This window comes from Enhydra lutris, unplaced genomic scaffold, assembly GCF_002288905.1.
Source record: "Enhydra lutris kenyoni isolate GAN:26980312 unplaced genomic scaffold, ASM228890v2 scaffoldscaffold12, whole genome shotgun sequence".
NCBI lineage: Eukaryota > Metazoa > Chordata > Mammalia > Carnivora > Mustelidae > Enhydra > Enhydra lutris.
The window spans coordinates 71,665,699-71,736,165 of NW_019154096.1; the positions used below are offsets into that span (position 1 = coordinate 71,665,699).

The window sequence follows — 70,467 nt, forward strand, 5'->3', positions numbered from 1 at the left end:
GTCCCCCTTCCCTTCCTCTGTGGTCCTGTCCGGTCTATGCCTGGCACTTGGTAAGGGTTTTCGGTGCGGCCAATTCAGAGAAAGCAAAGTTCCCAGGATGGGTTTTCCCTGGGATGGGAGAGGCAGCACAGACAAAGCCCCAGTTTAGAGACGGAGCTCCTATATTTGAGTCCCTGCCCCACCCCTGCCAGCTGTGTGTCCTTGGGCAGGTCACTAACGGTCTCTGTGTCCCCACTTCCATCTCCTAATGGTGGGGACACCAGCCTATGTATCCCTGCCTGCCTGGCTCACGGGACTGTGGGGGCAAGTGCCGTTATGGGTCAGCGTGGAGTGCTGTGCGCATGGAAGGTTCTGGTTCTATTTTTACCTGGTTATGATGAAAGGGGTTTGATTAGGGGAGGTAGAGTTCCTACGGCCTCCGCGAGCTTATTTTTATGGGTATTATTTTCAAGCAGAAATGAGGAGGTGTGCTCGTGAACGTGGTTCTCTTGTATTCGGAAGGGGGCTCTCCAGCCCCTTGTTTCTCCCTTCCTCCCGTTTCATTGCTCGTTTATATTTTCCCCAGAAAACAAGCAAAAGTAAAAGAATAGGAAACTCCCTTTAGTTCTGCTGACAGAGAACACAGCTGGGGGGAAAGTGGAAAGAAGAAGCAGTTGCTGCCCGAGCTCTCGTGCAGATTTGACCATTTCTGGTCCCCCTCCGCCCTCTCTCCTGGTGTGCTTGTGTCCACATGGGGCCTGGAGGCCTGGGAGCCCCCTGCAGTGTTCAGAGCATGGGGTTACGCTCCTGAGGGCACTGGGGTGTCTCCCATCATGCCAGTTCTCCTAACAGGGCCCCCTTCCAAACTGAGAAGAGGCTGTAAGGGATTGGCCTGTGCCCAGGGCGGGAGCATCTTTTCCCTCCTTTTATCCCTCTGATCTGTGGCTGCCTCCCATCCCCTGCTGCCTTCCCACTCAACAGGCAAAGACCTGATGTCCCCTTGTATGTCTTCCCTGAAGCTCACCTGTGAGTTACCTGGCCCGGGAAGCTGAATCTGACGGCTCCCCGAGTTGAGCTCTAGGTTGTCCCGTGCTCAGCCACGTGCCCTGGGCCCGGTACCGTGCTCGGCAGAGCCATCTCCTGGGTTCTAGGGGCAGTGACTGTCTGCCTCGACACCCCCTCCGGAACCGCGGGGTGAACACCTTTGCTCCTTGTACATTGCATTCTGGGTGTAGGGAGAGCCATCTGGGGTTAATTGTGCCACTCGTGTGGTTCTAGAACCAGGGAAAAATCTGTGACCATCGAAGGAAACCAAGGACTGAGCAAGGTTCTAAAAACCCAACAACTAACCTTTTGCCTTGTCTGTGTAAAAGCACACCAGGCATTCGTTCAGACTGGTTTGTTAGAGAGCTGAGATGCCTGCCCTGGGCTAGAGCAAATGAGAGCACGAGCCGGCTCTGGCCTAAAGTAGGCGACAGCTGGGCAGCTCCGTGTTGTGACTTTCCAAGCATCCGTACAGCCAACACGTGTTTACTAAATGCCGACTATCGGGTGAGGACCATTCAAGGGGTGGATGCCCGGCTGTCCAGATGCTTTCTTTTAACAATCCTTCCAAGCTATACAATTTGTCCCCCTTTACCAGGGTCAGAAACAGGCTCAACGAGGTTAACGAGCTTGCCCAGGACTATGAGATGGCAGAGCTGGATTCAGGCTCAGCTCTGTTGTGTCTACAGCCTGCACTGTCTACACCACACTCGCTGCTGCCCACCCCACGGATGACGCCGTGTGATTTCTGTGTCAGTGTTCTCGTGGAGTCGAGAACACCTGTGGGTTCCCTGCGCTTTTGGGAGAAGTAGGTCCCCGTGGCCTGCTGGGCAGGTGTCTTCTCTTGGTTTTGTCCCTTTGATCGGGGGGGCAACTGCATCCTCACTCACCTGACCGCGTGGCTTTTCCCACTACCTGGGTGGGTAACTTCATCTTTTAAAAAGAACAGTGGGTTATTGCCTCCCTGTCTTGTCCTTCCTGGAATGACTTCCTCCCCTTTGAGCTTGTCATCAACCGCTGTCCTTGGGCTCCCTAGCCCCAAGGGGGTGGGATTGAAAGCCATGTTGAAGGCATGATTAAGTTGTATGTGAGAAGAAGGTTCTCCCACTGCACCTTCGTTCCACCACCAGATCTCCTGGGGGCTGGATCCTTGGGTCAGTAGGTCACCCCCTGCTTCCCATCCTTAGGTCCTAACTGGGAACCTGGCCCCTGGCCAAGGGGGCACTACCCAGGGCTTCCTTCAAGCCATCCCTTTCAGCCAGGCCAGGGGCCACACCTCTAGAGCCTCAAAGTTTGCAGATCGGTAGAATCTCTGGGCCGGAAGCAAACACAGAGGACGAACAGTCCCAACCTCCTTTGACAGAGGAGGCGCCTGCAGCCTTGGGGGGGAAGGTCCTCCCAGCTGCCCCGTGCTGGCTGTTCACCTGCTTTCCTTGGGAAGGCAGACCCCACCCACCCCCCCAGGCTTCTTTGCCTGTCACTATTCTTGCACATCCTTGAGAGAACTGCTGCTTGAGGCTGTGCGTCCTGCCTGCCCGTGAGGTCTGGAGTCCGAGCAGAGGACGGTGCTCAGCTCAGCGTGGCCCTGCGTAGAGTGACTGCCCTGCCCAGAGGCTCCATTTGCCCTTCGTGCAATGGACTTCATGCTGCTCAGTGACAAAGGGCCTGTCCGGTGCCTGACACATAGTGGGTGCTCATAGACGTCGGTTCCCTTTGTGGCCACTGTGTTCAGTCCGATCTCACCACCTGTGCTGATGTTCGCACAGAGCCCGGGGGCGGGAGTGAAGGAGCCGTGGGTACCCCTCGGGGCACACGCATGGGCAGGGGAGGCAGGCATGCAGACTGTGAAAAAGCGCCTGTGAGGTATTCTGTCGGGAAGATGGTGTACCCCGCTGGGTTTGTATTAATGAGGCCATCCTTTGCCCCTTTGTAGAACGCTTCTCATGGCTGGGTCCTTCGCTGGGGGAAAGTTCCGGGACTGACCTCAACCCTCACCGCTCCCTGTCCCGGCAGGGACTACCATTGTCTTCTCTGACAGATGGAGAAATGGAGGCGCAGAGGAGCCTTTGCACAAGGTCACCCAGCTCTTTAGTTCTGGAGTGGGGGGCCAGCCTCCAGCCCCTAGCCCAATCCATCCTGCCTCTTGGGGAGGCGAGGGGGAGCCTTATTTCTTTATCGGCAAAGGCCCAGTACCAGGGCAAAAAATGTTTGGTCCCAAAATACGAAGAGCACAACTCACAACTGAAATGGACAGATGTTCAGTGTTAAGTGTCTGTAAAATGTCACATCGTGTCACTCTCTTTGGAACTCTGTTACCTCTTTGATGCCACTGGCTTGCCTCCTTGTGGCTCCGTCTCTTGGGGCTCATTCATCCCCGTCAGTGTCAGTGTTTTCCTTGCTGAGTCGGGGCTGGGAAGATCCCAGGGAACAAGGTGGAGGGTCCCTGTCTGTTGCTGGAGGCACAATCCCGCTGCTGGCCTGTCCCCTCTTCCTGCCCCACAGTGCTCCTCCCCTGCCACCGCGGGCCCTGCCCACCCAGGAGCCTCCACGGCCTCCGCCTCCCTGTGCGGCTGAACTGGGACAGAACGGTGGCCGTGCCTGCTGGAGGAACGACCGGGGGCCACCCCGTGGGTTCCTATAATGAGGACAGGCTAAGTGCAGAAGGCCCGGGTTCTTGCCACTGTGTCTCTTTGCCAAATGACTTAATTCTGTGAGCCTTGGTCTCCTATTCTAGAAATTAAGTTGTCTGCCAACTGCATAGGGGTGATGGAGAATGATAAAACACACCATTTGGCGAAGATCTAACATACTATGCAAATACAAGTAGCTGTGTATTTTTTTTTTTTAGTTATTTTTAAAAATTAGTGGGTTTTTTTAATTGTTATTTTTAACTGAAGGGAAATCTTTAAATTGCTGGACTTTCTTATATGGGAGTGGAAAATCTGTGTTCTCCCTGACATGGGCTCTAGGATCTCTCAGACGTTGCTTTTTCTAGAGGTGCATGAGAGACTCTTCATGTTCTTGGCTCAAGCCAGGACCCCCACCCTGTGGGTTTGCCTGGATCCTGTGCTTTGGGACCTGGGTTCAAATTCTGACCACTTTTCACCCCTTCGGAGGGCTGGAGAGTAAAATGCGCACAGCTCTTTGCCGCACGGTCCGCACTCAGCAATGTTAGCTGCTCTTACGATTCTCTACGGTTACCATCAGTCTTTCATCGAACTTATTTATATCTGTCACAGAGTTTGGTATTTGCCAGAATATCATCAGCAGCAGCAAAAACAGTGTGTTTGAGACCTTCGTCACCCCCGTAGCTGTCAGCGTGTCACGCTCCTCTGCTCCCAGGAGCGGTGGAACTCTAGGTTTTAGGAATCCTCTTATCTGTTGAGCCCAACTCTTGTACGTGGCCTTCAGGATTGCCGGGTCAGACTTGTCCCACCTCACCATTTGCCGGATCACGAAAGAGAACACTGTTCTCCACGGAGGTTAAGTACAGCAAAACATGGCTTGTCCTGAGCGCAGGTAGGTGCCTGGTAAACCCAGCTTCTTGAGAAGCAGCAGAAGCAGAGCTCAGGTGTATCCTCTCCTCAGGCCAGAGGACGAAGCTCTTGTCTCCGAATGCCAACAGGGAGCCCCGAAGAGCGTGCCCAGATGTGTTCCGTATGTTATGGGCCGTTACTGTGGCTCCTACCCTTTGCCAGCTGGGTCATGCCAAGCTCCCAACAGACCAACAGTTCATAAAGATGTGCAATTTCAGAAGATTCCAGTTTGCTGGTTTATTGACAGGCCTTGCTTCTCTTTTTGAAACCGGAGTGAGCAGATGTGAGCAGCTCGGGGCTCTATTTCCGCCATGTCGTTGAGAGCTGCCCCAGTGTTTTCCAGCATGTGCTGCGTAGCTCCCAAGGGGCTTTGCCCTGAGCCTGGGTGCTGCCCGGTCATTTTAAGACCTGTATATTAGAAAAAAGGAAAAGTAGTGCATCAAAATCACAGCCTCGGGGCGCCTGGGTGGCTCAGTGGGTTAAGCCGCTGCCTTCGGCTCAGGTCATGATGTCAGGGTCCTGGGATCGAGCCCCGCATAGGGCTCTCTGCTCAGCAGGGAGCCTGCTTCCTCCTCTCTCTCTACCTGCCTCTCTGCCTGCTTGTGATCTCTCTCTGTCAAATAAATAAATAAAATCTTTAAAAAAAAAAAAATCACAGCCTCACTGATGTTATTACTTAGAATGATGAATATTCTTTTTTTTTTTTTTAAGATTTTATTTATTTGACAGAGATCACAAGTAGGCAGAGGGAGAGAGGGGGAAGCAGGCTCCCCGCTGAGCAGAGAGCCCGATGTGGGGCTTGATCCCATGACACTGAGATCATGACCTGAGCCGAAGGCAGAGGCTTTAACCCACGGAGCCACATGGGCACCACCCAGCGCCCCATAAATATTCTTTTAAACTGAACAACTGACTTCATCGAACAATAAATATGAAGATATCATGTACGAGGGAGGCAGGCAGTTGGCTTTCCGGCCAGGTGGATACTCAGAACCAGAATCAGCTCTGCTCTCTCTCCTCTCCTCCCCCAACCCCCAGCACCTGGTGTCGGGTGGGCAGCACGAAGCCTCCCGCACAGCAGATCCGAGCTCTAATGCACGTGCCAGGATCCAGGATCCCACCAGCACTCCCTGGAGCCTGAACCACTCCCCGGCTTGGCTTGCATTTCTTCTCCCTTTCAGTCGTTCTCTGCTCTGGAACTGAGTGCTACCTCCCAGTATTCTGCTGCCCCGCTGCTCAAATCTCGGATGCTCCCCATTGCCGCCCAAACAACAGATTCTTGGCCTGACTTTTGAGACCTTCTCCACGCTGGCCTGCGCCCCAGCTGCCCAGGTGTGGGTCCAGAGCTCCCCTTCCTGACGGCCCCATCGCACGCCCCGCTGTGTCCTCTAGAACCCACACTGAGTTCTGGGGTCCTGGGGTGTGTCTGTGTCCCCGCATGCCTTTGTCTGGAAAGTTGTCGTTTCATTTCCAAGTAGAGAAAAGCCGCCAGGAGAGGAGAGTGCTCCTGTTCTCCCTCTGCCCGGGTGCCTTAGTTGTACACTCTTCATCAGGAGGAGGCTGGTCCTTCCCCTGTGTGATCCTCTCTCTTTGTCTGGATCATCTGAAAGCCAGTTGCAAACATGAAACTGTCCCCCTCCAAAATACAAACCAAAGTAAACACTCCAGTGTTCATTTCCCCAAAACAAGGACGCTCCAGAAGGAGACCAGTGCAGCCATGAAACGCCATGCCACTGTATCCCTAGCCCTCAGGATCCACCCAGACTCGCCAGCTTGTGCCCTGTTCCGCCCTGTCCAGGATCCAGTCCGAAACCCTGTGTCATACTCGACTGTATGCTTGTGGACCCTCTTCAGTCTGGGAGAATTCCTCAGTCTCGCCTTGTCTTTCGTGACCTTTGAGAGTACAGCTCTTTCATTCTGGAAAAACCCCTCGACCTGTGTCTACCCAGAGTTTGCTCCTGACCAGGTTCTGGCTGGCCATTCTGCTCAGGCATCCCACAGATGTGATGCTATGCCCTTTCCAGCGGGTCCTGTCCCCAAGCACAGTGTGATGACCATCCCGCCACCAGGGCTGGCATTCCTGGTCAACACCGGGTCAGGTTGACGCCCCCCCTGGTTTCTCCACCCTTAAGTGGATCCAAGACCACGTGATGTCCTTCACTTCTTTAAACCACCCACCTGCCCTAGTGTTGTTCCATGGCTACCTAAAATGACCACCACTCTCTCAGCCCTTGAATGGTGATTTGGCTTCCGTCATTCCTCCTGCATTTCCAACTTGGCCTTGTAGTGGAAAGAGGAACTTTTCCTCCCCCCGCCCCGTGCATTTGTGCGCCTTCGTATCTGTGTGAACCCATGGATTCTTACTTTACTTGATAGGTTATAACCCATTAGTGTCTGTATTTTTTTTTTTTTTTAATGCCCCAGTGGTCCCAGATTTGGCCAGCAGCAACCCCTTTGAGGTAATTTTTTTTTAAGATTTTATGTATTTATTTGACAGAGAGAGAGACCGTGAGAGAGGGAACACAAGCAGTGGGTGTGGGAGAGGGAGAAGCAGGCTTCCCGCGGAGCAGGGAGCCCGATGCTGGGCTCCATCCCAGGACCCTGAGATTGTGACCCGAGCTGAACGCAGACCCTTGGTTACTGAGCCACCCAGGCGCCCCTGAGGTAATTTTTAATGTCCTTTTGACTGACCTCTCTCTGCAGAGGGAGCTGGGAAGTGGACGTTTATGTGCGCACACACTTACCCCTACACCTAGCTCTGGTTTTCACACACCTCAGACTGCAACACAGCTCTGGGAGTGCTTTGGAGCCTAATCACCTTTTGTATATGCAAATCCTCTGACTGCGGGGGTGGGGGTGGGGGGGTTGCCTGGCTCCCATCACCCTTGACAGGGCTGTTTCTCTGTTACCCTCCCTGTGGGTAACACAGGGGCAACCTCTGTCCCTTCTGTGACCTTCCTTGCCCTGTTCACGGGAAGGGAAGAGAAGCCTAGTGGCTTTCCATCTGAACCATCAGAGAAAGAGGAGGGTGAAGGTTTTGTTTTAATCTGGAAAGCTCCTTGCATTGATGGGTCTGTCAAACTCTTGGCTTGCCCTAGCCCTCAGGAGCCTTTCCAGACAGCCCTGCCTAGAGAACCCTGTTTTTCGATGGCAGGTTGTTCTTCTTACTTTAGACTTTGAACCCGTTGTGCTGTTGACCGGCCTGTCAGCCCTGGACTGTGCGGTCCCCTTCCTTTTTCAGACCACTGTACTGAGGTGTGATTGAATAAAAGCTGTACCTAGTGCCTATCTGCAGCTCCACGAGTTTGGAGCTGGGTGCACACCTGTGACACCCTCATCGCCAACAAGGTGTAAACACGTCCCTCACCTCCCAGACTGTCCTCCCATTCTCATTATTGGTGTCAGTCATGATTACTATTCAGTGACTCTCCGGGACTTTCAGCCTGGGGCCCTTCTGGGACACAGAGCCTGTGTGTAGAGCCGAGGTGCTGGCTTTTTAGACCGGAGTGTGACTGCTTTCCTTTCTGAAGCCAGACCCTCCCCACCTCCTTCTCTGACGGGAGGGTGACTCATGGGCCTTTGGAGAAGCACTTGTTGATGCAAAGGTCCCTCCCTGACATTCCAGTGGAAAATCAACCCTTTGCTGGCCTGGCGAAATTCACAGCGGGCTGGGCCTGGCAGCTGGTGGCAGCAGCTGGTGGTTAAAATCTTGGACAGGTTTTTCTTTTTCCCCCTCTGAAAAATATTTCAGTCACTCTAGTCTGAGCACCAGCACTGGTAGAATTTAGAAGCCATTTATAGCCTCTTACAGTTGGCCCGAGAAGAGCTGCTTTGTAGGAATCCCTCCACTGACCCAGAAGTCAGCTTTGCCCCATTCTTAGCCATCAGGAACATAGCTGGGTCACTAGGAAGTGAGACAAAAAGGCCTTAGAGCTGCTGGTACAGTGTGAATTTGGTAATTGTTTTTTAGCAGTTTCATGTGGTTCAAGCTAATATGTGTATATATATACATACACTTATATTTTAAAATTATTACAATGATGTATGGTTTATAAGCCTTTATCTGTGCTTAGTAACTCTTGGTTTACGCACTATTCTAAACACCCTCAGCCCCGTGTCTTAGTCTGTGCAAGAGAAGCAGAGAACTGAAGGCCCAAAGTAGAGAAGAGGCAGGTGAGTGAGCAGAGGTGGTGGCTGACAGCCTGCGAGTGCGGAGTGAGACTCAGTTGGGGGGATCCTTGGGGACCGTGCAGTCTAGTGCCTTTGCTTTCACAGACGGAGAAGTCACCTGACTGAAATGCCAAGGTGGGGCCTGTCCAGAGCCCCGCCCTCTCGACTTCATGGACAATTGTGGTTTTAGTGCCATAGCATACTTGGTCACTTACGTCATAGTTACTCAAGGTGCTGATTGTGTTTCATTGAGAAAACATTTCATTGTGTTCAAGATTCTCTGTTCAGAAAATTCAGAGAAGGGGTGCCTGGGTGGCTCAGTGGGTTAAAGCCTCTGCCTTCAGCTCAGGTCATGATTTCAGGGTCCTGGGATCGAGCCCCGCATGGGGCTCTCTGCTCAGCAGGGAGCCTGCTTCCCCCTCGTATGCCTCACACTCGGTGGGAATCGTATGCCTCACACTCGGTGGGAATCGTATGCCTCACACTCGGTGGGAATTTGCTCCTGGTTCTTGTCTAAGACCCACAGGTTTTCAAGCTGCCCAAACTGAGTCAATCTGTCATCTTGTCCCCATGACAAAGACTTCATTACGCCTGAGGGGAAGCCACTCGCTCCCTCTAAGCTAGCCGCTCCTGTCAGAGGCAGGGACAAAGAAGTGGTTTTATTTGTCTTCTTACCCTCGTGGAAGGGGGCTGTGTTCTGCGTGTCTGCAGCGGGCAGATGTATGTGGGAGCACTTTGTTTCTGAATTACACACCATTAATCTCATTAACTGCTAAGTGGTGTGACCCCACATTAACGGGTAGGATGTAAAATGTGAAGTGGTCGTAAAAAGAAAGCGGGCCAGATGCCGAGTGCAGAGTGGTAGGTTCCAGAACAATCCAACAGCCCTGCAGCTTGGGAACCTTCCCAAGCTTGGTGCTTCCGGGGGTGGTTCCGCACACAGCCGTCAGCGCCGTCCCAGAGCTTTCTGGGTGCAGCTGTCCTTGTGTTCAGCTGAGGATTAAAGGGATTTGGATAACTTACCCACCGAGTGTTCTCTCCTTTGCCCTTGTCAGCTCTGCTTGTGGGTCTGAAAACATGAATCTGCTTGAGACAATAGCCAACTCTTTCTTGGGTCCCTCCTAAATATCTTCAGGCACATAGTTCATGTGTCATATGGGTGGGAACAGGCATTCCGTGAGGATGTTTGGTCTCGTGGTGATGCGTACACACCCCCCTCAAAGATGTCCAGTACATTTCATAGGTGAGGGGCTTGGAGAGCGGCTGGAATGGAGTCAGGGAAAGCGCTTTGGGCATAAACCACAGGTACTGGTTTATCACAGTTCTAGAGGCTAGGATCCAAACTCAAGGAGGCACCTGCCGATTCAGTCTGGAGAGAAGCTGCTTCCTGGTCCGTAGATGGGTGATTTTTCGCTGTTTCTCACAAGGCAGAAGGGACAAGGGAGCTCTCTGGGGACTCGTTTGTAAGGCCACTAATCCCATGCATGTGGGCTTCCATCTTCAAGACCAAGTCACCTCCCAAGGGCCCCACTTCCTAATACCACCCCTTGGGGACTGGGTTTCAACACGTGTTTATGAACTGGAAGGCCCCAAACGTTCAGTTTCCATCCTTGGAAGTTTGCATTCTTGGAGGCGGTACAGATTATTTTCCCAACCTTTCATTTGGAAAATCTGAAACCTCAAAATGTTGCAAGAAAGTACAATAAATACCCGTATACCTATACTAGGCCAGCACGGGCAGTTTCTGACAAGACATTTCTTCTTGGCTTGCAGATGGTGGCTTCTCTCTGTGTCCCCTTATGGCTTGTTCCATAAGGGAAGAGGAGTCTCTTCCTCTTCTTATTAGGACACTACTTAGATGGCATTAGGACTTAAGTCCTACGGCTTTATTTAACCCATTTACTTCCCGAAAGGCCCTATCTCCAAATATAGTCGCATGGGGGGGTTAGGACGGCTGCATATGGATCTCAGGGGGACACAATTCAATTTTATAAATTTTAACAGGAATGTATTTCATCTTGCCACTGTGTGCATCCTTGATAAATGAATGTATGGGCATTGCCTTGCATTGGAAAGCTAGAATTTTGGTAGTGAATGTGTAGAGTAGAATCTTTTCTCTGGTCACGTTCAAAACACTGTGGGTCTGTGAATAGGTCAATGTATACATATGTAACAGTTGCAAGAACAGTCCATAGATTTTCCTCCCTATAATAATTTTATTTTTTTCCCTAAAATAATTTCAAACAACATGGTAAAAAGCCCCAGGAAAACCATACTTCTATTAACTTTGTTTTGCATAATTTCTCTTGGTGCTAAAAGAGAAATGATCATCACATGGACATAGAATCATCACTATGCAAAAATAATAAAATTGCATCCTTTAACAATTGTGTATTAAAAAAAAAAAAAAGAAAGAAAATCACCAGAACCCTTCAGGTGGTAAGCATGTGGGAGATATTTTTCCCTACATTTTCAAAATGTTGTATTGGCCATATATTATTTTAAAATTTTAAAAATGCACTTAATGAAAACCACACAAAATTGAAAACCCCAGTCCAAATATGGCCCATGATGAACTATCCTACAGTACCTAGATAGCTGCTTATCTACAGCAGATCCATAATTCTGAGCCACGTTCCCTTAAATTCCCATAGTTTTGCTTTACATGCTGTCTAGCTGTGTAAGTTCAAGTGAAGACATGTATGGTTGTGAAGGTAATTCGGCTCCCAAGAATTTTATATACAGCTAAACAGAATTGATTTTTGGATGACGCCCCTCACAGTACCACATGTTGAATTAAAGAATCAAGTCAACTGCTCTCAACAGTAGCTCTTTATTTCAAAGCATGGCTTTGTCCACTTGTGCCTTTTCCCCAGACACCTAAAGATCCCGCTTATGGACTTAGGACCTCCTTGTAAGTTACACAGAAAGGGTTCAAACCCTCTATTATGGCTTATACCTATTGGAAACATTCTGAATTTCCTGCATTTTTGGAACACCGTGAATGTGTGTTCATATTTCCCTGATCACACCTGACCAGCACGGAAAGCTCCAGGCTGAATGTTTGAGGTTCCCTGCACTGACTTTGGGAGAAAGTAAAGGCCCGTGGTTGGTTATGCGAGGGGGCGGATGGGGGGCGTGGTCACTTCACAGAGAGGAAAGGCTGCATGGGGATGCTGTGTTTTGTGGTCTTCTGTGGGGAAGAGGTGGGGGGTGATTCTGCCTGCGATGTGGGTCTGGACGCACATCCACGAGAACGAATGAAAAAAATCAAATGTTTTCATTGTTGGCAGCGCCGGGCACCGAGGCTCCTGCTCCGCTTCTGAGGGTACCGCCAGCCTGGACCCGTGCATCGTGTCCCGGGAGGTGACCGAGCCAAGCAAAAGCCCCCAGGAGGCCAGCGGCCTGGAAGGTTCTCTGCCAGCCTGCCCACAAGTGCCCTGGGAGCAGGAGTGCCCTTCCGCCTCCATGCCCTTTGCTAAGGGCCCTCTGGACTCTTGCTTGGCGAGCCCAGTAGCAGAACCTGAAGACTGGCCCCTCATTCAACACCCCAGGCGGGAACTGTCCCCAGATGCCTGTGGGGAGGCCCCAACAGCATCTGTCCCTGAGGGGGGCAGTTCTACTCAGTGCAGCGTGGGTGCTGTTGTCCCCAGTGCCGGGCACACGTTGTCTTCCTCTAGCCGCACTGACCGGTCCCTGGGGGTTTCACCAGCACCTCGTCAAGAGCTGATGAAGGGACAGCCTGGAGAAGATAGCCACCCTGGTGATTTCAAGTCCCAAGGGAATGAGGCTGCAGGTGGCCAGCCCCTGGCAGAGGCCAGGCAGGGGGCGGCCTCTGTGCCACAGGCCCTGGAAGCCTCTGCTGCCGCTCAGCCAGGCAAGGCAAGCTCCCCTGGTCCGGAGGAGTCCCCCACAAAGCCTGAGACCCTGACTCTACCAGAGCCAGCCCCCAGAGCCTTGGACAGGGACAAATGCCAAGGGGAGGTGCCACCTCGGGCTTTTGCTGATGGCTCAGGATTGCCTGGGGCCTGCCATCTCATGAGGAGCCCTGCAGGGGCTGCCCAGGAAGATGACACAAATTCCTGGGAAAGCTGCCAGCAGCAAATGGGAGCACTTCTGGCACATGTCGAGCCGCCCTGTAATTCACCGAGCTGCACTCCGGTGCCTGGGGCCAGGGGCTCTGGGAAGGAGACCGGGGGGGCCTGCGATGCTCGGGGTCACTTGCAGGCAGGGGGGCCAGGAGGTGAGCCCGGTGCAGCCAGCCCTGCAGCAGCAGACAGCCCGCCCCGAGGGGCTTTGCTCACGCACACAGAGCCTTCCCCACCTGCACCGACGGAGGACAAACGTCCCGCTTCGGGCTCCGCTCCATCACCAGCTGCTCAGGCCTCTGCCGCTGCAGAAGAATCCAGCTGGTTGACCGGGGAGATGGTTTCCGGGGCAGAGATGCCAGTTCTTACAGATCTGGCCAAAGAGTTAGCAGATGCAGGGTTGGCAGGACGGGAAAAGCTCGAATCTGATCTCGGAAGTGAGGGAGAGGGTCTAGGAGGGAACTGTGGAGAGGGCGCTGCCCCTTTGCTCCAGGAGGACAGTGGAGAGGTCTCAGTGAGGGACCAGGAGGTCCAACAAGGGGTACTGCCCCCTGGCCCAACCAGTGTATCAGATGAAAAGGCCAGAAGCACACTAGGGTCAAAGCATGAAGCCATGGCCCCTGAAAGCCCAGCTGTGGCTGAGGAGGAGAGCAGACTACCCGGGGCCAACTCTAGGGGACAGGAAGAAGTCCCAGAGCCACTTGATGGTAGAGATCCTGAGAAGCCGTGGGAGGAGCAACCCGGGGCCTTGGGCTGCAAGCCCAGCGCAGAGGTGGAAAAAGACGAGGTTTCAAAGCTAAACCCTGATGTGGACAGCAGCGTGCATCCCAGCACAGATTCAGCACAGCCACCCAGGAGGGAGGGTCCCAGGCACGCCAACAGGCCTGGCTCTCCACCCGAAGATGCAGTGTGGAGCTCAGTGACCTGTGGGATGGTGGGAGAAGCCCATGTTGTCCAGGCCTCTGGCTCACTGCCCAAGCGCCCGGAGAAGGAGCTCGCCCTGGCCCCCGGGCCGGATGGAACTGGTGAACACATTCTTCCCAAAGAAGCTCTCTGGGAGGTGCTGGGATTGCAGACCCAGTGTCCCGACCCCCTTCGGGATGTGGGGGGATTGGAAAGAATGGACGCTCTTCCTGCTTTAGAATCGGAGAAATCAGACTTCCTGTCAACTTCTGCGGCAGAAGTCATCCCCAAAGCCCAGGAGGCGGAGAGCCCATCTGACACAAAGATGATGAGGAGCTGCCCGTCGGCGCGGAGGCCCAGCAGCTGTGCCGGGGAGTGTTTGCTGACACCCTCGGGCCAACCTTGTGGGCTGGGGCATGAGGCAGCTGGTCAGGAAGTCCATGCTGATGGGCCACATCCCCTCGAGGGGGAGAATTTGGCAGTGGATGGTGGGCTTACAATGCTCAGCCAGGAACGAGATCAGCAGGGAAACCTGTCCTGCGACAGCTGGCCACGAGTAGCTGCTTCTGAGGGGCCCCCAGTATCTTCTGAGAACCGTCTCCAGCCATTGCAATCAGAACCAGAAGCATCCGTGTCTGACATGCTCAGGGAGAAGCCCCAGCAGTGTGAAACTGAGAAAGAGACTTGTGCAGGCAGTCGAGGCTTTAAGAACCTGGACACAGATGCTTCTCCAACCCTCCTCCCTATGGGACCTCTGGAGGACGTGTGCTTGCCCACCCATGGCAGAGAGGAACAAGTTTCCAGATTGGAACTTCAAGGGGAGCTCCCCAAAGGCGGTCTGGCTACTGCTCCCGGTTTGGCTCCCGGGGGCGTGGTTCCGGGGAGTCCGGCGACAGAAGCACCAGAGCTGTCAGCAACAGTAGGACCGGCGTCATCGGAGCCAGGGCAGGCTGAGCGGGAGGGAGCGTGCCGTGGCGGCCTGCCTTCCGGAGTCTCACCACCTGCAGCAGATGCCTCCAAGGACTCTCCTCTCGCAGGTCACCTGAGCAGAGAGGAGAGTCGCTGTGCGCAGCAGGGGCCCAGCAAGCCCCAGCAGGAACAGGCAGGTGTGTTGCAAGCCGACGGCCGGCATGAAGAAGCATGTCTCAGGGATGCAGAACTTTCTCAAGCCGCTGACGCTCAGCCCCCGCTCCAGGGGTTGGGTAAGACAGAGAAGGCAAGTGGGAACACAGAGGTGACCCCACCTTGTGAGCCTGACTCAGTCGCCCTCCTAGATGCAGCTCAGGGCCCGCCAGCCCCGGTGCCCGCCAGCCTTAGAGTCACACCCAGCCAGGATGCCCCAGACACAGAGGCGTGTGGGGAAACGCAGGGAGGCGGGCAGCAACCCGTGCCGGCCCTGCAGAAGGAAATGGAGCTCCCCACCGCCTCCGATGCGGAGGCCCCAATGCTCCTTGGAAGTTTCCCAGCGGCCAAGGATCAAGGTGCGGACCGTGGGGCTGCCGAGACTGGTGGGAATGCTGAGGGAGGGGACCTGGGGGTGCGGCGGGCTCTGGAGGGGCCCACGGAAGCTGCTCTGAGTGGCGGCTCCCTTCACACTGAGCAGCGCGCCTCCCCTGGGAAGGAAGATTCTACCTTTGCCCTGTGTGAGCCAAGCCGAGCAGAGCAGCTCTCGGCCAGCTGCCAGGATGCCTCGCTGCCAGCCGGAGAACGGGGGGGGATTCCCGGGAGCGAGGTGGATATTTCTGTCCCCAACCCAAAGAGACCCCTGCCCCCTGGGCCACCAGAAGAGGCTGCTCCAGACACTCCTTACCTGCACATCGATGGTGCTGCCGGGAAAGGGGCAGGCCCCCGTCCCGCAGAAGAGCCCCTGCCGACCTTGGGACAGGTCACCTCCATGGAGCTTTCTGCCGACATGCTTGCCCCTCCCTCACGACCAGGAGCGGCCAGTGCGGAGGTTTCTGTGGTGCAAGTGAGCAGTGGAAGCCCCAAAGCTGGAAACGCTGAGGGACCCACGGGCTCCATCCGCTACCTGGACAGGGCGCCCCTTCCGACGGAGAGTAAGCAGATGACAGGGGAGGAGGAGGAGGCAAGAGCCCCAGGGGCAGTCACCCAGCCTGGCGGGATGCCAGCACACCCCACCAGCAAGGAGAGCTTGGCCGGTGAGGCAGCAAGGGAGCCAGAGGGCAGTGGGGAGCGGATGGTAGACCCTCCCGAGGACCCGCGGAGAGGTGCGTCAGGCGGTGTGGACGCAGGCTCCAAGCAGATCGGCAAGATCACGGGGCTCCCTGACTTCAGGGAGCACATCACGAAGATCTTTGAGAAGTCTGTGCTCAGAGCGCTGACCACCGATCGGCCCCAGAGCGCAGCGGGAGAAAAGGCAGGAGCCGAGGGGAGCCTGAAGGGTGAGGACCTCACCGGGCCACGCCCAGAGAAGACTCCAGATGGGGCTCAAGGAGTGGCCATTGCCCCTCTCCTCGCCGTTCCTTCTGGACTCGGGGTGGACGCAAAGGAAAAGAAGCAAGAGTTGCCTACAGAGGCTAAGCTCCCCTGTCTGGTTCCCCAGGATCCTGCTCCGGAAAGGCCGCTGGGCTCGGCAGTGTCAGCCTCGGAGCCGAGCCTGCCAGGTGCCGGTGTGGGAAAGGAAATGACCAGTGTCCCACCGATGGTGCAGGATGGTGAGAAGCCAGATGGGGCTGGGGAGGCCGGGTCGGGGCGTGTAGGCCAGGACCCCTCCCAGCAGGCTGGGGGCCAGCGAGAACGAGCCTCAGGTCCTTCCCTGCCCACCACCGTTCTGGAGACTCCCGTGGGAAAAGCTGCGGACTTCCAGGGGGAGCCCCCGAGCCACCGAGACGGGGCCTCAGTTCCAGAAGACAGAATTCCTCCTGGAATATACCCCCAGGACCGTCAACCCAGGGAGGATGGTGCCTGGGGCTTTGCTCACACAGGGGGTCCGAGTGACATGTCCACCTCTGTCCTGGGAGCATCTTCTCCCCACAGGGGGGTTTCAACTGTGGCCGAGGCCGTCTGTGCACCCGGGACTCCCGCCACCCCTGGGGGCGAGCAGAGGCGTGGAGGTGGTGCCCTGGGTGAGCCGGGTGCTCCCGAGCCAGAGGCTGTGGAAGTAGCAGCCATGCCCCCGGAGCCCGGCTTGGGGGCAGGAGCTGCTGGGGAAGCAGAGGGTGACGTCACTTCAAGCACAGCTGAGACTGGGGCACGTGTGGCTGGGGACCCGCCCGAGACAGGTACAACAAGGATGTTCTCTGGTGCTGCTCACGGGGACGCAGGCTGCTCTGCTGGGGCCCCAGGCTCGGAGGATGCCGCCACTCTGCCGGGGGCCAGCCCGGCTGGGCACCTGCTGGCTAAGGAGCAGCCCGGGCCCCAGCCCCCCACTCCTGTTGGGGGCGGGAAGGTGCACGTCTCTTCACCGCCGGAACCTGACAAGGCTCGGGACCCAAGACCCCAAACCCTGGCTCCGGGAGTGCTCCAGGCCGAAAGGTACAGAAAATAACAAACTCCCAGGGGGACGTGGGGCCAGTGTCAAAAGTGAATCCCACCCCAGTTTTTACGAGTCAATCAAATAGATGGGTGATGTTTTAAAAAGATAGGTTTTCTATGCTTAACGGTTTAAATTTACCTGCTTACAACTTCTGGATGTGCTAAGATTCCGAAAAAGGTGAGAGAAATGGGCGAAAGTGGGAAGCTGCGTGTTGGTCCCAAACAGAGCCCTGTTCGCTCTGCGTTCTTGAGTTCATCTCACTCAAACTGTCTGAAAAGAGTGAAATGTGTACTAGCTGGCCACGCTCTAGGGGTGTAGGTCAGAGTCAATCATAGGTTTTTCTGGACCCCAAATACCTTTGCTTTTGAATCTGGATTTATTTACACGGAGAGGCCCCAATGATCCAAGAGCATCCCAAAGCCATTGATTGCTGGAAGGTGATTTTTTTTTTCTCTGCATTTTGGGGTAGTGGTGCCTTAAAGCTTGAATTGGGAGATGGACTTTTTTAGTCACGTGTGGAGAGAAATCCCCTTCTTACCATCTATTTCTATGTATCGTCCCAGAAGCAGCCCCGGGCCTGGCCTATCCACCTTACCTTCCATTCCCAAGAAGGAAGCTCCAGATGCCCCAGACGAGGTCATCTCGGATGCAGCCAGAAGCATGGGAGGAGCAGAAAGGTCAGTGAAAAGGGGTCAGTCTTTGCAGAACCATGAGGCCTTCATCGGAAGACACGAGGAGAGGCAGAGGAGAGTTCTGTTTACACACGAGTCTTTACATAAGCAAGGAGCAAAGAGCCTTCCCCATTCTTTATACAGGGAAAGCAGTGCCCAAGGTGATGGAAAGCTCCACTGTTATCCTCGGGATGGAGTGAATTTCACATCTGAGCTTATTACCTTAAAAAAAAACCAAACAGCCTTACTGAGATGTAATTCACATACCATATAGTTCATTCATTTAAACTGTACAATTCAGTGGCTTCTCAGAGTTGTGCAAACATCCCTACAATCAACTTTAGAACCTTGTCATTCCCCTCCCTCCAAAGAAACCCTGTACCCCTTGGACATCACATGCCAACCCCCAGCGCTAGATAAGCACTAATTTGAGGCCAATGGGTTCAACCCTGATTGAGTCTCCGGAGCAGGAACGTCGTCTCACCAACCCCAGTCACACTCCAGAGAGATCTCGAGAGTAGGGGACAAACGACGGACGTAACCATGAATGCCGGACCCTCACGCGTGTGTGAAGTGTGCCTCCTGCGCCTCTCCTAAGTGAAATGCCACCGAGGACTGTAGAAAAGCAGCTGCTGAGACGGGAAAGGGAGATATTGTGAACATCCTTAGTTAGACCTCTGGCTGTTCTGGTGCTCTGTGTGTGTGCTTGTGTGAGTGAGTGTGTGTGTGCATGTGCGTGTGTGTGTGTGTGTGTGTGTGTGTGTGTGAGTAGAGCAGGGTTGGACTTTAAATTAGTACCTGGGGCAGCCCAGTGTATCCTACCGAACAGCTGCAGGCACGTTAGAAACGATTTGATTCACAGTGTGCGCACGTGGAAAGAATGTGTGATCACCTGTTTTTCGAGTCTGAGCGCTTCCCCCCACCCCCGGCTGCCTCTCTGCCCTGACCAGGGCACCTCCTGTAACTCTGGGCCGGCGAGATGCAGGCGCGTGCTGGCCAGGCAGGGGCAGGAGTAAGGGACAGGGACACTTGTCTCTGTTGCTGATGTAGCACCAGAATCCTCCCATGGCCCTTGCTGGTCCGTCTGTGTGAAGCTCCCAGTTCACCCAGGACAAATATCTCATAGGAAAATCCTCTCCCTCCCCCCGGATAAGATATTAACACCCCTCCCAACGTCCCTGGAGGTGTTACCCCTTCTTGGAGAACTTGGGGCCAGACGTATGTACAGTCGTTCAAGAAACGGTTCAGGGCTGATCGTTCTAATTGCTTAAACGTTTTATTTATTTATTTGTTTGTTTGTTTTTTTATGAAATCTTTTTTTTAAGATTTTATTTATTTATTTGACAGAGAGAGAGATCACAAGTAGGCAGAGAGGCAGGCAGAGAGAGAGAGGGGGAAGCAGGCTCCCCGCTGAGCAGAGAGCCGGGTGCGAGACTCGATCCCAGGACCCTGAGATCATGACCTGAGCCGAAGGCAGAGGCTTAACCCACTGAACCACCCAGGCGCCCCTGCTTAAACATTTTAAATCATAATTTCTAAATTAGTATTAGAACTCTGTAAGGAATAGAAAAGTATAAGGAACGAGGGGCGCCCGGGTGGCTCGGTTGGTTGAGCGGCTGCCTTTGGCTTGGGTCATGATTCCAGGGTCCTGGGATCGGGCCCCGCATTGGGCTCCCTGCTCAGCGGAGAGCCTGCTTCTCTCTTTCCCCCTCTCCCTGCTGCTCTGCTTACTTGTGCTCTCTCTCTAGCTCTCTGTCAAATAAACAACAAAAAAAAAACAAAAAAAAAAAAAATAGAAAAGTATAAGGAACGAGAGAAAAGGCCACAACCTCACCACCTAATGATTGCTGGTGTTTATGATGTGTATTTTCAGCCACTGTTTTCTCTATCTGAACATCTGCACAGTGCTCTCTCCCTTTGCCGTCAGAACTCTGCAAGCCTCTCTTCGTGGCTGAAGGCGTCTGACTTAGCACTTCACTGAGCAGCGGACATTTTGGTGGGTTCCCTTCGCCCTGATGGAGGGTCTGCTAAGGGGTAGACTCTCAGACTCTCTCGATTTGGCAGCTGCTCGTCCCCTGCGAGCAGAGGTGTGCTGTGAGTGCAAAATACATCCCAGGGCAGTGAAGACTTCGTATGGGAAAAAAAAAAAAAAAGAACATAAAACAAATCATTCATAGTTTCTATGCTGGTATATGTTAAAATAATATTTCGGGTGTATTGGGTGAGAATATATTATTAAATTCCATTTCACGTGTTTCTTTCCCCTATATTCTAATGTGGCTACCAAAACTTTTAAAATTACATATGTGACTTTGGCATTTGTGGTTTGCATGTGTGACTCACAGTCGACTTCTGGTTAGATCATTTGGCTCCAGAACACGCACTGCCCTGGTCCTTGACGGAGGAGGGCTGGCCTTTCCTGTCCTTTGGGTTCTTGGGAAAAATGCCTGCCCCTGTCTCACTGGCTGAGGATTTCCAGAAAGAATTCCGAATGGACCCTCCGCCCCAGCCTGCCAAGTGGGGTGACCTTCAACTCCCCTCCCTCTAGGGGAATTACGGGGGCAGCGACATCCGGGCAAATAAGCGGCCACAGATTCCAACTTAGGCTCGGTAGACCATCAGAGGTCTCCCGGACAATAGAGCTCCGTCCAACAGAAACAGGATGCGAGCCATGTATGTGATCTGAAGTTTTCTAAAAGCCACATTCAAAACTAAACAGAAACAGGTAATATTAATTTCAATAACATATTTTATTCCACCCAGTATATCACAAATATTAAAATTTTAACAAGTAATTGATATAAAGATGATTAATTTGAAATTCTACCTTCTTGTTTTCATACGAAGTCTTTGAAAGCTGGTGTGTATTTTATGCCGTGGTGCATGATTTGGACCAGTCACATTCCAAGTAGTCAACAGCCACAAGTGGTGAGGGGCTGTTCTACTTGACACCACAGCCTCTCCCAGAGCTCTGACACCTGTCAACAATGAGTTCCAAGCCTTCCCATAGGGAGCCCAAATGCCCACATCTCTCTGCCTAGCACCCTTGTTCCTACAGGTTAAACAAACGTTGGAAACACTTCTGGCCTTGGGGGGAAGAGGCTTAGGACCTCTGGTGAATCCTTTGGCCACAAGGGAGCTGTGCAGTGGACCTGGGCGGGCCTCAGAGAGAGTTCAGCCCAGGCCAGGGGGCACACATCCTGGGGAAGAGCAGGTGTTGTGAAGGTGAAATTCAGCAGTGGCCTGGGGTCGGTTAGGAGGCCACACAACAGGTAGACGCTGCCAAGATCTGGGTGGGGATAGATTTCAAAGCAGGGGCCCCAGATTCACACCACAGCTCTGCCCATTAGTTACATCTGTAACCTCAGTTTTCCCATCTGTAGAATGGGGAGGACATCTGTCCCTGCTTCATGGAGTTGCTGTGAGGGCTGAGATCATCGTTTCCAGCACAATTCTGGCACGTTCTAGTGCTTGCTGGCTGTTCCTGAGTGCCTTTCTGTGGTGTGGCCTGTTCTTGTGCTGTGACCTGAATGGCCATGTCTCCTCCTGTGGAGACTGTTCTCCTCAGGGTGAGGTTCCAACCTGGCTGCTTCCTTTCCTCGTGCTGAATTCTTCGTCTGGGAAAATATCTTAATGACTCAGGAGAGTAAATTCTTTCTTACCCCCTCCAGGGTAGCCCACAGTGATTTGCTTCAACTTGGAAGTTTGTGAGATGGTGTTTTATTATAAAACCTTATGAATATCTTTCGTTGCGTACCATACTATATTGTATGGAGTTGCCCCGGGAAGAGCAAAGCAAACCGAAACCAATGTTTCTAGTCTCTTCTTGGTTATCAGGTGATGTGCATCTGTTGAATTTACTGAATTTTGAAGATTCTGTTGACTTGAAAAGAGCTGATACCATGGATCAGGTTCAGTGTCTTGGAAATGTCTCTTTTCTACCTCGGTGACAGGATAGTATGGGAACCCAATCTCATATACCTGTAAGATGTTAGGAGCACAAGTATGTTTACTGCTTTATTTCCCTGATTTTGAAGCCCACTTGGCACTTCTGGTGGATACGCTCTGGGTATCCTGTGGCTTTGTCGTCCCCCACACCGGACGGGTACATGTGCGCCCCGTTCTGGGAAGCAGGTGTTGATTTCTACCACTGTGTGGTCTCTGCCTCTGGAAGAGCCGGGGGCCTTCAGGCAGCCTTAATTTATTTTTAGATTGTTCTACAGAAAGTACTTGAATAGATTTCAACTTTGTACATATATGACTCTCTTCCTTGTGGATGGAAAATCTAGACTTGGGTATTCTGATGACGTACCATGAATGGTGAGGGCTGTAGTGCCGGACCTGTCTTGGATATCCGCAAGCTTGCTTTGCTGAATATTTATTTACAGTGGTCTTTTTCTTTTCCATTTGGGGAAATGGTTGGAAAGCTATCCTTTCCAATGAGTAGTGCATTTTGAGAGGATTAAATTATTTCCAGATACTCGGGGTCCTAGTGCAGACCTAGGCTAAACCATGAAGGACAGTTGGGTTGAAAAGTTGAAGGAGGTCAGGAGAGGGAGAGAACAGAGGGAGATGATGGGTGTTGTGCCGAAGAAGTCCCCGCCGGGCCTGAGAGCCTTGCTAGAGTCATCCTTAACCTTCCTCCCACACTCGCTCCCCACTCGCTCTCCACTTCTTCCTTCTCTCCCCTCCTTCTAAAATTACCAGCTGTGACACCGTGTTTCAAGTTTAAGAATAAGGTTTCGAGGATGGCCACAGCTGTGTAAATTAAGGAAAAGAGGGTGGGGGGAAGGATTCAAGCATAGGTCTCTTAGTAGATAAAACCAGGACAACGGATCCCCCTCTCCACCGAGATCCTTCTGGGTTGGCATTTGTATTACTTTGTTTAGATTATTTTAAACTTTTTTTTGAGAAGTGTTGGGTTGTGGCAGAGCCCAGCAGAGCTCAGGCACCCCCATGACTTGGAGCAAAGTTCTCTCCAAACGGGAGACAGTAGAGTAAGACAGACCCATTCGTATCCCACCAGTATCTTACTGGCTCAGCAACCTTGGATGAATGGCTTCACTCTTCAGTCCTCTCGTACCTGTAAAATGGGAACCCCCCCCAAAAAAACAAAAAACACTTCTGTATTAGGGTTGGAATTCGGGTAGGCTTGGAATGTTTCCAAAGCACCTGCTATCGTGCCTGGCATGCGGTCGGTGTATAATAAAAATGGAACCTTTCTAATTCCAAATGTATGTGTTTATAAGCATTCTGGCACTTACACAAAGGGAAGACACGGCCACGGTCCCTAAATGAAATAGTGCGAGCCCCCGCGGGAAGAGGGGGGCTGCCACCGGGGAAGGGTCGTTTCTGGCGGTTCAGCCTGTCTGCAGCTACACGTCTGTCTTGTGTAACCTTGCTGGGCTCAAAAGGAGCTTGTTACAGGATTCAGAGGTCCATAGGAGCTAAAGGCTCTTCCAATGACGTGGATTTATAGTGTTATCGACAGCTCTAGTCACTATGAGCCGTCACATATAAAAGTCAAAGGGCCTTTTAAATTGTAGCCTTGATGTTCAGAAGCTTTTGTGTTCCATAATTGAAATGCATTTTCCTGGAGGTGAAGCTGTCCTTTGCAAGCTCAACAGGTCACTTTGGAAAGCCAGAAACCGTGCGTACAGGGCACCGCACAAAGCGTGGCGGGGGCTGGATTTCCTGCCGTGGCTTCAGGCTCTTCTGGGTTTTTGAGCTGCTCTGCCCTGTGGCACCTGGACCAAGGTGGGGAGGAGCCGCTCGCCGCCACTTGAGAAACTTGTTTCCGAGCTGGGTGGTGATTTTCCAAATGAATGTGTCCGCACTGAGCAGGCTGCTCTTCTGGAACCTCTCATTACGGCCACTGGCGGAAGCCCTACGGCGCGGCCCTGGGTGCAGCAGGGTTTGAGAAATGGGTATTTTGGACTCTGGCTGTTGATTGCAGGAAGGAAGCTCGGGGGGATTCTCCCTGAGGCTCAGAATAGGGAAGGGACAGGAAGCCAACTGGCAGGGAGCTAGGACCAGATTCTGGGCCCCGATGGCCTCTGATGGCAGATTTCCCCCTTGATGCCTGAACTGAGCCAAGGGCTCTCCCACAGGGAGGGGCTGCTCTTTCTAGCCAGGCCAGCCGCCCCGCACCTGCTTCTAGGCTTTGAGAGAAGAATTCTTAGTTCTAGGGTGGAGTAAGCACAGCCCTCGAATTTGACAGACCTCAAGCTCCAGCTCGAGTTCTAGCTCTGCGACTGGGGGCGTCACCCTCTGCACCTGTTTGCTCACCGGCAGAACAGGGGCTCGTCACTCTCCCAGCATCGTAAGGATTCCATGAGCCACTCTGTTCGGAATGCCTGACACAAAACGAGGGCTCGATGTGAGTCTCCTTCCACTCAGGCCTCCTTCTGGCCCAAAGTACCTCCACACCCAGCACCTTCCTTCTCTGTCAGAGAAATCCAGCCCCTCAGTAGGGGCTGTTCATGGACCCGATAGCAGAGGAGGAAGGGGAGGCTCGGGCATGCGGTATGGCTTCCTCAAGGGCAGAGAGCTCATAAGAGCTGGAGCCGGGGGGCTAGAACCTCTCTTCTGGAAGGTGTTTCACAGCTCAGCTTAGACCCCTGACATTAACTTATCAGCCAGGTGGAATCTTGGCGAGGTTACTCTCTGCGACAGTGCCGTCCACTAGAACTTTCTACGGTGATAGAAATATTCTCTAACTCTTCTCTCCAGTATGGCTGACCCTCACTACATGGGGCTCCTGAGCCCCTAAAATGGGGACCCTTGAAAATCAAGCGTCAGTTTCTGGGCGAGGTGGATTCAGGGCCACGGAGGAAATGAACTGTGAATTGTACTGAACTTTGATTATTTAAAATTGAAGTTGGACAAGCCACTCGGGGCTAATGGCTTCTGCAGGGGAGAGCCCAACTCGGAGACGTTGTTTCTTCACGTATCCAAGCGAGATGAATCATCACCATCAGAGCTGGTGTGGATTCCAGAAGGTTCTACATGTGCAGCCCGGCCGGGGCTAGGGCGCCTGTGGGCGGTGAGTGAGCACTCGTTTCCCCCCTTGGCTCTGCAAGTGGCAAAGCCAGGGAGCTCTGTGTCCGGAGTAGAGCCTGGCGTACAGTCACAGCAGCACAGATCAGCAAGAGGCGTCTCGAGCCCCTGAGCCAAGCCGGTTAACCCCGGGCCAGCCAGAGGTCCTGGCTTAGCCAGCATAACCTCATGCCCAGGCCTGGTGTGGAGGCCTCAGGGAATCCAGTCAACTAGCTCTAAACAGTGGCACTTAACCTCCCCGCCCACGCCTCCCCGCCGGCCCCACCTGCGTGGAGCAGAAATGGGTTCAGGACAGATACTGGCCTTCCACTTGCCCTGTCTGCACCGTTCTTGTGCTGAGAAGCTGGCAGGGCCAGAGAGGCTGCCTAGAAGCATGGGGGGTCGGAAGGCCCCAGCTAACTGCCACGCAGCCTCCCTCCCCTTTCTTCTCAGGGCTTGTTAAGTTGTTCAGCGTTAAATATTTTAGCAGCCTGATGATTCAGACCCTGACTGTGAAAATGTTTCTGTTTCCAGGGAAGGCCCTGGCACAGGTCTGAGTACTGATACTCTTAATGCCCTTTCCTTTTGCAAAATGGGCAGTGTTTGTTTGGGAACAGAAACCTCAGGGGAGGGGTGCATCTATTCCCTGGGAGAGGGGAGGGTAAGCCATGAGAGGACCACAGTGCGTGGTGGACTTGTGTCTCAGCCCAGGAACCCCCATCCCGGGGAAGCAGGGAGACTGGGCCCCCGATGCTGCCCCACGTCAACCAGGAGGGCCAGACGGGGAGGGACCAGAGTGAGGCGGAGGAGGAAAGCAGACTGGAGGGGGATGGGGCATGTTAGGCCACCTGAGTTCAAATACACATCTTCACTCTCAAGGCCCTGTTGGTTGGTCAAGTGACTACTCTAAGCCTCTGCTTCCTCATAGGTACATGGGAGCCGCTGATGTCTCTGGGGAGTTAAAGAGGTGTTTGTTTTTTATTATTTTTTAAAAATTTATTTATTTGAGAGAGAGAACGAGAGAGCACGAGCAGGGCAGGGGTAGAGGGAGAAGCAGACTCCACCCTGAGCAGGGAGCCCAATGCGGGAGTTGATCTCAGGATCCCAGGATCATGACCTGAGCCGGAGGCAGACACCCAACCAACTGAGCCACCCAGCACCCTGAATGGAGGTTAAAGGAGGCAAGACACAGAATACTCTGCACAGAGCCAGCTTTCTTTCTTTTTTTTTTTTAAGATTTATTTATTTTGAGAGAGAGAGAGAGCAAGTGAGAACATGCAGAAGGGAGGGGCAGAAAGGGAGGGAGAGAGAGTCCCAAACAGACTCCACGCTGAGTGTGGAACCTGACGCGGGGCTCGATCTCCTGACCCCGAGATCATGACCTGAGCTGACACCAAGAGTCCATGGCTTAGCCCACCGAGCCCCCCAGGAACCCCAAGCCAGCTTTTAGTAGCCAGTAGCTGTGACTGTTACAGAGCTGGGCGCCTTTCAGCTCTCAGAGAGCCCAGGAACAAGGTCCCTGAGAGGCACGGAAGCCAGCAGGCAGCTCCATCCCCACCACTGGCTCAGCACTTACCCAGCAAATACACCCAGCCTGGGTGCTTAGAAGGGAAGTCAAGGTCTCTTTCCTTAGAGGAGAGCTGAACCTGCATGCAGGCTTCTCTGCTGGGAAGATGGTTGGGGTAAACGGATGGGTGGGTTGACCGGCTGCTGGTAATACCAGCATGCAAGTTGGTGACTCCTAGCTCAGTGCTCACATGCTCTGAAGGGATCAGGTTGTTCACTAGGTCCGGTCTACTCACTGTGCCTTCTCCAGGGGACTGTACTTCCTTCCTCTCCCTGGGACTCTGTATTCTCCCACATGGATGAGGAGTTGGGGGTCACGATTCTGAATCTTCTGTTTAGGGGTGCTTCCTTGGATACAAGCTTGATCATCTCCAGAGGAGGGTGGGGTCCTGGCTGGTGGCCAAGAGAAAAAGCCACGATCTTGTTTCTTTGGGAATGTTAGACTTGCAGACAAGGCTTTCGGTTCCCCAGGATCTGTTACTCTGCGTGGCGGGCAGTGGGCACTCCATAAGCACTTGCTGAATAATTCAACCCGAGTGACTATCTGGTGAGTTGGTGGCTTCCTGTCCTGGAAAATCGGGTCAGACGGGACTGAGAGGCGGACGCTGGGTCTCACTTCCAGCTCTGCCATTAGCCGCTAAGCCAGTTCCTTAGCCACCCTGAGCCTCAGTGTCCTTGCCTATAAAATGTGTATAACACGAGGGTCTACCACATGGACATATTATGGAGATTGCACGAAACTAAAGTGTGTAAAGAGCTTAGCAGAGTGCCTGCCCGGTATGCAATAAGTACTTAAAGATCAGGGATAATTGTTTCTATTGTTAGTCTCATTGTTACCATCATAATTTGAATGAAGCTAATACTATCATCAAGGCAGGTTACTGGTAAACTTGTGTTTTGACACATGGGCTAGCTGAAATTTGCTGAAGTTCATTTGCATCTGCTTTGGATTCTTGGGAATGGGTCACTACCATCTAAAGATACCTCCCATCCCGGAGCCACCAGCCTCCCTACCCGGGTGGCTTCTATGTTGCAACATTATATCTGATGCAAGGTCAAGCCATCCAGCAAAAGCGGGGAATGCATTCTTCCCCTTGGGGAACTCGGGCTTTGGGGTTAACCTCTTGCCAAGAGTGGCTGCAAAGAAGCTGAAACCTAACATTTGTGGGAGGGAGGGAGCGTCTGTGTGGGTGAGCCCAGCTGGGGCTACACCACCGGGACGCAAGCCCCGAATGCATCTTATGGGACAGATTGCCCTGACTTTTGGCCCAACGTTTTGAGCTGCTGGCCCATCCCAAACCTCCTAGAGGAAGGGGCAGGGCTGCAAACTGTCTGTCCTTGCCTAACAGCCAGACAGCATAGCATAGCATGATGGCTACAGGAGGAGACCCTTCCTGGCAGGTGACCAAACCTCTGGAATTCAAACATGCATGGCCGGCGTTGGCAGAAAGTGAGATTCTGGGGGAGCAGGGAGTACAAGGCACGGCGTGAGGTCTCAGCTCCAGGCCAGAATGCCTTTCCGGGCCACCTAGGAAGGATGTCTGACTCTGCCTCCCGAGTCATGAGAGCAGGGGTGCTCACCCTTGGAGACGGGTATGACCTCATGCCTGGCTTCAGGGATTCGCAGTCATGAACCTGGTACATTCAGCCTCCTCATTTTACAGATGAGAAACCCGATACCCAGAGAAGGTGTGTGACTTCCTTAAGGACACACAGCATATCCCCAGATCACTAGTCCAACTCCTCTTGAGTGCAGTTCTTCTGGCCTCAAGACCATGGTTCTTTTCCACAAACCCACTGGATGGTTGTGAGTAAGCATCACCCTTGCCAAGCCCGGAAAGCTGCCCAGGTGAGCCAGGTTTGCACTGATGTCACAGACTGTTTCCTTCAGGGGCTGGTCATGGCTGAAAGGAATCCTGTGCTCGGGTCGGCTCTGAGAAAGCAACACAGGCAGGCTCGCTCCGGCTTTTTTGCAAAGTAAGCTGCCGCCTGGCGCTGGCTTTCCCTTCGCTTGTGGCTGGTGGCATTTGCAGGATGAGTGCAGCCAACCTGCTGTGAAACGTGAGTTGGACAAGAGCTCACGGATTCTCTAATTTGCCACGATCTGGGGAGGGTGCAGATGTGGGTGGGGAGGGCAGTCTCGGACGAGAGTTCAAGAGAAAGTTCTGTGAAAACGTGAGCATGGTCTCCTAGCTGAGTGTGTCTGTGTGAGCGGTTTTCTAGGAAACGCTCAGGGTGGTTTCTCTCTAAATTTCTTTCAAACAGTTGAGTCATGAGGGCTTGGGAGGTAAAATACTGTTTCTGTAAAGATTTCATTTTTTTGGAATTTTAAAAGATTTTATTTATTTATTTGTAAGAGAGTGAGAGAGAGAGAGCGCACTCAAGTTGGTGGGGAGGGGCAGAGGGAGAGGGGGAAGCAGACTGCCTGCTGGGCAGGGAGCCCAATGTGGGGCTTGATCCCAAGACCTCAGGATCATGACCTGAGCCGAATGCAGACGCTCAACCAACTGAGCCATCCAAGTGCCCCTTTAAAGATTTTATTTGTAAGTGATCGCCTCACCCAACGTGGTGCCCAAACTCATAACCCAGAAATCAAGAGTCCCATGTTCCTCTGACTGAGCCAGCCAGGCGCCTGGAGAGAAAACCCTCTTTCCCAACATGGCAGGGTTTAGCTTTGCTTTTGCACAAGCATAGGAAGTTTATCCACTAGAAACCACCAGGCTTTGTGTTGAATTGAGGTTTATACCTCCTATCTGGTTCCTGTTTTATCTTCAGTGGAGGGTGATTCTTCTGCAGAAATGTCCCCTGTGGGGGCCGTTTTGGTTCTTCAGGACCTTCCTTTGCATTCTGCTTTCGGGAACTCTGACCCGATGCGATGTGGGAGGTGGTCACACCTTCCTGATCCTTCCCGCTGTCCTGAAAAACCATCAGCTCTACAAATCCAAGGAAGGGCATTCGTGCCTTCTCTTCTCTTCCCTTTTCCTTTGACATAAAATGTGGGGAAACGTGTAAACACAGAGGCAGGCCCAGATTCCACAGGCGTTGCTGGTGGGAGCTCCAACATGGCTGGGAGGTGCCGAGCAGACGCACCAGCTCTGGTCTCAGGGGGACCCTCCACCTGCCCTGCACCTCCCACCCTGCGTCAGCCCTCTAGGGACCACCTTCTTGTTCAAGAGACCAGAGAGGCAAATGGAGTGTCTGTGAAACCCTCTTCCTGCTCCAGCTTTGCAGGACACCTCTCCCCTTCCCCTACCTCAGTAGCAAGAGTCTTTTCTGTAACCTGACCACGATTTGAGACACAGACAAATGTGCTACAGTTTATCTTCTAGGATTTCATCCCTTACAGAAGAGCTTTGGGCTCTTGAGCTGGACAGATCTAGGTTCAGATCTGTCACTTACTCATTCTAGGACCTCAGTCAGATTGCTTAGTCACTTCAGACCTTAGTTTCCTCATCTGTAAAATGGGCATAGCATGAGTACCTACCTCTGGGGGATTCAGTGTGGTAGTGTAGCTCGGGGCTGGCACAGGCGGGTCCTCGATGGATGTCCGTCGCCTTTGGAGAGTGAGGCCTCTGAGGACTGGTTGTGGGCTTGGTCCTGTTCCTTAGCACAACGGGCTGCGCACAGTGGGGACTCCACTGATGTTTGTAGAGTGACTGTATCGTGTCCGGCGGTTAGAGGGCACGTGTATTTGACACATCCCTCAAAGCTGTCTTTGGGCCAGGTTAGTTTGACAACACAACAGAGTCACTGTGGTGATAAGCCAGTCACTCGTCCATTTATTCATTTGTTCAAGCCGTATCTTCAGCTGGGTGCTTGAGGCAGGGTTTCTCAGGCTTAGCACCATTGACACTGGGGCCTGGGTCATCGCTGGGGAGGACTGTCCTGTACATGGTAGGATGTTCAGTCGTCCTAAATGACTGTGGCATACTCCAAGTTGGGATGATCAAAAATGTCTCCCGACTCTGCCAAAGGCCCCTTAGAGAGCCGAGCTGTCCCTGGAACGCCACTGCTCTAGGGCTGTGCCACTCATGATGTGGATACTGATCCCAGCAGCCTTAACAGCCCCTGTGAGCCTTTTTCAGATAGGCAGACCCTCAGGCCCTACCCCAGACCTGCTGAGTCAGAACCAGTGCTCTAGAAGGTGCTCAGTGACTCGTTCACACCTCGGACTGCAGACGCTGCTGAGTTCCTGCGCCACCCTGTGAGTAACAAGGATCTGGGGTGCTGTGTCCAACCTCGGCTGCACGCAGAAATCTCCTAGCGAGATTTAAAAAAAAAAAAATACTGATGCCTGGGTGCCACCGCCGGAGTTTCTGATTTAGCTGATAGAGGGGTGGGCCCCGGGCACAGGGAAATGTCACAGCTCCCCGGGGGATTCTATTGGGCAACAAAGTTCGAGAACTGCTGGTCTAAAGGACATAGAAGCAAGTCAAAGACTGGGGCTTCAGATGCTTGTCTGGTGGGGAGATGAGATGTCTACGTCATCATTCTAATCATAGAATGAAGCCACGTAGACTCAGCCACGCCTTGTGACCACCCCTCACTCCCAGCCCTCCAGACCCTCCAAATATATCGTGGCTAACCTTCAAATGTTTTATTTTTTCACTCTTACCCTGATATCACACCGATATTGGACTCTGACTCCTGGAGATCATTTTTCTACCCAAGAAGACAGTCCAGTGGGCAGAGCTTTGCTTCCCATTTAATCAATCATATACAGTTAGGACAAGGCCAAGTTCAAATGCGGGCTGAGCTGACCACACGTTCAGGCAATGTGGGCCTGTGTGTGAAGTAGGCTTTGTGTGCACTCCAGGAAAATTCCAAGGCCCCATCTAGAAATTCTAGATGAGGCTAAGAAGTCATGTGGAGAGCTGCCCCCAGACATTTCCTGCATGTATTTTGGGTTCCGGCTGACATTTCATCTTAGCATGGGTGGAGATAATGGCCGAATTTTTCGAAGGCCTGAATCCCGCCTACAAATATTTCTCTCCGCCCATACAACTAAGTTTTGATGCGTTGCAGCCCAGGAATGTACCTCGCTGCTTGGACAGCCCTTCATGGAACGTGAGGACTTTTCTGAGAAGCCCAAAGCAGTGATTCCTTCTAGAAAAAACTAACAAAGAAGAACAACAAACTTTCTCAGAGTTTACTAGTGAAGCAGAACTTACTTTATGAGTATGAGGGCTGAACTCACATGACAGGCCGGCCGCTAGTCCTGGCTACCTGGTGGCGTATTTTCTGCCCACAGGCTCGGAGTATGTAAACATAACATGAAGCTTCGCTCTTCGTCACTGCGGGCTGGTTAGGAGCTTGGGTTCGTAGACGCGCAGCCTGTATGTCAACGTGGTTCTGCCAGGTGTGAGCTGGGGCCAGAGACCTCCAAGGCTGTTTCCTCCTTTGTCAGCTGAGGACAATAGCCACAAAGTCCCATGGGAGGATGAAACGAGAGAAGAGAAGAAGCCATTTAGCAGAGAGCCAGCTGGGTGCCAGATGCTGACAAACGGTAGTGAATATTATGGTAGTCATTTTAAAAAGTGTTTCAATCACCCTTTTGGTTTCCTTTATCTGACTGTTAAGTGGGGAAGGCAGAGAGGAAGTCGTCATGGGGATGGTATGTTGCCACCCTTCCAAGCTGACGGTCGAAGGGACAGCCCTCTAGGTGAACATGCTTTAGGGATTTGGGTTTCTGGGGGCAGGGTGAAGGCCTGAGGTTTGCCTTGCTGCAGAAAGATGGGCCTGAAGGTGCAGTGAGGTCCTGGGCAGACAGGCTGAGGGAGTCTGGTCCCCGAGGAGGGGACTCCTCTGCCAGGACAGGGCCAAGGTGGCAGTGATGAGCCCTGGGCTGAGAGTCAGCACAGTGGGACAGGACGAAGCCCACTGTCAGGGTGGGGAGTGGGGGAGACTCAGTTTTTTGCCCTCAAGCAGACCACACTCTGGTTCAAGAGACAACACACAGGCATTAGAAGATTACAAGAGTGCAGGGCCCTAACCGTCTTTGTATTTCATCTGCTAATCGCTGTAGGTGGCCCCCAGCACTTACCTGGAAGGCAAGGAGTTGGTTACTTCTGTCCTCGCCTTTCTCTCTCCCGGGACCGAGGAGGACCTAACACTGCCGGTGCTCGAGGAATATTTGTTGAATGAGTTGATCATAGACTTTGTTATCACAAAACGTTCCTAGGTATAGTCAAGAACGGATTTAATTCTCACGATCCAGAACAGTCCATTTCTCTTCTGTCCACTTTCCTTTTTTTCTTAGCTCAGTGTTTCAGCAGTGTCCTTCGGGCATGTACCACCCTGAAGACTTTGAACCTTATCCGTGGACCACTTGTATCATTACCTACTTACCGTTTTCCCTTATAGTGCTTCATTTGTATTTCACTATATTACTTTGCTTTGTCCTAGGCAATGTCTGTGACGTTATGGGCTTGGGGTGCTAATTATGTTTCATTCCTAATATGCTTTAAATGCATGATTATTAGGGACACCTGGTTGGCTCAGTCAGTTAATTCTGTGGCTTTGACTCAGGTCATGATCTCGGGGTCCTGGAATCGAGCCCCACATTGGGCTCTCTGCTCAGCAGAGAGCCTGCCTCTCCCTTTCCCTCTGCCTCCAGCTCTGCCTACTTGTGATCTCTCTCTGTCAAAAAAATGAATAAAATCTTTAAAAAGTATATTTATAAAAAATATTTATAAAAATATATTTAAAAAATCTTTTAAAAATATACTTATAAAAATATTTTAACAATATATTTATAAAAATATATATTCATAAAAATATATTTATTAAAATATATTTATAAAATATAAATATATATTTATAAAAAATACATAATTATTAAAATATCCTCATATGAGAAATCTGAACATGGTAAAATCTCCTTGTCCTCAAAAACTCTGCTCAAGTATTCCCTCTTCTGGAAAAGTCTCCCCGTACCTCTAGCAGGGCTGATTGAATATTCCCTTTCTGCCCCTGTCATGTAGTAGCCGATCCCTCATCTGGCTCTGGGAGTGAGCACAGGGACCACGAGGCATCTGACTTTGCACAGGACCCCCACATAGCAGCTACTCAATAAGCCATTTTGATCGACTGAATGAAACTCCTTGAGTTTACAAAAATGTACATTTCCTGGCTACATGTGGTGCCCTGTTATTCTGCGAGGACAACACGCTATCATTCAGGCGCCCGGTGTTTCTGAGTTTGTCCTCAGGAGCCCATCAACAATTCAGATACATGAACTTCCATTTCGATGCACACAAAGAGGCAGAGAGGCAGGCAGAGGAGGAGAGAGAAGCAGGCTCCCCGCCGAGCAAGGAGCCCGAAGCAGGACTCGGTCCCTGGACCCTGGGATCATGACCTGAGCCCAAGGCAGCGGCTTAACCCACTGAGCCACCCAGGCGTCTCCATCTTTCCTGTCTTATACATTTTGATACCCCCACGAGGACCTGGAACAATGAGTGCCGATGCTCATGAATATTTTATTACTTTGCAGGTGTTTATGGTCAGGCAAATTTGGGCACAGGTTTCTAGCCCGGCTTCCCGTTTTCATCTGGCTTGTCACTTCTTAACCAAAGCAAAATATTTTTGCCACAACAGAATATTAAACTGCAGACATATACCAATGCTTTCTTTAGTGCACAAGGCTGGGGGCATTTCCTAGGCACCAACTTCCCTTTGGGATTCCAGAAGACTCCCTTGGCAAATGATCTCCTATCTGCTCTGTGGTTTTTCATCGCTTTCTGCAGCCTTAGGTCTAGTCTCTACCAGAGGAGCCCTTCTCAACATCACAGTGGACAGTTCCTACTTTGGGTGGAAGTAACAGACAGCCCCATGCACGGAAACATCAGCAATACTAGGTCCATCATCTCACTGGGCAGGGAGTCCAGAGACAGGGCACTTTTAAGGGTGAATGGTTCATTAGCACATTTCATCTTCCCTTACACCCACACGGAGCATGTTGGCAGACATCCCCTTCATTGTTTCAAGCTGGCTGTGGCAGCCCCAGGCGATGTGCCCTCAAGACAATGCCAGGAGGCAGGAGGACATCTGGACAGGAGATAGGCCATCTTGTGTTTTCTCTAAAGAGTGAGGGAAATGTCACCATAAGCCCAGCTGACTTGCCTTCCTGTGTTACTGGCTAAGGGTGTGTCACGTCACCACACCTACGTGAATTGTTTGAGTATAAACAAGTAAGTCAATACGGAGAGGGAAGAGCAGTTTTGGAGACAACCAATGACTCCTGCCACGAAACCTTAGTTTCAGAGTTTCTCCAAGTGTAAAGGTTTGGAAGGCATCTCCATCCAGAATCTGCTTGTGAAAATGTACATTCTTGGGGCGCCTGGGGGGCTCAAGTGGGTTAAAGCCTCTGCCTTCGGCTCAGGTCATGATCCCAGGGTCCTGGGATCCCAGGGTCCTGGGATCGAGCTCCGCGTCGAGCTCTCTGCTCAGTGGGAAGACTGCTTCCCTCTCTCTCTCTCTCTGCCTGCTTCTCAGCCTATTTGTGATCTCTCTCTGTCAAATAAATAAATAAATCTTTAAAAAAAAAGCAAAATGTATGTTCTTGAGACCCCCCCTTTCCAGATCTCCTGAACCAGAATCTCTGTGAGCATTTTAACAATAACCCAGTGAGTCTTATGTGCACTGAGTTTCAGACCAGAGGTCTGGTGTTTGTGGTTGTCTCTCATTAATATTTACAGATTATAGTCGGTCCTTTTTCAGAGAGGATGAGAGAGCAAAATAAATAAATAAACAAATAAATAGTTCGCCTTCAAAGATTCTCTTCCCAGATTCTCTTCCCAATCTGTTTGGAGATTCAAACAGAACTATTAACTGATATAATGATGGTATCTAGGATTTGTTTCAGAATAATCTGGGTAGCAGAATAAGCTAGGTAGCTACCAACTACATTTCCCAGCTACACTGCTGGGAAACCAGCAATGTGAATGACACAGAACTGGCCACGATTTGATAATATTGAAAGTAGGTAATATACATAGGGTTCATTATACTGTTCTCTCTATTTACATTAAAAAAAAAAATCTCCTTTCAGACACCTTCTCAGTCACTCCACAGCCTTTAACATTGGATGTGTTACTCTCCTTGAGATTCAGGTTGGATTCTGGGAGCCCACTTGCACGAATTCTTTCCTAGAAAGCAGCGTTTGCACATTTTCATTTTCTCTCCAAATGAACCTTTGCTCCAAACAAAATCTTATGTGGAACCCAAAGTCGTGGCCCATAAAAGTGGAATAGTTGTGGTTACAGGTGCTGCGGGTGCCTCCTGTACAGGCTTTAGGGTAACCCCAGAAACCCCAGGACTCCAGAAGACAGGTCAACAGTGACTGCACAGCACGGCTGACAACACTTAGACTACATTTCTGCAGAGCCCTTGGTCTTGTCCTCAGACCCCAAAAATTCCTACGGCGTGAAGACTCTCACTCATGGAGGCAACTACTGAGGCACATGCTTTCTGCCTGTGATTCAGTCTTTCTATCTAGATTCCAGGGATCCCAAGCCAGAGGGCACAAACACACGTCTTTCCTCATCTGTATCAGCAGTGTGGTGGTACCCGGAGCTGGAGCAGCATGAGGCAGGCCGTGCACATTTACCGTAGCTTCAGGTTTACCATCTGGCCAGCGTGTCTGGCTGTAGTTGGGACCAGGGCTCGGTGGGTTGGCGGAGAGTTTCCAGTGTGGCTGTATCTCTATCAGGTGGCAGGATTTGACTCTCAATCCCCTATGATGTTGGGAGCTCTTGATTTCATCTTCTAATAGAGTATGTCCTACACTGGACCATGGCTCTGTCTGCCTGCTGGCTGTCCAACCCCACGGCACTGTTAGAGTAGGGAGATGCCCCGGAGAAGGGCTGGGGACAAGCCTTGCTCAGCCAGAGCATTCTCCTGCAAAGAGTGATCTTAGACTCTCTGTCTCTATTCCTAGAATCCAAGATACTTCTATAAAACCCTTCAAAGAGGAGTAAATCATAGTAATGACCAGATACCTACTGTGTCAGTTTCCTATCATATTGTGATAAATTACCACCAAATGAATGGCTTAAGACAATACAGATTTATTTTCTTACAGTTCTGTGGGTGAAACATCTGACCTGGGTCTTGCTGGACTAGAATCACATTGTTGGGGGTACGTTCCTTTCTGGAAGTCCAAGGGAAAAGTCCATGTCCTGGCTTTTTCTGCTGCCACATTTCTTGGCTTGTGGTGCACTTCCTCTACCTTCAAAACCAGCCCAGCATCTTCACATCTCTCTTTGTCTCTGCTTCTGTTGTTACCTCCCTTCCTGACCTCTCCTCTTCCTCCCTCTTTTGCTTCCAAGGACCCTTGTGATTACATGGGGCCCCACCTGGATAATCTAGGATAATCTTCCTATGTTAAGGTCAGATGATTAGCAACCTTAATTCCATCAATAATCTTAATTCCCCTTTGCCTTGTAAATTAATATAGTTACAGCCCATGCGGATTAAGATGTGGACATCCTCAGTGGGGGGACATCATCTGGCTGACCACACCAGTGGGTTTAAAAGCAGAGTGGTATCTTCCTTTGTCATGAAAGAGGTGCACCCAGCAAGTGGGGAGGGGCTGTTTCATGTGAAAGGGATGGCACCTCAAATGCATCTTTGTTCTTGGCCTAATTGGAGTGCTTGAGCTTAATACCTCAACCGTAAATGGGTGTGACCTGGAATTAGGGCACAAGGACACAGGAAAAAACCAAAAACGAAAAAGCAAGAAAACCTGGGCATCCCAATTCTTACTTTACCAATAGTGGATGGTATACATTTAACCAAATTAGCCTATTATGGTCTCAGTTATCACATTTGTGAAATGGGTACATTAATACCCATTGTGAACAAGGAATCTACTGAAATTTCTATCAAAAACGTGGCTCTTAGACGCATGGTGTTAAAAAAACTTTTTTTTTTTTTTTAAGAGGAAGGTAATAAAAGTCAATTTCTTTATTCTACATAGAATTCTCATTTAGGGCCGGCAAGCCTTGGGCATCTGTTTCTTTAAGAGGAAGAAAGGAAGCGTTGAGTCATTGGTGAGTCTCTTGCCCTTTGGTCCCTGCATATAAAATATAGCAATGCTTCTTGAAACCAAACTTAAAATAGGAAGCCTGGCATCCACATATAGCCACAGGCTCTTCTTAGTTCTTTTTCTTCTTCCTGCCTAACCGCAGAAATAGCCCTAGGAAAGGTGATACCTTGCCGAGGTACCAGGGGCAGGTAAGCGCCACTTCTGGGTATGAGGTCGATGTTAGCAGAGGAGTTGATGTGGGACTCCAGAAGGGAAAAAATAAAACCAACAACTCCCAGATAGAAACGGGCTCCCTGGAAACATGGCAGCGGGAAACGGTTTGTGTTTATAGTCTCTGCCTCCTTCGGAGGGTGCAACAGCCGGGGAGGAGGCATACGGAGTTTTGCAAACTGTAGAGCACAGCGCTCTCTAAGGGTCTGTGGTCAAGCGGCGTTAGCTCGACGCAGAGGAAGAAAGAAGAGCCAGAATCTGGCTCCAGGAACTAGGGAGGCACCGCTTCGTCCCCACCTTCTTTCCGGGGCCTGCTCCCCACTCCCAAGCGTGTGTGGATCCCCGTGTTGGGACACGTGGCCCGCGCCTGGCCTCGGGCATTTCGCACGGTGCCTTCCCCGCGGTTGCCCCGCGTAGTGGGAAGCGCCGTGGAAAAACTCAGACCTGTGACAAGTGGTCACGCCGCAGAGCGTGCTGGAAGCAGCCCGCCGTGCGTTCGGGAGCCGCGGCCCGGCGGCGCTGCGTCGTGGGTCCGGCTGCGCCCGTGCGCGGTTGGCCGCGCGGCCGCCGGGGCCCCGGGACTCCTGGGCGCGCCGCCGCCGGCCCCGCGCATTCCTGGCCCGGGAGGAGAGCGCGGCGGGCGCCCTGCGCGAGCAGCTGGCTGCGCGCGGGCCGCTCCGAGCGCCGAGAGCTGGGGGAGGAGCCTGGCCCGGCCGCCGCCGCGCTCCCAGTCATTGGCCTTTTGTGCTGCAACTTTGCCTGACCCTCGGGGGCCGCGCCGCCCCCGCGCCCGCCCCGCGCCGTTGCCCCGGGAAAGTTTGCGTCGCCCGGCCGGGCCAGGGGGGGCACTCCGCGCGCCGCCGCTCGGCTCGGGAAACTCAGCCGCTCGGGGAGTTTTGGCAGTCGCGTCCCCGAAGGAAGGCGACACCGCGCGAGTCATCGGCGAACGCCCCGGGCCGGTAAGTGCGCCGCGGCCGCGGGCGGGAGGGGCGCCGGGGTCAGGGAGGAGACGGCCGTCCCCGGGACCTTGGCGGCCAGACAAAGGCGTGCTGGAAGTGGTGGCCGGAGCTCACTCTAGCTTTCCCCCAAGAGGCACTGGCTCAGGGCAGGAAAGAGGCGAAGCACGCATCTGTGTCCCCTGCTGGCAGAGGAGTGTGTCTGCGGGGCAGCGGCGGGTCCCGGGCGTGTGCCAAGGAGGCTCGCTCCGTCCGTGAGACCCGTCGGGGTGCGCGCCCGCGGCTGGGGTCCCCGCCCAGGGTGGAGGTCTCCCCCCGCGGTTGGAGCGCGCGTGGCCGGGTTCTCACCCTACCTGGGGTTCCCCAGGGGTGAGCTGTTGGGGTCCGTACCCGGGGCCGCGGTCCCCACCCCTCGTTGGAGTCCCCACTTGCATTTGGGGTCCGGCACCCGGGTCAGCGCCCACAAGGAGGGTGGGGGGTCCCCGCCCGTGGCCCGACTCCGCGCCACCCCCGCGGGGGCTCCTTCCGAGTTCGAGCGGGGTCACCCCCGGCGGTCCAAGGCGGCGCGTGAATGAGCCACAAAACTGCACTGCATTTCCTCCGAGTTGGGGACTTTTAAATTCTCGAATAGTTACGTCAGTGGGGCCAAGCGCACTTCAGGGCTCCGGCGAGCACGTGACCTGCCGAGTTTCCCCTGGGCGTCCTTGACTCCCGGGCCGTGGCGTGACTCTTCCTTGGCCTCTGGACTCCTGGGAAAGCGACTTCAGGAGTCCCGCTTGCCTGCACAAGCAGTGGCTCGGGCCGTGTTTGTTGTCCTCAGCGCTTGTCTTTGCTTAAAATGGCATCACCATCATCCTCATCATCAGGATCACGGTGTTGTCCTAGTTGTTATCTTCTGGCTGTGTCAGATGCTGGGACAGGACCTTGTGGCCGGGTTGGGGGGGGGCATTAAATACACATAGACATTGTGAGAAGCTCTGTCTTCAGGAGTGGGTGGACTGGGGAGGTGGGAATGGAAGGGCAGCCCCGGGGCCAGGTTAGCTCGCAGAGGGTGTGTGCAGGGCTGCAGGCTGCGGTCCCAAGCCCCCCACCCCTCCACCCGCCTTGTACTGGACAATCAAGGGTCCTGGTGCTGGTTTCTGTTTTATGCCAGAAGAGGGCGGAGCTTCGTTAGAAGGCAGAGAACTCTCTGTTCTTACTTGTCTGGGATTCACTCTGAAGCCGCATTTCAAAAGCTGTTTTCATTGTAGTATTTGGAAGTGACTTTGGAAATGTCTGGGGCCATGTCCCGAGGCTGGTTTCTTCTGTGGCTTCATCCACTCTGAATCATGTACATGTTTAAAAGTTGAGTCTTCACCATTGTTCTCTGGCCGGTTTTGAAGTTGGTGAAGCTGGAGGAAGGGTACCCTGGGGGTTCGGGAGTGGGCCACCGCCCAGCCTCCAGCCGTGGGATTTCTCATCCCCAGCTCAGACTGGGAGCTCTTGGAGAGAATGGGCCCTCTTGTGCTGGGCAGGTGAGTCCCATGGGGCTCCTTCTCACAGACTCTGCCCTGGCCTCAGGCATTCTCCTCGGAGGACAGCCAGAGCAGGAAATAGGTCAGGAAGTACCCATGTGCAGATGCCACAGCCGGCTCTCAGCTTCCCCCGAGCCTCCCAGCTCCTGCTCTGTCTCTAGTCCCTCATCTAAAGGTCGGCCAGGCACATGGAGCAGGACACCCACACATGGGTGTCATTGCTCAGGGGGACCCAGGAAGCAAATGCACCCCCCTGGGAAACCTGCCAGGAACTGGCCTCTGGTCCCTCTCTTTACTTCCATCCTTTTTGTCTCTGAGTTTGAGCACTTAAAAAAACTCAGCTAAAAATACCTTAGCGGGAAGGAAACTTAAAGATCCAAGTTGCGTATTACATATGTCCAAGGGGAGACTCACAGAAGTCCAGAGTCACATGTGAAGGTGGGCCTCTAACCCAGGACCCCGGGCACTGGGCGCCGTGTTCCCTCACGCTAATCAGCTAAGTCCTGAGGCCTCTGGGGTCTTGTCCTGCTTTGTACTGTGGTTATTTATGTTTGCCATTTCTATGGAGACAGACACTGCTCAAGGGAGGACCTGTGAGTTTGCAGCACACGGCACAGGAGTGACATGGGCGGAGCCGTACATGAGAGAGAGAGAGAGAGAGAGAGAGAGAGAGAGAGAGAGTCAGCAGAGCACACACACACTGGGCAGGCTTTACGACGAGGCTAGCACCCAGCAGGGGTGGCTGAAAGTCTATGAGGGTGCTTGTTGTCACCCTGCCTGGAGAGGCCTGGGTCTGGGATGCTATGCATGTGATATTCCTATACGACCGAGAACTACTTCACCCCAAATGCCAGTAGCACCCCCTGGAGCCCCTGGAGAGGACCCTGCAAGGGTTTGGGGAACTGAGAGAGACCAGTTCTACTGGGAAGAGCAGTGATGGGGAGTGGGGGCTTGCTGGGCCGCAGGCGGCAGGTGTCGATGAGGCTGGGAGAGACCCGGGCTGGGTTAAGAGCACGTGTGTGTGTGTGTGTGTGTGCACGCGCGCACGTGTGTGTGTTTTCTCCTGGGACTCAGGTCCACCGCCAGCTGACTATGGCTTGGGTTTACAGCCCATGATACTTTTTGCACAATGAGAAGGTCCAGAAGGCTGGTGATACGGTCTCTGACTCTCCCTGGCCAGAAGAGCAAGTCTAAGAAGAAGGCCACAAGGCTGGGTGCTCCGGTCTCTCCCAGTGTGGCCTGTGACCGAGGCATGTGACATCTGGCTCGGTGGCTGGGTTTTGTCTCTCCCCCACCGAGAGTACGGTCCCTCATTTATAACCTCAGGAATCATTTCCACAGCAACTGACTGAGATGACAAAACGGCCCGAGGATGATGGAACCATTCGGGAGAAAGGAAAGACATGAAGAAAACGACCTGGCACAACAGAAGTTTATAGGGAAATGGCTCTAAAAGTAGGGCAACGAAATGTGCCAGGGCCTTGAGAGCAACCATCTGCAGTGGGGGTTTCATTACGGGTATGCTGGGGGTCGGCTCTGTCCCCCTTCCCTTCCTCTGTGGTCCTGTCCGGTCTATGCCTGGCACTTGGTAAGGGTTTTCGGTGCGGCCAATTCAGAGAAAGCAAAGTTCCCAGGATGGGTTTTCCCTGGGATGGGAGAGGCAGCACAGACAAAGCCCCAGTTTAGAGACGGAGCTCCTATATTTGAGTCCCTGCCCCACCCCTGCCAGCTGTGTGTCCTTGGGCAGGTCACTAACGGTCTCTGTGTCCCCACTTCCATCTCCTAATGGTGGGGACACCAGCCTATGTATCCCTGCCTGCCTGGCTCACGGGACTGTGGGGGCAAGTGCCGTTATGGGTCAGCGTGGAGTGCTGTGCGCATGGAAGGTTCTGGTTCTATTTTTACCTGGTTATGATGAAAGGGGTTTGATTAGGGGAGGTAGAGTTCCTACGGCCTCCGCGAGCTTATTTTTATGGGTATTATTTTCAAGCAGAAATGAGGAGGTGTGCTCGTGAACGTGGTTCTCTTGTATTCGGAAGGGGGCTCTCCAGCCCCTTGTTTCTCCCTTCCTCCCGTTTCATTGCTCGTTTATATTTTCCCCAGAAAACAAGCAAAAGTAAAAGAATAGGAAACTCCCTTTAGTTCTGCTGACAGAGAACACAGCTGGGGGGAAAGTGGAAAGAAGAAGCAGTTGCTGCCCGAGCTCTCGTGCAGATTTGACCATTTCTGGTCCCCCTCCGCCCTCTCTCCTGGTGTGCTTGTGTCCACATGGGGCCTGGAGGCCTGGGAGCCCCCTGCAGTGTTCAGAGCATGGGGTTACGCTCCTGAGGGCACTGGGGTGTCTCCCATCATGCCAGTTCTCCTAACAGGGCCCCCTTCCAAACTGAGAAGAGGCTGTAAGGGATTGGCCTGTGCCCAGGGCGGGAGCATCTTTTCCCTCCTTTTATCCCTCTGATCTGTGGCTGCCTCCCATCCCCTGCTGCCTTCCCACTCAACAGGCAAAGACCTGATGTCCCCTTGTATGTCTTCCCTGAAGCTCACCTGTGAGTTACCTGGCCCGGGAAGCTGAATCTGACGGCTCCCCGAGTTGAGCTCTAGGTTGTCCCGTGCTCAGCCACGTGCCCTGGGCCCGGTACCGTGCTCGGCAGAGCCATCTCCTGGGTTCTAGGGGCAGTGACTGTCTGCCTCGACACCCCCTCCGGAACCGCGGGGTGAACACCTTTGCTCCTTGTACATTGCATTCTGGGTGTAGGGAGAGCCATCTGGGGTTAATTGTGCCACTCGTGTGGTTCTAGAACCAGGGAAAAATCTGTGACCATCGAAGGAAACCAAGGACTGAGCAAGGTTCTAAAAACCCAACAACTAACCTTTTGCCTTGTCTGTGTAAAAGCACACCAGGCATTCGTTCAGACTGGTTTGTTAGAGAGCTGAGATGCCTGCCCTGGGCTAGAGCAAATGAGAGCACGAGCCGGCTCTGGCCTAAAGTAGGCGACAGCTGGGCAGCTCCGTGTTGTGACTTTCCAAGCATCCGTACAGCCAACACGTGTTTACTAAATGCCGACTATCGGGTGAGGACCATTCAAGGGGTGGATGCCCGGCTGTCCAGATGCTTTCTTTTAACAATCCTTCCAAGCTATACAATTTGTCCCCCTTTACCAGGGTCAGAAACAGGCTCAACGAGGTTAACGAGCTTGCCCAGGACTATGAGATGGCAGAGCTGGATTCAGGCTCAGCTCTGTTGTGTCTACAGCCTGCACTGTCTACACCACACTCGCTGCTGCCCACCCCACGGATGACGCCGTGTGATTTCTGTGTCAGTGTTCTCGTGGAGTCGAGAACACCTGTGGGTTCCCTGCGCTTTTGGGAGAAGTAGGTCCCCGTGGCCTGCTGGGCAGGTGTCTTCTCTTGGTTTTGTCCCTTTGATCGGGGGGCAACTGCATCCTCACTCACCTGACCGCGTGGCTTTTCCCACTACCTGGGTGGGTAACTTCATCTTTTAAAAAGAACAGTGGGTTATTGCCTCCCTGTCTTGTCCTTCCTGGAATGACTTCCTCCCCTTTGAGCTTGTCATCAACCGCTGTCCTTGGGCTCCCTAGCCCCAAGGGGGTGGGATTGAAAGCCATGTTGAAGGCATGATTAAGTTGTATGTGAGAAGAAGGTTCTCCCACTGCACCTTCGTTCCACCACCAGATCTCCTGGGGGCTGGATCCTTGGGTCAGTAGGTCACCCCCTGCTTCCCATCCTTAGGTCCTAACTGGGAACCTGGCCCCTGGCCAAGGGGGCACTACCCAGGGCTTCCTTCAAGCCATCCCTTTCAGCCAGGCCAGGGGCCACACCTCTAGAGCCTCAAAGTTTGCAGATCGGTAGAATCTCTGGGCCGGAAGCAAACACAGAGGACGAACAGTCCCAACCTCCTTTGACAGAGGAGGCGCCTGCAGCCTTGGGGGGGAAGGTCCTCCCAGCTGCCCCGTGCTGGCTGTTCACCTGCTTTCCTTGGGAAGGCAGACCCCACCCACCCCCCCAGGCTTCTTTGCCTGTCACTATTCTTGCACATCCTTGAGAGAACTGCTGCTTGAGGCTGTGCGTCCTGCCTGCCCGTGAGGTCTGGAGTCCGAGCAGAGGACGGTGCTCAGCTCAGCGTGGCCCTGCGTAGAGTGACTGCCCTGCCCAGAGGCTCCATTTGCCCTTCGTGCAATGGACTTCATGCTGCTCAGTGACAAAGGGCCTGTCCGGTGCCTGACACATAGTGGGTGCTCATAGACGTCGGTTCCCTTTGTGGCCACTGTGTTCAGTCCGATCTCACCACCTGTGCTGATGTTCGCACAGAGCCCGGGGGCGGGAGTGAAGGAGCCGTGGGTACCCCTCGGGGCACACGCATGGGCAGGGGAGGCAGGCATGCAGACTGTGAAAAAGCGCCTGTGAGGTATTCTGTCGGGAAGATGGTGTACCCCGCTGGGTTTGTATTAATGAGGCCATCCTTTGCCCCTTTGTAGAACGCTTCTCATGGCTGGGTCCTTCGCTGGGGGAAAGTTCCGGGACTGACCTCAACCCTCACCGCTCCCTGTCCCGGCAGGGACTACCATTGTCTTCTCTGACAGATGGAGAAATGGAGGCGCAGAGGAGCCTTTGCACAAGGTCACCCAGCTCTTTAGTTCTGGAGTGGGGGGCCAGCCTCCAGCCCCTAGCCCAATCCATCCTGCCTCTTGGGGAGGCGAGGGGGAGCCTTATTTCTTTATCGGCAAAGGCCCAGTACCAGGGCAAAAAATGTTTGGTCCCAAAATACGAAGAGCACAACTCACAACTGAAATGGACAGATGTTCAGTGTTAAGTGTCTGTAAAATGTCACATCGTGTCACTCTCTTTGGAACTCTGTTACCTCTTTGATGCCACTGGCTTGCCTCCTTGTGGCTCCGTCTCTTGGGGCTCATTCATCCCCGTCAGTGTCAGTGTTTTCCTTGCTGAGTCGGGGCTGGGAAGATCCCAGGGAACAAGGTGGAGGGTCCCTGTCTGTTGCTGGAGGCACAATCCCGCTGCTGGCCTGTCCCCTCTTCCTGCCCCACAGTGCTCCTCCCCTGCCACCGCGGGCCCTGCCCACCCAGGAGCCTCCACGGCCTCCGCCTCCCTGTGCGGCTGAACTGGGACAGAACGGTGGCCGTGCCTGCTGGAGGAACGACCGGGGGCCACCCCGTGGGTTCCTATAATGAGGACAGGCTAAGTGCAGAAGGCCCGGGTTCTTGCCACTGTGTCTCTTTGCCAAATGACTTAATTCTGTGAGCCTTGGTCTCCTATTCTAGAAATTAAGTTGTCTGCCAACTGCATAGGGGTGATGGAGAATGATAAAACACACCATTTGGCGAAGATCTAACATACTATGCAAATACAAGTAGCTGTGTATTTTTTTTTTTTAGTTATTTTTAAAAATTAGTGGGTTTTTTTAATTGTTATTTTTAACTGAAGGGAAATCTTTAAATTGCTGGACTTTCTTATATGGGAGTGGAAAATCTGTGTTCTCCCTGACATGGGCTCTAGGATCTCTCAGACGTTGCTTTTTCTAGAGGTGCATGAGAGACTCTTCATGTTCTTGGCTCAAGCCAGGACCCCCACCCTGTGGGTTTGCCTGGATCCTGTGCTTTGGGACCTGGGTTCAAATTCTGACCACTTTTCACCCCTTCGGAGGGCTGGAGAGTAAAATGCGCACAGCTCTTTGCCGCACGGTCCGCACTCAGCAATGTTAGCTGCTCTTACGATTCTCTACGGTTACCATCAGTCTTTCATCGAACTTATTTATATCTGTCACAGAGTTTGGTATTTGCCAGAATATCATCAGCAGCAGCAAAAACAGTGTGTTTGAGACCTTCGTCACCCCCGTAGCTGTCAGCGTGTCACGCTCCTCTGCTCCCAGGAGCGGTGGAACTCTAGGTTTTAGGAATCCTCTTATCTGTTGAGCCCAACTCTTGTACGTGGCCTTCAGGATTGCCGGGTCAGACTTGTCCCACCTCACCATTTGCCGGATCACGAAAGAGAACACTGTTCTCCACGGAGGTTAAGTACAGCAAAACATGGCTTGTCCTGAGCGCAGGTAGGTGCCTGGTAAACCCAGCTTCTTGAGAAGCAGCAGAAGCAGAGCTCAGGTGTATCCTCTCCTCAGGCCAGAGGACGAAGCTCTTGTCTCCGAATGCCAACAGGGAGCCCCGAAGAGCGTGCCCAGATGTGTTCCGTATGTTATGGGCCGTTACTGTGGCTCCTACCCTTTGCCAGCTGGGTCATGCCAAGCTCCCAACAGACCAACAGTTCATAAAGATGTGCAATTTCAGAAGATTCCAGTTTGCTGGTTTATTGACAGGCCTTGCTTCTCTTTTTGAAACCGGAGTGAGCAGATGTGAGCAGCTCGGGGCTCTATTTCCGCCATGTCGTTGAGAGCTGCCCCAGTGTTTTCCAGCATGTGCTGCGTAGCTCCCAAGGGGCTTTGCCCTGAGCCTGGGTGCTGCCCGGTCATTTTAAGACCTGTATATTAGAAAAAAGGAAAAGTAGTGCATCAAAATCACAGCCTCGGGGCGCCTGGGTGGCTCAGTGGGTTAAGCCGCTGCCTTCGGCTCAGGTCATGATGTCAGGGTCCTGGGATCGAGCCCCGCATAGGGCTCTCTGCTCAGCAGGGAGCCTGCTTCCTCCTCTCTCTCTACCTGCCTCTCTGCCTGCTTGTGATCTCTCTCTGTCAAATAAATAAATAAAATCTTTAAAAAAAAAAAAATCACAGCCTCACTGATGTTATTACTTAGAATGATGAATATTCTTTTTTTTTTTTTTAAGATTTTATTTATTTGACAGAGATCACAAGTAGGCAGAGGGAGAGAGGGGGAAGCAGGCTCCCCGCTGAGCAGAGAGCCCGATGTGGGGCTTGATCCCATGACACTGAGATCATGACCTGAGCCGAAGGCAGAGGCTTTAACCCACGGAGCCACATGGGCACCACCCAGCGCCCCATAAATATTCTTTTAAACTGAACAACTGACTTCATCGAACAATAAATATGAAGATATCATGTACGAGGGAGGCAGGCAGTTGGCTTTCCGGCCAGGTGGATACTCAGAACCAGAATCAGCTCTGCTCTCTCTCCTCTCCTCCCCCAACCCCCAGCACCTGGTGTCGGGTGGGCAGCACGAAGCCTCCCGCACAGCAGATCCGAGCTCTAATGCACGTGCCAGGATCCAGGATCCCACCAGCACTCCCTGGAGCCTGAACCACTCCCCGGCTTGGCTTGCATTTCTTCTCCCTTTCAGTCGTTCTCTGCTCTGGAACTGAGTGCTACCTCCCAGTATTCTGCTGCCCCGCTGCTCAAATCTCGGATGCTCCCCATTGCCGCCCAAACAACAGATTCTTGGCCTGACTTTTGAGACCTTCTCCACGCTGGCCTGCGCCCCAGCTGCCCAGGTGTGGGTCCAGAGCTCCCCTTCCTGACGGCCCCATCGCACGCCCCGCTGTGTCCTCTAGAACCCACACTGAGTTCTGGGGTCCTGGGGTGTGTCTGTGTCCCCGCATGCCTTTGTCTGGAAAGTTGTCGTTTCATTTCCAAGTAGAGAAAAGCCGCCAGGAGAGGAGAGTGCTCCTGTTCTCCCTCTGCCCGGGTGCCTTAGTTGTACACTCTTCATCAGGAGGAGGCTGGTCCTTCCCCTGTGTGATCCTCTCTCTTTGTCTGGATCATCTGAAAGCCAGTTGCAAACATGAAACTGTCCCCCTCCAAAATACAAACCAAAGTAAACACTCCAGTGTTCATTTCCCCAAAACAAGGACGCTCCAGAAGGAGACCAGTGCAGCCATGAAACGCCATGCCACTGTATCCCTAGCCCTCAGGATCCACCCAGACTCGCCAGCTTGTGCCCTGTTCCGCCCTGTCCAGGATCCAGTCCGAAACCCTGTGTCATACTCGACTGTATGCTTGTGGACCCTCTTCAGTCTGGGAGAATTCCTCAGTCTCGCCTTGTCTTTCGTGACCTTTGAGAGTACAGCTCTTTCATTCTGGAAAAACCCCTCGACCTGTGTCTACCCAGAGTTTGCTCCTGACCAGGTTCTGGCTGGCCATTCTGCTCAGGCATCCCACAGATGTGATGCTATGCCCTTTCCAGCGGGTCCTGTCCCCAAGCACAGTGTGATGACCATCCCGCCACCAGGGCTGGCATTCCTGGTCAACACCGGGTCAGGTTGACGCCCCCCCTGGTTTCTCCACCCTTAAGTGGATCCAAGACCACGTGATGTCCTTCACTTCTTTAAACCACCCACCTGCCCTAGTGTTGTTCCATGGCTACCTAAAATGACCACCACTCTCTCAGCCCTTGAATGGTGATTTGGCTTCCGTCATTCCTCCTGCATTTCCAACTTGGCCTTGTAGTGGAAAGAGGAACTTTTCCTCCCCCCGCCCCGTGCATTTGTGCGCCTTCGTATCTGTGTGAACCCATGGATTCTTACTTTACTTGATAGGTTATAACCCATTAGTGTCTGTATTTTTTTTTTTTTTTAATGCCCCAGTGGTCCCAGATTTGGCCAGCAGCAACCCCTTTGAGGTAATTTTTTTTTAAGATTTTATGTATTTATTTGACAGAGAGAGAGACCGTGAGAGAGGGAACACAAGCAGTGGGTGTGGGAGAGGGAGAAGCAGGCTTCCCGCGGAGCAGGGAGCCCGATGCTGGGCTCCATCCCAGGACCCTGAGATTGTGACCCGAGCTGAACGCAGACCCTTGGTTACTGAGCCACCCAGGCGCCCCTGAGGTAATTTTTAATGTCCTTTTGACTGACCTCTCTCTGCAGAGGGAGCTGGGAAGTGGACGTTTATGTGCGCACACACTTACCCCTACACCTAGCTCTGGTTTTCACACACCTCAGACTGCAACACAGCTCTGGGAGTGCTTTGGAGCCTAATCACCTTTTGTATATGCAAATCCTCTGACTGCGGGGGTGGGGGTGGGGGGGTTGCCTGGCTCCCATCACCCTTGACAGGGCTGTTTCTCTGTTACCCTCCCTGTGGGTAACACAGGGGCAACCTCTGTCCCTTCTGTGACCTTCCTTGCCCTGTTCACGGGAAGGGAAGAGAAGCCTAGTGGCTTTCCATCTGAACCATCAGAGAAAGAGGAGGGTGAAGGTTTTGTTTTAATCTGGAAAGCTCCTTGCATTGATGGGTCTGTCAAACTCTTGGCTTGCCCTAGCCCTCAGGAGCCTTTCCAGACAGCCCTGCCTAGAGAACCCTGTTTTTCGATGGCAGGTTGTTCTTCTTACTTTAGACTTTGAACCCGTTGTGCTGTTGACCGGCCTGTCAGCCCTGGACTGTGCGGTCCCCTTCCTTTTTCAGACCACTGTACTGAGGTGTGATTGAATAAAAGCTGTACCTAGTGCCTATCTGCAGCTCCACGAGTTTGGAGCTGGGTGCACACCTGTGACACCCTCATCGCCAACAAGGTGTAAACACGTCCCTCACCTCCCAGACTGTCCTCCCATTCTCATTATTGGTGTCAGTCATGATTACTATTCAGTGACTCTCCGGGACTTTCAGCCTGGGGCCCTTCTGGGACACAGAGCCTGTGTGTAGAGCCGAGGTGCTGGCTTTTTAGACCGGAGTGTGACTGCTTTCCTTTCTGAAGCCAGACCCTCCCCACCTCCTTCTCTGACGGGAGGGTGACTCATGGGCCTTTGGAGAAGCACTTGTTGATGCAAAGGTCCCTCCCTGACATTCCAGTGGAAAATCAACCCTTTGCTGGCCTGGCGAAATTCACAGCGGGCTGGGCCTGGCAGCTGGTGGCAGCAGCTGGTGGTTAAAATCTTGGACAGGTTTTTCTTTTTCCCCCTCTGAAAAATATTTCAGTCACTCTAGTCTGAGCACCAGCACTGGTAGAATTTAGAAGCCATTTATAGCCTCTTACAGTTGGCCCGAGAAGAGCTGCTTTGTAGGAATCCCTCCACTGACCCAGAAGTCAGCTTTGCCCCATTCTTAGCCATCAGGAACATAGCTGGGTCACTAGGAAGTGAGACAAAAAGGCCTTAGAGCTGCTGGTACAGTGTGAATTTGGTAATTGTTTTTTAGCAGTTTCATGTGGTTCAAGCTAATATGTGTATATATATACATACACTTATATTTTAAAATTATTACAATGATGTATGGTTTATAAGCCTTTATCTGTGCTTAGTAACTCTTGGTTTACGCACTATTCTAAACACCCTCAGCCCCGTGTCTTAGTCTGTGCAAGAGAAGCAGAGAACTGAAGGCCCAAAGTAGAGAAGAGGCAGGTGAGTGAGCAGAGGTGGTGGCTGACAGCCTGCGAGTGCGGAGTGAGACTCAGTTGGGGGGATCCTTGGGGACCGTGCAGTCTAGTGCCTTTGCTTTCACAGACGGAGAAGTCACCTGACTGAAATGCCAAGGTGGGGCCTGTCCAGAGCCCCGCCCTCTCGACTTCATGGACAATTGTGGTTTTAGTGCCATAGCATACTTGGTCACTTACGTCATAGTTACTCAAGGTGCTGATTGTGTTTCATTGAGAAAACATTTCATTGTGTTCAAGATTCTCTGTTCAGAAAATTCAGAGAAGGGGTGCCTGGGTGGCTCAGTGGGTTAAAGCCTCTGCCTTCAGCTCAGGTCATGATTTCAGGGTCCTGGGATCGAGCCCCGCATGGGGCTCTCTGCTCAGCAGGGAGCCTGCTTCCCCCTCTCTCTCTGCCTGCCTCTCTGCCTACTTGTGATCTGTCAAATAAATAAATAATTAATCTTAAAAAAAAAAAAGAAAGAAAATTCAGAGAAGTGTCCGATGTGCTTTCAGACATAATTCCTCCCAAAGAGTTAAAATAAAAAAGCCACCCTGTAGACTATGCAGGCCGTATCTGTTCCTCCCCAGATCCTCCCCTGGGACCGTCCTTGTCCCGGTAGTGCCTGATGAGTCAGGTGTGGCTGCACTTCTGCCTCAGGACGGGACAAGCCGGACAAGTCTGGGTCCTCCCCATGGAAAATGTGAATACAAAAGTGGGCTTTCCTGAGATTATCCCATCTCTGAAAACTTTCCCTGAGTTATGTACAAACTGAAGTTGTTCCCTGTCACTTAAAATTGTCCTTATGTATGCTTTCTTATTTATCTTGCTTATAAAACCAGGGCACAGTCAGCACCCAACTAGAAAACAGAGATAAATCCAACAGGAGAAAACACTCACGGGATGCCTGGCTGGCTTGGTGTGTGGAGCATACGACTCGATCTCGGGGTTGTGAGTTCGAGCCCCATGTTGGGCGTAGAGATTATGTAAAAATAAAATCTTTTAGGAAAACACTCATAAGTTCACTACTGAAGGAGAATTACTGTTCACACCTTGGCACACATCCTCCCTCACTGCTGGGTACTCGTTCACTCAGTTGCACACTTCCTGCATGTGTGTTTATACATACGTGTACGTATATATGTATATGCTCACAGACCTCAGTATACACACGCACATGAATGTGGGTCATGCCCCTGATAGTTTTAAAACCGCTTTTTAGTTAACAATGGATACATTTACCTTTGGTATACGGAGATCTACCTTAATCTTTTTAAATACCTGCTAACGAGCCCATTCTGTAGCTGTGCCTTCATGTGATCAGCTGTCCCCTACTGGGGGACATTTTGGTTGTTTCTAGTTTTTTGTTTTGTTTTGTTTTTTTTGCTATGATGGTCACAGTTATGATCAGCATCTTTGTTCATACCCTGAATCATCTCCTTAAAATAAATTCTTGGAAGTACAACGACTGTGTTGAAGGAAACAAAGTCTTTTATGGCTCTCAGTGTGTGCTGCCAAAGCTCCTGGGTAATGTTTTTCCACTCAGGTTTTTTTATGACTTTGGAAAGTTGCTAGTGTCTGTAGCTGGGGAATACCCCCTGGGCTGGCTCCTTCCTTCTTTTCCCTTGTACCCATTTCTCTCGGATTCCATGGGCATGGTCCCAGGGCTCTGGGATCCTGTTCTAGGGGATTTGGAATGGTGGATAGGAACAATGGAGGAGGAAGGGAGCATCACAGGGTCCATAGGGATGAATAACAAGGGGTGGGTGCGGGCATGGGCTGGTCTACTCATACTTAAAACGTAGTTTCAGGAAACTCAGCCTAGGCCTCCCCGCCTCTCATTCATCTCAAGGCCAAGGACAGCACTTTGTGGCGGGTTTTGGGCTAATTCCTAGCTTAGGATCCAGTCCCTTGACCTGGCCGTGGGGTCTGGCTCTCGTCCACCTCTCCCCTTCCTAGTCTCCATCATCCACACTCCTGCAACAGTGACCTTTTGCATTCATTGCTCCCAGATGCTGAACTCCTTCCTGGTTCAGGAATTTCAAATAGGTGGCTTCCCTTACCTCAGACACTCTCCGTTTCTCTCACTCCTCAACCTCTGGGACACATCCTAGAGTGGTGGTTAAAAACATGGACCCTAGCATCAGCCTTGGGTTTGTAACCTGGTTCTGTCCCCTTACTAGCTGTGTAACCAAGGACAAGTTATTCAACCTCTCTGTGTCTTGGTTTCCATATCCATCAAAAGAGATAGTGAGAGTACCCACCTCACAGGGCTGCTGTGAGGACCGTAAGTGGTGACATCTGTGAGCACTTAGACTAACAGTTCCTGGTGTGTAGTCCTTATCACCAAGCTGGCTGTCTGGCCTCAGTTTACCACTCCACAAGGAAATATTCCCTACTGCCACTACTGGCCCAGACCTCCTGGTTTATGCTCTTAGCCATCGGTATGGTTCTTCTTAGTGTCTACTACAATTGTTACTAAATAAGTAAACATTTTTAAAAAATGACTCTTGCCTGAGACTCTCAACTCCAATGGCTTGGCCCATCTCTTTCTTGTTCACGGCCTAAGAGCTTGTATGCATTCGCTATCCGCTCAGGGAATGAAAGAGATCATCCTGCCACTTACTGCCCAGAGCCAAGTTCATCAGAAAGACAAACTCATGGTCTTCCTTGATGAACTAGTAAGACGCACCTGATTATGAGAGGCAGCGAGGCAGGCAGAGAGAAGGGGGTGGGGTGTGGAATCAGGCTCCCTGCAGAGCAGAGAGCCCGATATGGGCTCGGTCCCAGGACCCTGAGATCATGACCTGAGCCGAAGGCAGAGGCTTAACCCACTGAGCCACCCAGGCACCCCTTAAATTTTTTTTTTTAAGTTTTTAGTGCATATAGATCAAAACTTTAAAAAATACAATTCCTAGAAAATGAAACAAGACTCATGGCCAGGGTTTCTCAGCCTGAGCACCACTGACGTTCTGGGCCAGGTAGTTCTTGGTGGTGGGGCTGGCCTGTGCCTTGTAGGATGTTTTGCAGTATCCTGATCTTTATTATTAGATTCAGCAGACGAAATTACTCTCTCAGGTCGCTCTGCAGACTTCCAAACTTGCCCTGGGTTTCTTTGCTTTTAACAAAGCCCTCCTGGGCCAGCGCCACCTGTGGGCCGCACTTGGAGTAGCAGCAGACCCCTCACTTTTGGCCCTGCTCACAGTCCACGTAAAATGTGCTATTCAAACACACTGAAAACTTTTGGGAACATTTCTGAGCCTTGGTTTTTCCCTCTCCTCTCCCCAGGTCACATGTAGCAGATGATGTCATCCAGCCAGCTGCCCTTGAGGACCTGGAAAACCCACTGTTAGCTGCCTCTTCACACCACGGTGATGTCCTCAGCCAGGTCTCCGGGGATCTGACGGCCCAGAGGTACTTGGGGGCTGGGTCTGCATCTGGTGGTGGGACCCCGGGGCCCAGGCCCTGCGGCTGCCTCCCACCTCTCCCTCCCCTCCCCTGCATGCCCACCTCTACCTAGGTCTACATGCCCCCCTACATAGGGCTAGGGCCCCTTCCTTAGCAGCTCAGGGGACACCAGGAGGACCCTGTCCCAACCAGCATTTTAGAAATTTGTTCCCTTGTGATCTTCGAGGGCCCCTGTTTAAAATAGAAGTCCTCTGGGAGAAAGGATGTGCTATTTATACCTTGCCAAGGAATGACTTGGTTAGCTGCCTCTGACCTCCCAGGACACAAGCTGCGTTAGCTGCTTGTTTTGTCTTCTGGGGGTGCTGGGAGGAGAGAGGAGCAGGCGGCACACGGGGGAACGGGAGCAGGTCCCGGGCATTTGCTTGGCAAACGGGTTTGGCCAGCGGGGTCTTCCCTCACCTGCCCTTCGTGCCCCGGCAGCCCCACAGCCGGCGCGGACGTCCACGTCCGCTGCTCTTAACCCCACTGGCACTTACTGCGTTTGAACCGGGCTTGCTCAGAGTCAGCCCCAGGACGTGGCTCAGATGCTAATACACATGCGCACACACGGCCATCTCTCTGTGCACACCCGCTCCTCCCCACCCCACTCCCCAAGTGTATGCATAAAGGATTATGTCATGTATACAGACACGCACATTTTTTCCAGTTTTACTGAGATTTAATTCACATAGGACTTTGTATAAGTTTAAGGTGTTATACACATTTTATTTATTTTTATTTAAATTTAATTAATTAACATGTAGTGTATCATTAGTTTCAGAGGTAGAGGTCAGCGATTCATCAGTGTTATATAACACCCAGTGCTCCTTAAATCACGTGCCCTCCTTAATGTCCATCACCTGGCTATCCCACCCCTTCACCCCTCCCCTCCAGCCACCCTCTGTTTGTTTCCTATGATTAAGAGTCTCTTATGGTTTGTCTCCCTTTCTGATTTTGTCTCCTTTTATTTTTCCCTTTTTTCCCCCGTGATCCTCTGTTTTGTTTCTTAGATTCCACGTATCAGTGAGATCATATGATAATCGTCTTTTTCTGACTTATTTCGCTTAGTGTATTAGCCTCTAGTTCTGTCCACGTCTTTGCAAATGGCAAGATTTTATTTTTTGATGGCTGAGTAGTATTCCATTGTGTGTGTGTATGTGTGTGTGTGTGTGTGTGTGTGTGTGTGTGTGTCTATGTGTTTATCACATCTTCTTTATCCATTCTTCTGTTGATGGACATCTGTGCTCTTTCTGTAATTTGGCTATTGTGGACAATGCTGCTATAAACATTCGGGTGCATGTGCCCCTTTGGATCACTACATTTGTATGTTTAGGGTAAATACCCAGTAGTGCGATTGTGGGGTCATAGGGTAGCTCTATTTTCAACTTTTTTTTAAGGAACCTCCATACTGTTTTCCAGAGTGGCTGCACCAGCTTGCATTCCCACCAACAGTGGAAGAGGGTTTCCCTTTCTCCACATCCTCGCGAACATCTGTCGTTTCCTGACTTGTTAATTTTAGCCATTCTGGCTGGTGTGAGGTGGTATCTCACTGAGGTTTTGATTTGTATTTCCCCGATGCCGAGTGATGCACTTTTTCATGTGTCTCTTGGCCATCTGGATGTCTTCTCTGCAGGCATGTCTGTTCATGTCTTCTGCCCATTTCTTTGATTGGATTATTTGTTCTTTGCGCGTTGAGTTTGGTAAGTTCTTCATAGATTTTAGATATTAGCCCTTTATTGGATAATACATTTGCAAATATCCTCTCCCATTCTGTTGGTTGTCTTTTGGTTTTGTCGACTGTTTCCTTTGCTGTGCAAAAGCTTTTTATCCTGATGAAGTCCCAATAGCTCATTTTTCCCTTGCTTCCCTTGCCTTTGGAGACATATCTGGCAAGAAGTTGCTGCGGCCAAGGTCACAGGTTGCTGCCTGTGTTCTCCTCAAGGATTTTGATGGACTCCTTTCTCACATTGAGGTGTTTCATCCATTTGAGTCTATTTTTGTGTGTGGTGTAAGGAAATGGTCCAATTTCATTCTTCTGCATGTGGCTGTCCAATTTCCCCAACACCATTTGTTGAAGAGACTGTCTTTTTTCTACTGGACATTCTTTCCTGCTTTGTTGAAAATTAGTTGATTGTAGAGTTGAGGGTCCATATCTGGGCTCTCTATTCTGTTCCATTGATCTATGGGTCTGTTTGTGTACCAGGACCACACTGTCTTGATGACAGCTTTGTAAAAGAGCTTGAAGTTGGGGAGTGTGATGCCACTAGCTTTGGTTTTCTTTTTCAACATTCCTTTGGCTATTTGGGGTCTTTTCTGTTTTCATACAAATATGACATTGTATAAGTTTAAGGTGTTATACACAGACATTTTGATTTATGTTTGTATCACTAAAACAGCTCCCCGTTTGCAGTGTTCCACGGCACTAGGGAAACCATGGTGAACAGGTTGCTCCCATTTGACCCCGACCTGGGAAGCTGGTGGGTCACGCCCTCCCTTAGTGAAGCCTGGAAGGGGGCTGAGATCATCCTCATCCTCCCATTTTATGGAGGGACCCAGAGAGGCGAGGGGGAAGCTTTCTGAGCATTGGATGCAGGAGGACTTGGCTGGGCAGCTCTGTGGCCAAGAAGAACTAAAGTGCCCTTGGGTCTTGGTCAGTGTTTCCAAAGTTCCCTCCCAGCCCTTAGGCTGTATTTTATGTGACGTGTCCCAGACCCTCCAGTGAGGGCTGCTCTTACAGCCTGCGTACAAGGCAGCCCCCTTTGCTCCAGGCGCCTTACGGAGCACGTCACATCGAGTGTCCCTGTAGGTCCTCCAACAAACATCCCTAGGAGGTGAGGGGTTCTGTCCTGGACCTCTTTGCCCTTTGACATCGGGGCCGACCGAGGCTCAGTCACACTGGTGTGTTCAAGGGCACGGCGCTGGTGAACAGCCCCGCTGAGATCTGAGGCAGATTCAGTGTGTCTGCCAAGCCTGTGTTCTGAACGTCCCTGGCTGCCGGTAGAGCCCGTTTCCTCCTTCCATGACGCCTGGGCTTCCACCTACATCCCTGGCCTCTTTCAAGTCCAAGGAAGGTGACGCATTGTAGAGAAGCTGTGTCACCTCGGACCATGACCGAGAGGGATTACAGGATGCAGGAAGGAACCGGGATTAAGTACAGATTTTCTCAATGCTGAGAACGTGCCTGGCTTTCTAGCTTCATCTCCCAGTGGACAGATTCAGGTAGAGTCCAGTGAGCGACTTTGGTGCCTGGCCAGCATCACTGAACATTTGTCCGGAGGTGCATTGTCTGGATTTTACTGGAAATTAATAGAAAAAGGGCCGTGCTGATGGGAGTAGGGATTGGGCTGGCTTTGGTCACTGGCCGCTTCCACAAAATACTCCTTATTCGTTGCTTCTGTCTTCGTGAATTTGCCTCTCACTGAGGTTTGTTTGTGACCCCGCGATCAGTGCTCATGGCTCTCATGGCCTTCTGGGAGCGTGCACAGAGCAGCGAGGGACTCGGGGGTACCTGGGGGGTGTGTGCCCAGCTGAGGTAGAGCAGGAGGCCCTGTCTTATTCCAGCTCTCGTGCCGGAAACAAGGGTCCTCTCCTGGTATATTTACTGCCACGGTTTTTATCATGTTGTGCTTTTCGTTCATGGTTTTGCTGCTTACAGTGGCCCCCAAGTGGAGTTGCTGAAACGCTGTGGAGTGCATTTTGGTTTCAGGAAGGCTGTGGTGTGCCTTCTGTAGGGGCTACTCCTGCTAGATAAGCAGCACCTGGGCATAAGAGGTGCTGATGCTGTTGGCTGTGAACTCAATGATGTCTAGTAAATAAGGCATTTTCACACAGAAATGTACGTAACACCGGGTTACGTGGTGACCCGTTGACAAAAGAGCTGTCACCAGAAACTTGCAGGAACCCAAGCCAGCATAACCCCTGGGGACAGTGGTTCAGAACTAGCTAATTCGGTGTCCGTAACACCTTTCTAGAATGTAACCGCATGGATAATAAGAATCAGCTGCACCGGACCTTGCCGATCAGTGGGAGTAACTACGAAGGGCATCCTGGGCGGGCAGGGACTGTTATCAATGTCCAATCAGCCGAGGCCCTTCGGGGCCAGGCCACCCGTCCGGGCCTGTTGGGGCTGCTGTGACAAAGCATCCCAGACCAGGGGCTTCGGAAACAGCAGAAATGTACTGCTCCCAGCTCTGGAGGCTGGACGGCCCAGTGGTGAGGACTCTCTTCCACATTGCAGACTTCTCGCTGTGTCCTCTTGTAGGGGAAGCGGTGGTGGAGCTCGGTGAGGTCTCTTTGAGAAGGGCACTAATCCTGTCTGTGGGGGTGCTCTGGACCTGGGCACCTCCCAAAGGCCCCACCTGCTAATTTCAGCACACTGGGGATTAGAGTTCCAAACTGTGATTTGAGGGGGACACTAGCACCCCCCTCCGATCCCCCTCCTCATCCTGCTGAGAGTAGTGGCAGGAGAGGAAGAGTGTGAGGCATGGGGGCGGGAGGAAACAGGCAGAGCAGACATGTGACCGTCCCCCTAGAGGGCTGCCCCCCCCCAAGGAGCAGGGTTGGTACTTTAAATTTAGAAATTAAAAAAAAATTTTAAGTGGGGCTGCAGGGTTTGCTTTAAGCCACGTGTGTCCCTCCCTCCCAATTCCCTGTCCATTCTTTGGTGCTATATTCTTCCTTCATAAGTTGTCTTCTGTCTTTTCTTTTTTAAGATTTTATTTATTTGTGAGAGAGAGAGAGAAAGAATGAGAGAGAGAGTGGGCATGAGAAGGGAGAAGTCAGAGGGAGAAGCAGAGTCCCTGCTGAGCAGGGAGCCTGAGGTGGGACTTGATTCGGGGACTCCAGGGTCATGACCTGAGCCGAAGGCAGCTGCTTAACCAACTGAGCCACCCAGGCGCCCCAAGATGTCTTCTTTCTGAATAGGGAAAAAGAGAGATGGCATCCCCATCTCTGAGGCAGTTCTCCAATAAGGCAGAAGGAATTTGGATGTACCCCATCTCCTCTAGGAAAACCACCGGAGGACATCCAAGAGTGCTCCTTGCTCAGGGAGGAGCCTGGGAACCTGCTTTAACTGGCTGAGCTTCCCTTTGTGCTGTGGGCTGCCCCGGGCCCAGACCTTTGAGAACATTCTGCAGATGACTGCGTTGTCAGGGGCCGCTTATACTCCCATCTGTTAAGTACATTCAAAAATGTTTTTAAAGCCACAGAATTGTTTAGATGAAACCTTGCAGTGGTACCACACTTAATAAACAGAGTAGCAGGGCAGTCTGCTTATGTCCCAGAACCTCCTGAGCTTTTTCCTTTAGTCAGGAATCCCAGCCGAGGGTCCCTTTAGACCCTGGAGTGCTCCCTTGGACACCGCGGGCAGCCTGTCAACTAACTCAAGTCCGTGGAGGCCAGACTCCAGTGTGCACCAGAAGAAGCCAGTTACAGCACATGTCGCTGCCCCGGCCTTAAGGTGTCTGACTGGGGAGGTCTGGGGAGCAGCCCAGGACTCGGCATTCCTACAGGTTCCCCGGTGACGGTGCTGCGGGTCTGGGCTCCACACCTGGAGAACCATGGGGGAAAGTGGTCCTGTCCAGATGCTGGTCTCCTCCCCTGTCTGGCTACTAGCAGCTCCCCAGGGCTGGAGACCTCTGCCCCAGCTGGTGGCTGGGGTTTCTGATTTCTGTCATCGGCAGAAAGTGCTGGGAGCACAGGTGGTCCCTCCGGCCCAGGGTCAGAGCCTCCAGTTCAGAAAGTTCTGAAGTTGGAAGTAGAGGGAATTCGTCCTGACTTACAGCTTCTGTTTTCCTTCTTGCTCCCAAGTCGTTTTGTTTCTTTTGGCGGCATCCGATGCACAAAAAGATTTTCAGCTGTGGGTTAGCCCGAGTGGGTTCTGCTGCCTCACAGAGTTCAGCTGAATCTTTATGTAAGCAAGCGCCTTAGGAAGAACTGAATGACAAAGTGAAAGTATTATTGTTTTTGTTTTAATTTAGAAATGGAATCACCCAGGGGCACCAGGGTGGCTCACTTGGTTAAGCGTCTGATTCTTGACTTCGGCTCTGGTCACGATCTCAGGGTCATAAGATCGAGTCCTGCATCTGGCTCTGTGCTTAGCGTGGAGTCTGCAGAGATTTTCTCCCTTTCCTTCTGTCTCTCCCTCTCTCTTTCCCTCAAATAAATACATAAACCTTTTTTTTTTTTAAAGAAAAGGGATTACCCAAAATTCTTCTCTAAATAACAGACTATCAAAAAATTAAAAGTAAATAACAGAATTCCTTTGTGCCATTTAAAAGAGATCTGTGAAAGGGACATGCCGACAAGTCCAAACGACGTGGCCAGTTCCCAGCAGGCGTAGGAAATCGGGGTGCGTCTCTGCGCCTGCTCAGGGCCTTTGAGGTTCCAGACCAGCCGGCTCCTATGAGATGGAGGCCCCCATTGGCCATGTTCAAATATTGACAATTTCATACTTCAGACGATCACGTGATGTTCTTGTTGTGGTTTTTCACGGGCCTCGAGCAGCTTTACTGTATTGGGCTGAAGAAATCCCTGAATCTTGGATATCTGAGATGCATTTCCTTGTGTCCTCTGCCTCCCCCGTCTGCAGTCTCTGTCACCAGGGCCTGGGAGGGCCTGGAAGGAATCCTGCGCCAGGAAGCATGACCCAGGTGACTGGGTGACCGGTGACTGGTGACTGGTGGCAATTCCTGACCCGCCACAGAGGCCCTCACATAGGTCTGGGATGGTGCTTATGACCTTTCCTCTCTTAAGTAGACAGTTTTGCTTGGGTCAAGCTTAAAAGTAATTTTCCTTCTGTGAGCACAGGTTTGCTCTGTGGAGGGAGAGAGGGTGAGAATGTACTAGAAAGGAATGGCTACCCCCGTTCAGGGTTAACTGTGCACAGCCAGCCCCCAGCTGGACGTGTGAAGGTCAGCAATGTTTAAGGGGCTGTTCACACTCTCTCGTGGGCTGGGTTTCACATGCTGGTTTATCTGAAGGGAGACCAGAAATAGCTCTACGGGCCTGCCTTGGAGCGTCCAGCCAATTTGTAAGCTGGTCTGGGCACCTTGGATTTGGGCTTTGCTGCTCTGTGGCCACTGACTGTCAGAGGAGTGTTCTGTGTCTCCCATCGGCCGGGCTTGCCTTATCGAAGCACATCCCTCTGCTGGCCTGCTGTCCAGTGCCCCGACCCACTGAGCTGAGCTCCCCGGGGCAACAGCGTCCAAGTGCTTTCTTCCCTCTAGCTTGCATGTGACTTTCCATCTGAGCTGAGCCCTTGGCCTTAGCTCTCACCCGATGACGTGATCGTGTGCACTTGGGGATTCGAGGAGGAAAAACCAAGCGCCTGTGAGGAAGGACGGTTGTGCTAATACATTCCAGATGGTGATGTGAAATGGGAGATAAGATGCTGTTGCCCATCTGGCCCGACAGGACGTGGTGTGTTGGGCCTGGATCCTAGGGGTGTTGTCACCCTGCGACAGCCAGGTCACTCTCTTGTCTGTCCTTGGACAAGGGCTTCATTTGGGAACTCTGGCCGATCTCTGAAATGCAGTTTGCTATCAGGTCTGTGGGAGATCTGCCGAGAAGGGCTCAAAATCCCAGAACAGGGAATCAACAGGCAACAGTAAGTGACAGCACCTCCCCAGGGCTGGCGTTGCGGGGCTGGCAGGCCGAGTACAAGCCCAGCTTTGGCACTGTCCGTGTTTCTCAGGTTCTGTCTGGGGGGAACCTGCATCTGAGTGAGACCTGTTGTTTGCGAGCGAGGTGCTGAGTCAGGGATGGTGAGTTCTGACCATTAGTAATGACTCCCTAAGGATCTGTGTCCTGAGGGATTGTAAGGTCCTGTACAGCTAGACCTAGTAGGACAGGATGCCATGACAGTAAGTTCAGTCTGCCTCCTGGAAGCGTGGTGGCTTATGTGCCCTCTGGGAGTTAACGCTTCTCTTTGACACAAAAGGCCTAAATTAAATCAACATTTCTGTCATCTTCCAAAAATATCAACACACTGTGAATTTTTTTTAAAGATTTTATTTATTTATTTGACAGAGAGATCACAAGTAGGCAGAGAGGCAGGCAGAGAGAGGGGGGGAAGCAGGCTCCCTGCCAAGCAGAGAGCCCGATGCAGGGCTTGACCCCAGGACCCTGAGATCGTGACCTGAGCCGAAGGCAGAGGCTTAACCCACTGAGCCACCCAGGTGCCCCAACACGCTGTGAATTTTGAGTTCAGCTTCTTTGTTATTCCACTAAGACTTGGAAAACATTGGTTAACTCTTCAACCCGGGAAAGGGGTCTGCGAGTTTTATTAGAAAGACCTTCACCTGCCCTATCCCCAGCCCATTTTACAGGAGAAGAAATCAAGGCACGCGAACAGACGTGACACGAGAATAGACGTGTGAGGCCCTCATCTCCGGGCCCTGGCTGCTCTGCCGTTTCAGGGTCTGTCCAGGAGTCCTGCTAAGGGCTGGCAGGCGCACTGGGCATGGCCGAGGGCCCAGCTCCCTGAGAATGATGTCCCAGGATGAGCCCCGGCGGGTCAGGGATGCACTGGTGGAGACGGGCTGGCACGGAGGGGCTGAACTGTCCCCACCTGCTTCTCATCTCTGCTCTAGCAGCGCTGCCCTCCAGCAGCCCAGGGGGCTGGTACAGGCACCTGGGTAAACTCCTCCTTGGGGTCTAGAACAAGGACTGGCTTCATGGACATGCCACCCAGACAGTCACCCAGGGCCTGCTGCTTGGAAGGACCCTGTGCTTATTTCAGTGCTGTGCTCTCACCGTCCTGAAATTCCTGGTCCTAAAATTCCCGATCCTTCTGGAACATGGGGCTCTGCATTTTCACTTTGCATTCATTAACATTCCACTTTGCTTGCGAATTAGGTTGCAGGTCCTGCCTCAGACTCAGATTCCAAGAAGATGGCCCAGTTGTCCCTGCTGTCTGTCAGCTGTCAGTGGCCTGCCCTACCCGTGGGGGAGGTCAGGGCCGCAGGGAAGGAGCCGCCATGTGTTGAGCATTTAACATAGGCCGGGCTGTGCGTGAGGGCTGGAGAAGCTGCAGTGGGTAAGACTTTAGTAGGGGAGCAGGACACCCTAGCTGAAAACAGGGTGCTTAGAGGTCGGGGCCCGGCCCAGCCTGGCCTTGCAGGGTGGGCACGGTTACCCCCACCTGGTGGGCCTCCGTGTTTGGGTGACACCCCAGGATGACTATATGACTATAGAGGCCTGAGAGGGTAGACATGCAGGAGCAGCCTCTGCCGGAGCCCAGGCACAGAAAAAGCTGCCAGGAGCATCAGGGCATTGGCTTGGTGAGGTTAGAGCAGGGAGAGGGAGAGGACAAGCCTGGGAGGGGACAGGGACAGGGATGGGGCACAGGAGCCCATGTGGGAGGCCAGGGAGTTTTCTTGCCTGGATTCCTAAGGCTACAGAAAGTTTCAGGCAAAGCAAGGCCCTTATCAGAACCTGAACGGGTTTATTCTGGTGTCTGTGGGGGTCGATGTGAGGGGACAGAGGAGGCAGGCAGAACAGGTCATGTGGGAGTCCGCTCAGAGGGGCGGTGGCCCTCACCAGCAGAGATGGGGGATGGGGGGCAGGACAGAGGTTTGGGAAGGAGGAGGAGGTGACTCAGCAGGAAGGGGTGACAGAGAGGCAAGGACAGCCCCAACTTCTGGTGCTGATCTGAGTCACCGGGCGCTTCCCTGTCGGGGCCCGACCTCCCTGGTCCGTGGGGCTGGGCCAGCAGCAGGCTGGAGGCCGGGAGGGGGCGGGTGGGGGGGGGTCCGTTCATATCAGCACTTGAGTCCCTTGTTTGGTCTTCGGGGTCCTGAGAGGGCAGCGCAAGAAGGACGTGGCCCCGTGGTGGGACCAGCAGGAGGGAGAATGGAAGGGGCAGGCGCCACAGCCTCCGGGCTGACGGGCTACAGAGCTGAGGGGACACCCTTGACAACACACAACCCCGTGTGCTCAGGGGGTGGCAAATCTGTCACCTATGGGCACCCTCGTCAGTGGGGTGTGACTGTTGCTGGGCTTCCCCCTGTGGCTTCGGCTTTGCTCTGAGGCCACAGGTTCGAGCGTCTCCCCTCCCCTCTGCCAGGGTTTTCAGACAGAACTCTCTCCTTGCACTTGACGTCGCAGAACCACACTGGATGTCCCCTCTCTTCAGTTTGCGTCCCGTCAAATACAGTCTTCACGAGGCGTGCACAGAGGGTGCCCGGCCAGGGCACCTTCTTTCGGAAACTGAGTTTGAGATGAGGAGTTTGAGTCGGTCAGTGGCCTGTTCACTGCTTGGGAATATGAGCGAATGGAAGCTTTGAAGTGTGGAAATGGCTAAGGAGCTTAAAAGCCCTCAATAGTTCGCATTCTTCTTTTTGAGTCATTTCTTTATAAAATAGAATCTTCCAGCCCCTGTCCTAGTTGTTACAGATCAGCGTGAACAGGCGAGGCGTCCCTCTACCTGGAAACCCCCTCGTGCCCTTGCCGAGTTCTATCGACCCACGCTGGTCACCTGTGACTCGGCCTCGCTCCGGGCTTACTCCTGGTCCTGACTCTCTGGTCTGTTTTTCTCCTCATGTCTGCGGGGTTCAGGGAAGAAGGCAGGGTGAGTTCCAGCTCTGCCTCTGCTCCTGACCCCCAGCTTGGTCACAGACAGCTAGGGCACCCCAGCTCTCCTCCTGCGTGTTTATTAGGTGCTCGCTGTTGGGCGGGGGGAGTGGGGGGTTGGTCCTGGCCAGATGCTGGGACACTGATTCCATGACCTTGCCGAAGTGACCTCAGCTCCCTGAGCCTCCGTGTCCTCTGTAAAGCAGGCAGGTGACAGTTGCCTTAAAGTGTTGTGAGGGTTATTTGAGGTCATATACAGATAAAGTGCTCGGTGCTGGGCATGCGGGACTGGGCACCCAACACGAGGCACCCAGGACCGTGCACAGAACCCGAGCTCCCCGGTGGGGCTGAGCTCCTGCCGTGTTCGTGCTGTTGATCAGCAAGGCCCAAGCCGAGGCGCGGAGGCTGAGGGGTTGCCGGCCTGGCCAGGCGAAGGGGCCTCAAGCCCAGGAGGCAGCGGGCAGCTTGTGTTGTGGGCACTGAGGGAGGCCCGCCTGGTGGGAGCAGAGCTGGTGAGGGCCGGGACGGCGGAGCTGGGCGGGGCGTGAGGTTAAGCAGCAGCAGGGCTTTGGGGCGAGAGTTGTGAGTTCTTTGAGCGTGGTGAGTGTGGGGGGCCCAGGGCCGCCGTCCTCCGGGCCAGGGAGCCGGTCACACTGTGGAGTCGGAGGAGCTGGAAATTAGCAGGACATTGGCACTGACACCCAAGTGTCCTGCATGTCTGGAGCCGGGAGTTCCTGCAGGTGCTTCCACCCAGAGGGAAGAACTGAGCCCTCTCCCAGAGGCTGGGAAGCCTCAGAGCCTGGCTTCAACCTTGGGTCTGCTTTCAGCTCTCGCTGCTGAGTCACCTAACACCCGCTAGGCCCCCTTTGGCCCTGCCAGGTCCCCTGTGGGCAGCAGAGGACTGTTCCCAGGCGTTAGCCCATGGACAGCATCGATAGCCTTGCTTTTTGCCAAAGGAGAAAACCAAACTTGTTTTGAGCTCTTTGCTTTGAGAGCGTGATCGCAGTTGGCTCTCCTTCCTACCCAAGTACCCTCACCCCCGCCAGGAGGCCGGTCTGCACTCCAGGCATTTCCCGGGATGTCCAGCAGGGGGCACTCACCCACTGAATGCGGGACCTCTCTCTTCTAAAGCTCTCCTCGCAACCCCTGTCTCCCCTCTGGCCAAGGGGTCCCCCACCTGTCCCTGGCGCAGGCTCCTTGGTTACCCGTCAGCCTCTTGGCCTTGGCTTTTCTCAGCCTTGGATTTTGGGGTGTATCTCAGGGAGTTTGCAAAGCTGTGCTGTAGTTCTCAATTCACAGAGTTCACTGCTTATAAAAAAAAGTATTAGGAATGATCATGCAAAAGTCTGCTCCCCAAAATGAAACAACAATTCACAGTGTCCTGAGCACCCACACGGCCTCCATCAGAGACACTCCAGGTTCTGCTGGAACCTAACACAAGAGGCGTTCATGCCTGGCCAGGGTGGGCCAGGGCAGGGCAGGGTGGGGTGGGGGCTGCTGCTGCATTGGAGGGTGCCTCCCCTGTGTGTAGCCAAGGCCCCAGGGAACAGGGCAGGGATGGAGGGAAGCAGCATGCTGCGTCTTTAAATAGCCCCTTCCACGTGTCTGGGGTGGATTTGGTGGGTGGGGGGGCCTGATGAATGTGCCATTAATGAGCCGCGTTCCGCTGGGAACAATTCTCCCGTTGTGTCCGCAGCACGTCCCCAGCTGCCACCGGTGCGGATCTCGCTCCCCGAGCCTCCGAACTTGTGTCTTTGCCTCCTGCTCCAGCTGTGATGGAGTAGAAGCTTCTGCTCTCTCCCACCAGGGTCTGGCCAAGGACTTAAGCAGCTGTCGTAGAAAGCTTTCCTTCCACGCTTGCTGCCCTGGGAGAGGAGGGGCCTGGTGCTCTCTGCCCCCCAGGCCCTGGCGGGGGCTGCGTTGAAAACGGGGCCTGCAAGGTGTTGACGATTCGGATCTGTGATGCCACGAGTGGTCCTTTGGGCTGGAGCCGGCCTGAAGTTTACCCCTGCAGGCAAGTGTCCACGGAACGGTGGGGATGCCCTGCAGGAGCCAACGGGTTACCAGGGCTCTCCAGAGACAGAGGCGGTGGGATCTTTATAGACAGAGAAATTCATGGTGAGGACTTGGCTCAAGTGACCATGGGGACTGGCGGGTCTAAAGCCCGCAGGGGTGGCCGGTGGGGAGTGAAGCCGGCGCTCAGGTCTGAAGGCCGCCTGCCGGCAGACTCCCTCCCAGTGGGGACAGTCCCCACTTTTTCCCTCATTTATTCCTATCGTGGTTGGAATGGATGGATTCATGGTTATCTGTTTTATACTTTAGGCCATAATATAATACTACTTAATTTTTTTTACTTTTTGATTTTTGCCACCTCGTTTTAGCTTTGGCCATTGGGCTGCCAGCCTTTACTCTGAGAGGGTCCAGAAGGTCCAAGGCCCGACAGACATAGAGTCAGATTTGCATTTTTTTAAAGGCGCTTTCTCCAGCTGCCTGGCAGGGCAGGACTGGGGTCTGGACTGACTGGGGCCCCCCTCCCCACCCTGCCCCACCCCATGTCCTGAGGCTCCATGTCCTGCCCGTGGGCCAGGACAGGACTGGGTGTGGCGGTGGTTCCACTGCCTGAAGTCCTCCCTCCACTGCGCCTGTGGGCCGGTGCCAAGTTTGCTCCCTCTCCGGCTGCTTTTAGCCACAGGCGGTGGCCTAGATCTACGGATCCAAATAAAACATGTCTTTTCCCCCTCTGGTGGGTCCCTGGAGGTTTTCAAATTAATTTCAGAAATGCACCAGTGAAAATTTCATTTTGCCGAAATGGAAGTTGTTGCTGCTCGAGCGTGGGCCAGAATCTGAGGTCCTTACTGGCCTCCCGGGTTGGAGGCACATCCTGCATCCATCCCCGTTTCCGGCTGGGCTTCTCCTGTGGGCGCTGGCATGCCTTCTGTGTGTTTTCGGCACGCACAGGTGTGGCCCATGCCCCCCCCCCCCCCCGCACTCCTCCCTCCTCCTCCAGTGGTTGTTTTGTCTTCACCTCTTTGGGCTTGGAGGGGAGCGGTGGGCCAGCGAGACCTGGGGAACATCTTATTACGGAATCGACAGATGTTCTGCTCTTGCAAGCGTCCTGGGTGACTTCCTGCCGCCTCCTTCTGCCTCTAATGGCAGCCGTGGAAATGATGACACAACCGCACATTTCCAGTGCAAATGGCTTTTCTCCAGGAGTTTTCCACACACCTCCCCCACCCATACCCGCTGGTAATCATTAGGACACAAGCCTTTGGGAGAACAGATGTGACTCTGGGAGAAGCCATGGGGAGGAGAGCGAGCTTTGTGTCCAACCCTGCCTAAAGCACAGAACTTGTCCTGGGAGGGACCCTGTCGACTGCGGGGGCCAGGCTTCCGGCCTTCCCTTTGCCTCCAGCCCTGCCCTTCTGCAGCGTCCACGCTCAGCAGACCCCCCGGCCTACGAAGGTGGTCTTGAGAGCCTCAGGTATCGATGCATTGAGCTGCAGGAAGCTGACTCCATACAGGCAGTCATGATAAAGAACTTTCTAGTGATGCAGGTCCAAAGCCCTCACTCATGCCAAGGCTGCCACAGCTGACCATGTGCTTTTGGGCCCTCTGGAGGCTCGTGGCAAAGAGCCTGGTGTGTTGGCCTATGGGCCAGGTGGGTGTGAACTTGAGCCAGTGTCCCTCTCCAGAGCTGATCTGCCAGTCGGCCTGCTGGGGACTGCTGTTCTGAAGGAATGGGTTAACTTGGAGGTCTGGCCAAGGGCTGCCTGGATAGACTTGGAAGAAATGAGATGGGAGAAGCAGCTTCCAGCAAGGAGGAAGTAGCTCCATGCTGGGGCAGAAGGCCCAGGGTGCAACACCCCTGAGCAAGGCTGCCCCGAACCGCAGCCTGGGGTGGGGGCAGGTGGGTGGCCATGGGTCGCCACGGCTTCCGGTGAGATGTCCCCTGGCCCCTGCCCACATCGAGCAGCCCAGCACTGCTCCCATCTCTCTCCCCAGGCTCATCCAAGACTTGAGAGGCTTTCCTGGCTGGAGAGGCAGTCAGTGCCCATGTCCCTGGCCCCACCCAGGCTGGTCCCCTTTCCTCCCAGGTTAGACACGTGACCTCCTTGAAAACTGCTGCACGTCCTTGCACTCAGAGCCCGTGCGTCTGCCAGCTGCCGGCCCAGTGGTTAATTCTGTAGGTGGGATCAGGACCCTCCTCTCTGAAGGATGCTGACGCCATCAGCAAGGCACTGTGCTGAGCCGACTCGCACCGGAGCCGGCTTGTTCCTTATTCACCTAAGCCACATGTCGTTACGTGCATTCTCATGCCTGGAAGACCACTTCTTGCAGGGCATACTGGGCCCGGATGTGCTGTAGAGTGTCCTCCTCCTGGCGGGCCAAGCACAGGCCACCCGACCTGGGGCTTCCGGCTGCTGGTCGGCCTCATGAGTGGGAGCCGGCGTTTGGGCAGCTGGGTGGTCACGTCTGGAACCCCGCCTCCTTCAGCAGAGGGGCACAGGGGAGAGGGGCTGTTACTTCACCAGTGGAGTCAGTAGAAGGTGGCTTTGTCCTTCTGGGAAGAGCCAGTGTGGAGAGGAGCGACCCAGGCCCCTGGCCGTGTCCTTCCTTGTCCCTCTTGTGGGAAGGAGAGCAGGCAGCCAGGTGGAGCTTCTCTGGAGCACAGCTGACCTTCATCTTTGTGACCCCAGCTGGATAGCTGTCCCCAGACCCCCGGAGTGGCTGGGAAGGGAGTCGGACCTGACGTGGGGAGCAGAGGGTCCAGGGGAGCTGGGAGGGGCCAGTGAGGGTGTGGCTGGGGGTGCCCCTCTCAGCTGCTAGAGGATGGAAGCTTTCAGGGCAGCGGGAGTTTCTGGGAGCTCCCCCTCCATTCCTGGTAATGCCCTTGGCCCCGTATTATCGTTGGCTGCCACGTGATAATTTTAGATTTTTGCCCTTGAGGAGGCTGCTTTGCTTCCAAGCCAAGTGCGTGCCTTGGAGGTGCCAGACAGGCTGGAGGTAGGAGGAGAGAGGGCTTGCCAGCAGCAGGCCTGGTCACAGACTGCCCAAGGGGAGGTGGAGAAACAGACCCACAGACCAAGACAGGGTGCCAGGCAGGGAGGGTGGGAGAAGGGCTTCTCACCAGAACATGCCTGCCTCAGGGTTCCTCCCTTCCTAGGGCCTTTTTGGCAAGTTAGTTTCTCTTATACTCAGGCTCATGAGATGAAGTCCCAGGCCTGATGTGGCAGCTGCAGGAAGGTGACAGGTGCTCCGAGTCTAAGCAGATCATGTAGTGCGGTCTTCTGCTTTGTTTCTGTCTGTCTGTCAATTCGTTCTTCCATCCATCCATCCACCCACCCGCTCAGCATACAAGTCCTGGGTTGATTCTGTGCCCTATCCCATGGGTGAGGTGGTCCAGGGGGAGGAATGTCAAGTTGGAAAGACTTGCCTCTGCCCCACTGAGGATCTGTGTGACTTTAGACAAGTTACTTGACCTCTCTGAGCCTTCGTTCACTAAAATCTTTAAAACAAGGCTAGTTGTAACTGCAACCTGGCATTAACTGCGAGGAGTAAACAAGGTGTTTGGAGAATGTGGCTCAGTGCTTGACAAACAGGAGGCATTTCAGCAATGTCGGCTCTCCGTTGACATCCAGTAGCGCTGGGAGTGCTGTGGCAGAGGAGACAGAGACAGACACAGCGCTAATACAGCATGGCAAGTGTCCCACAGAGTTGAGAATAGAAGAACCAGAAAAAAGCACCTGGTCGGCCTGGAGGGGCTGGGGATGCTCCGAGGGGTGAAGAAGGCAGGGGTGCTTCAGAGGGGAAGCACAGGTGCCACGGCTGGATGGGCGGTGGAGAGGCCCAGCAGATTTAGGCAGCAGGTCAGGGCAGGCCTAGACCCACTGGGGCCGGGGGAGCACAGGTGGTCGGGGGTAGAGCAGTGCGGTTAGCGGCTGAGTGGCA

General features: G+C 53.0%; 1 protein-coding gene across 1 annotated transcript; it reads left to right on the forward strand.

Annotated features, from left to right (window-relative positions):
* The first annotated feature begins 9,573 nt into the window (after positions 1-9,573).
* On the forward strand, positions 9,574-54,041 carry LOC111145039 (transforming acidic coiled-coil-containing protein 2-like). The gene is given in 5 exon segments (XM_022499652.1): positions 9,574-9,590; positions 12,023-17,215; positions 17,780-17,893; positions 53,788-53,950; positions 53,952-54,041. Coding segments are annotated over 5 exon segments (5,577 nt in total).
* The last annotated feature ends 16,426 nt before the right edge of the window (positions 54,042-70,467 follow it).